Source organism: Neovison vison, chromosome 8 (assembly GCF_020171115.1).
Source record: "Neovison vison isolate M4711 chromosome 8, ASM_NN_V1, whole genome shotgun sequence".
Lineage (NCBI taxonomy): Eukaryota > Metazoa > Chordata > Mammalia > Carnivora > Mustelidae > Neogale > Neogale vison.
The window spans coordinates 4,205,570-4,275,198 of NC_058098.1; the positions used below are offsets into that span (position 1 = coordinate 4,205,570).

At 53.6% G+C, this 69,629-nt stretch overlaps 2 protein-coding genes across 14 annotated transcripts; both read right to left on the reverse strand.

The window, feature by feature from the left end:
* Nucleotides 1-615: 615 nt before the first annotated feature.
* On the reverse strand, nucleotides 616-24,859 carry NPEPL1 (aminopeptidase like 1). Of its 2 annotated transcripts, none has more exons than XM_044262751.1 (12): nucleotides 24,669-24,859; nucleotides 21,208-21,393; nucleotides 20,612-20,782; nucleotides 16,566-16,655; nucleotides 16,043-16,124; nucleotides 14,264-14,406; nucleotides 8,988-9,065; nucleotides 3,652-3,752; nucleotides 2,738-2,861; nucleotides 2,317-2,493; nucleotides 1,811-1,921; nucleotides 616-1,291 (listed from the first exon to the last, which is right to left on the reverse strand). In XM_044262751.1, exons 1-12 carry the CDS (start codon nucleotides 24,729-24,731, stop codon nucleotides 1,133-1,135), a joined length of 1,485 nt encoding a protein of 494 aa, XP_044118686.1. In that variant the 5' UTR covers nucleotides 24,732-24,859; the 3' UTR covers nucleotides 616-1,132. The 2 variants fall into 2 exon arrangements, with proteins under 2 accessions (XP_044118686.1, XP_044118685.1); XM_044262750.1 differs by lacking the exon at nucleotides 24,669-24,859 and adding an exon at nucleotides 21,841-21,990.
* A 7,511-nt stretch (nucleotides 24,860-32,370) lies between these two features.
* Nucleotides 32,371-58,006, reverse strand: STX16 (syntaxin 16). 12 transcript variants are annotated; one of them, XM_044262759.1, is made up of 10 exons: nucleotides 57,167-57,240; nucleotides 49,328-49,339; nucleotides 42,778-42,892; nucleotides 42,546-42,653; nucleotides 42,022-42,162; nucleotides 40,971-41,136; nucleotides 39,802-39,893; nucleotides 39,099-39,242; nucleotides 37,790-37,870; nucleotides 32,371-35,411 (listed from the first exon to the last, which is right to left on the reverse strand). In XM_044262759.1, the coding sequence occupies exons 4-10, from the start codon at nucleotides 42,636-42,638 to the stop codon at nucleotides 35,307-35,309; spliced, it is 822 nt and encodes a 273-aa protein (XP_044118694.1). In that variant the 5' UTR covers nucleotides 42,639-42,653; nucleotides 42,778-42,892; nucleotides 49,328-49,339; nucleotides 57,167-57,240; the 3' UTR covers nucleotides 32,371-35,306. The 12 variants fall into 12 exon arrangements, with proteins under 12 accessions (XP_044118694.1, XP_044118693.1, XP_044118692.1 ...); XM_044262758.1 differs by having other exon boundaries at nucleotides 57,116-57,180; XM_044262757.1 differs by lacking the exons at nucleotides 49,328-49,339; nucleotides 57,167-57,240 and adding exons at nucleotides 45,909-46,002; nucleotides 46,238-46,404.
* Nucleotides 58,007-69,629: the final 11,623 nt, after the last annotated feature.

Sequence of the window (69,629 nt, forward strand, 5' to 3'; positions counted from 1 at the left end):
AGGCCGGGGCACAGCCCCGTAACCTGTGTCCTCTGTCCCCAGCAGAGGAAGTACGGGCAGCTTCCTCCCCGCCGGCGGGTGCCCGAGTCCCTGAAGGCTCACTGGAATGGAGTCTAAGAGGGGACAAAGGGCCCGCCTGCTCTCTCACCCGGGCTGGGGGGAGGCTGGCCCCCAGGCACCCTGCCTCACCGGCCACAGCTGGACCCCGGGAGGGCGAGTCTCCTGCATCTGTGTCCTTTGGCACCAAGGCTATGCCCAGGGGACGTCTCGTGTGGAGGAGACACACCCGACTCCGTAGGGCACTTGCCTGGTGATGTGCGCAGCGGGGACGGTGGCCTTCCCTGCAGACAGCAGGAGCGTGGGAGGCCCCCACAAAGCCCCTGTGTCGTGAAGCCTCAGGAGACAGAGCCAGCCGGGGCGGGCAGCCATGGACCCGAGGACTCCAGCCCCCGCTCCCAGCCCTTCCCAGGCCCCAGCACTCTCCGCGGCGGCAAAAGCGAGGTCGCCAACAGCCTCTCAGTGCTGGATGCTGGGTTTCAAGGAGGTGGGAATGCCCAGGGCCTCGGAGCCATGGGCAGGCCGCAGGGTGGAAGACAGGAGACAGAGGCAAAGGTGTCCTGATACAGCCATATTTACTTCAACTGCCGGGGTATCCTAGGGGCCCAGAGCGTCCCCTTGTGCCGTGAGACTGGGTCCCTGAAACAAGTCACGGCTACCCTTTGGAAGGGTTCCCTGGTGGAACAAGGGCCTGGGCTCTCTAGCAGGTGGGGGCCGCGCGTGGGGCCGGGGGCCAAGGACAAGGCCATGGGCACCCACTGTGCCTGGAGCCTCAAGGGTGCAGGGGCCCCGGGGATGTGGGGGGAGGAGAGTCTTCGGAAGCCGGCAGGGAAGCTGGGAGGCCACTGGAAGGGCAGCACGTCCCAGGGCTTCCCCCAACCCCCCCCTCCCCCGGCAACCCTCCAGGCCTAAGCTGTCTTCTAGGACAGAAGTAGGAGCTGCTTCTATCACCGTGACAACTAAAACGAAAAACAAACCGAAGCCTATCTCAGGTGCCCTCTTCCGACTGCTTAAAATGCATCAGTGCAAAGTGAGGTAAAGAGCCTGGTGCCAGGGGGCCGGGGAGGGGCCGGCCTCACACGAGCCTGCGCCTCTTGGAGTCCCTCTCCACATCCCCCTCCTGGGCATCCATCTCGCAGCCGAGCGGGGACACCAGGTTCAGCAGGGGGTCCTCGGAGGCCCGGCCGAACAGCGCCAGCAGGAGTGCCACGCCGAAGCCCGTGGCGCGCTCCCCCTGTGGGCAAAGAGCAGGCTGGTAACCCTCTGCCAGGCAGAGCCGGACCCCCCAGCAAGCCCCTCTCTGCGGGCAGGGGCTCCCGGTCCCCCCCAACTTGTCCTACGGTCCCCCTCCCGCTCTCCTGTCACAGGACTCATCAGGGGGCAGCGTGGCGCAATGGCTCTGTGCACTCCGGTCCCAAGCCCCGGGTCTTCTTGGGTGGGAAAGGGGGAGCTGAGGGCCCTGGGCCTCCAGGCAAGGATAGGCTGGCCGGAAAAGGACCACACCCAGCAGCCCCTCCATTTCCGGGGCCGCAGAGACCAGAGGTTGGGGGTGCAGGCACCCCTTGTGGTCGACCTGTGGAGGTTGGGCCATAGGCAGTGTGACCCCAACATGTAATGCTTCTGACGAGTTTCACCAGCAGCCAGAGCCGGCCGCGGATGCACGAGGGTGGGAGCAGCCTGGCCAGCGAGAGGGGCGTGCGGCGGGGTCGGGGCAGGGGGGAAAGGCGGGCACCACGGGGGAGCCCGGACTCACAGCGTGCACCGGGGCAGCGATGTCCACGTGGACCCAGACCCCAGGCCAGTCAAAGCCGATGTGTGAGGCGATGAAAAGGCCGGCGCAGGAGCTGGGGCTGTTGTCCCGGTCCTGGGGGGACAGCAGGACACAAGGTGACCTTTCTGCTCCCGGACCTAAGTGGGCGCCCCTGTGCCCCCTCGTCTACCCACTCTCCAGACACCGCCTCCCCTAGTGGCTGCAAGAAGAGGCCCGGGGGTGGGGGGTCCCCAGTGCTGGGAGATTGCACAGAGGGACCCCGAGGACCTTGCACATGGTTTAAGGGGTCTGCCTTCACCCTGGCGTGATGCTGGAGTCACGAAGGAGCACAGCCTGGAGCGGGGACCCCCAGTGCCCAACACAATAGACCCATTGTGGGGGAGACCAGAGAGAGCCACGTCCCCGCTCTGGATGCTTCCCCGCTGCGTGTGGATCTGGGGCCCCACAGCTGCCACGTCTTGGGTCCCTCAGGCGCCCTGCACACCTACCGCCACGGAGTTCTTCATGTCGGCCACGGCCGAGGTGAACTCGCTGAAGTGCAGCTCGGGGCAGTAGACCAGGGGGTGCACCAGGTCCCCGCACCTCCTCCCAGCCTTCACGCAGGCCGCCTCCCACTCGGCGCTGTTGGTGAGCACTGCGGCGTGGTACTTGCCGGTGGCGATGCCCTGGGTGGGAGGCGGGGCCAGACGGAGCACAGGCCGAGGATGGAGAAGCCAGGAGAGGCCACGAGCAGCAAAGGAAGGAGGCAGGGGTGTGAGTGTCCCAGGGAGGACGGTCCCTACGCTGTCTGCGCCGTGCTGGGGGCCCGGGACAACATCCCCAGCCTCCTCGGCCAGGCCCTGACGATTAGGGGACTGCACCTGCCTGATGAAGGGCCTCCGCCTCCCCCCGGGAGTCAAAGTGGCCCACCTGAGCTCCGGTCAGTGTGGCCATGTCCAGGATGATGTCCGCACCCAGGTCCTTGGAGGCGTAGGACACGCCATCCGCCAGCACCAGCCTGCCCTCCGCGTCAGTGTTGTTGATCTCCACGGTCCTGGGGCACAGCAGAGACCCCAGCTCAGGGATGGCACTCCCTGGGGCACTGTGAGCGAGTCCCTTTGGAACTGGGGAGACTCTCTTTAGAGCCCTCTGTCCTCTGGCTCCCCAGTCTCCCAGAGGCAGGGCCGCACCCATCCCCTAGGACAGCACAGCACCAGGGCCAGGGGCAGATCCCACCCCACTGCCCTCCAGTGGGAGCCAGGGAAAGCCGCCCAGCCCCTCGCCTCGGTTTCTTCGTCTGTAAGATAGGAGAACAGGGTTGTATGGGCAGCATACACTGCACTGGGCTAGCCCTTGGCCCACAATGCCAGGCACTGGGCAAACGCAAAAACGGAAGCACCTCTCTGGGTCACCCTGGGGGCAGGCCCCCTCGCACGGGGAGCCAGCGGGCCCTCCTTTGTGAACCTGGGCCACCTGCTCCTCCAGCTTCAATGCGATGACTTCTAGGTATGTCCTTACATAGCTAAGAAACAGTCCAAGGGCTGACCTTGAGGGGGAGGTGCAGGAAGGGCCCCAAGCAGGGAGCGGGGGAGGGGCAGGGCTTCAGATGCACGAAGAACCTTCACCCTTAAGGTTGGGATGAGCTCATCCCACAAAAGAAGGCAGGATCCTACACTGGGAGCCCAGCGCCCTATCCGGTGATGCGGCTGCCCCTCCCCAGGCTCCTGGGATGGTGCCCTCCCCAGGAGATGCGCCCCAGCTGACCGGCCCAGCCCTGGGAAGGAGATGGGCCCCCGCCAGCTCCAGCCCGGGGGTAGTCAGGGAGTGAGGGGAGCCAGACATACTTTCCTGAGTATAGCAGGTGGATGTCGTCTGGCCTCGTAGCGTTGGGACCCACAGAGTTCTCAGCCAAGCAGAACACAGCGTGGAGGTTGTCTTTGAAACCCTGGAGGGAACAAGGTACACGTGGCCGTGCATGGAGGAGGGAAGACAGGCCAGAGTCTTCTACCCTCGGGGACAGACGGACAGACAGAGCCCTGGGGAGCAGTCCCGGCAGCCCCCCACCTGGGGGGTTCTATCTCCTCCATCAGAGCCTACCCAACGCAGAAACGAGCCCACGAGTGTGGCTGGGCTTCCGGCTTTAATCCTGGCTCAACCAATCACCCAGCACAAGGGCCAGGCTGCTGGCTGAGCACCCTGGCCTCCTGTCCACAAACCATGGTCGGTGATCAGTGTCTCACTGCACAAGCCCTCTGTGCTTGGTACTGCCGCACAAAAGCAAGCCACCCACGTACAGGTGCACGGGGGCTGGGGAGAGGTGCCTCACAGAAACTGAGGTGGGAAGTTAGTTTTCTGATGCCCAGACACGATGTCTCTACATTGAGAGACGTGCATGAAACAGGCTGAGGCGGTTTCCGCCCCACACAGGTCCTAAACCTGCCCCAGAAAACCCCAAGCAGGCCACGCCCAGGTGGCAGTGGTAGGGGGAGCAGAGGTGCCACACCCTGTCCCTGCCTGTCCTCTGCTCCCGCACCCGAGCCCATAACCAGGACGCGTCTCCTCTGGGCATGGGGCGTGCCAGGCCCTTCCAGCAACAGTGATCTTTCCACCACCAGTTCAAAGCCCTCGGTAAAGGCAAACACAGGCTTGCGGCAAGGGCTGGAGCCATGGCACCGGGCAGGGATGGCTTTGAGCTTGAGCCCAACACCCAGTGCCCGGGAAAGCACCTCGCCTCGCTTCTCGGGGGCCGCGACACCGGGCAGCCCGTCAGCTCAAAGGTATCCCCAAGAGTGACTGGGATTAAATGAATTGTGACAACATGTGGTCTTGAAACCACGTTTCAGGTGGGTGACCCCTGGGGCTCTGAAGCTAGAGAGGCAGGTGGGCCTCACCAGGGAGGGAGGGGAACCTCGAAACCTTCCCAAAGAGCCAAGTTGGGTCTGGGCTGGAGGCGAGAGGAATTTGCAGAGCACAGGAAAGCGCTACGTAAAGGTGGGACAGCAGGATGGTGAGGAGAGACCGCGGTCCCCAACCTGACCCTGTCGGGTGCCTTCCCCCCAGTTTTGGACTCCGAAGGTCTGGGGGGCTGCTGTTCTGGTGTGGGGTCCCCCTTGGGAAGGCCAGCTTAGAGGGTGCTATGGGCCTTGGGCAGGGGGTTTCCGAGCTCAGGTTGCAGGTATTGGGGTGCATGGGCGAGACACACAGGTCTTGGGATCCCCAGGGGGACTTCAAAGCTGCAGGCAGCTGAGGTTTTAGGTACGTAAGGCCTGGAGCGTCATGGCCGCTCGGGAACCAGGTGCCGCTGCTCCCAGCAAGCCCAATGCTGCATTGCACATCCTCTCCTTTTAAAAAACATTAAAGTATCTAATGTTGAAATAATTTCAAACTCACAGAAATTTTCGCAAAAATGGTACAAATGATCCCTGGATACCCCTGACTGGGACCCCCACACCCTCCAGGGAGAATGCCTGATGTGCCCTGTGTGCTGGTCTGCACTGCAGAGTCATCACCGACTTGGGGATCGGGTCCAGTCCAGGCACATGGACTCGGCCATCACCTCAGTCTCCTCAATGTGCGACTCCTGGGGTCCACCCTCTGTCTTTGGTGACCTCGCGCTTCACTGCCTCCTGGGGCCTGCGCTCCCCACCCACACTCGGCAGGACGCCCAGAGACCCGCCACTTACGGGGCTGTCTGCCCTGCAGCGACTTGCTGTCTCCGTCCCTCCTCGGCGCGGGGAGGTTCTCTGGAGAAACAGTGCTCCCCTCCCCCACTTACTTATTTAGTCAACGCTTGGTTCCTACTTACAGTTGTGCAGATTCTTAGGAATTAAGAGTGGAGCCTCTAGAGAAAGGGCCCAAATAAACAAAATCATGAATGAAAGAGGAGAGAGCACAACCCACACTGAAGACATAAAACTGTAACAACGTATTACAAGCAGCTATGTGCCAACAAATTAGTCAATCTGGAAGAAACGGATGCATTCCTGGAAATGTATAAACTACCAAAACTAAAATAGGAAGAAATAGAAAATGTGAACAGACCCATGTCCAGCACGGCGACTGAAGCAGTCATCAAAAAATCTCCCAACAAACAAAAGCCCAGGGCCAGACAGCTTCCCAGGAGAAATCTACCAAACATTTAAACAAGAATTAATATCTACTCTGTTAATTAATACCTATTCTGCTGTTTCAAACAGTAGAATGGAAGGAAAACTTCCAAGCTCTTTCTATGAGGCCAGCGTGACCTTGATCCCCGAAACAGACAAAGACCCCACCAAAAAGGAGAATTACAGACCAATATCCCTGATGAACACGGTTGCAAAAATTCTCGCCAAAATACTGACCAATAGGACCCAACAGTACATTGAAAGGATTATTCACCACGACCAAGGGGGATTTATTCCTGGGCTGCAAGGATGGTTCAACATCCAAATCACTGTGAAACAATTCATTAGTTAAAAAAAAAAAAGGAAGAAAGAAAGGACAAGAACCATATGAACCTCTCAACAGATGCAGAAAAAGCATTTGGCAAAGTACAGCATCCTTTCTTGATTAAAACTCTTCATAGTGTAGAGATAGAAGGAACAGACCTCAATATCATAAAAGCCATAGATGAAAAGCCCATAGCAAATATTCTCAATGAGGAAAAACTGAGAGCTTTCCCCTAAGGTCAAGAACGTGGCAGGGATGTCCACTCTCACCACTGCTGTTCAACATAGTACTAGAAGTCCTGGCCTCAATGATCAGACAACGAAAAGAAATAAAAGGCATCCGGATTGGTAAAGAAGAAGTCAAACCCTCACTCTTTGCAGGTGATGTGATACTCCATGTGGAAAACCCAAAAGACTCCACCCCAAACTGCTAGAACTCGTACAGGAATTCAGCAAAGTGACAGGATATAAAATCAATGCACAGAAGTCATTTGTATTTTTATACACTAACAATGGGACACAAGAAAGAGAAATTAAGGAGTTGATCCCATTTGCAATTGCCCCCAAAACCATAAGATACCTAGGAATAAACCCGACCAAAGAAGAAAGCAATCTGTACTCAGAAAACTATAGAACACTCATGAAAGAGATTAAGGAAGACACAGAGAAATGGAAAAACGTTACATGCTCACGGATTAGAACAAATATTGTTAAAATGTCTATGCTACCCAGAGCAATCTACACATTCAATATAATCCCTATCAAAATGCCATCAACTTTTTTACAGGAATGGAACCAATAGTCCTAAAATTTGTAGGGAACCAGAAAAGGCCCCAAATAGCCACAGGAATGTTCAAAAAGAAAACCAAAGCTGGTGGTTTTGCAATTCCAGACTTCAAGCTCTATCACAAAGGTGTCATCATCAAGACAGTATGGTACCGGCACAAAAACAGACCCACAGATCAGTGGACTAGAGACCCCAGAAATGGACCCTCAAGTCTATGGCCAGTTAATCTTCGACAAAGCAGGAAAGATTATCCAATGGGAAAAAGACAGCCTCTTCAACAAATGATGTTGGGAAAATTGGACAGTCACATGCAGAAGAATGAAACTGGACCATTTTCTTACACCATCCATAAAAATAGACTCAAAATGGGTGAAAGACCTCAAGGTGAGACAGGAATCCATCAAAATCCTACAGGAAAACACAGACAGCAACCTCTTTCACCTTGGCCACAGCAACTTCTTGCTAGACATGTCTCTAAAGGCAAGAGAAACAAAGGCAAAAATGAACTGCTGGGGGGCACCTGGGTGGCTCGGTGGGTTGAGCCTCTGCCTTCGGCTCAGGTCATGATCTCAGGGTCCTGGGAACAAGCCCCACATTGGGCTCTCTGCTCAGTGGGGAGCTGCTTCACCCCTCCCCCGCCCGCCTGCCTCTCTGCCTACTTGTGATCTCTCTGTCAAATGAATAAATAAAATCTTTTTAAAAAATGAACTATTGGGACTTCATTAAGATAAAAAACTTTTGCACAGCAAAAGAAATAGTAGATAAAACCAAAGACAACGGACAGAATGGGAGAAGATACTTAGAAATGTCTTATCTGATAAAGGGCTAGTATCCAAAATCTATAATGGACTTATCAAACTCAACACCCAAAGAACAGATAATCCAATCAAGAAATAGGCAGAGGACATGAACAGACATTTCTCCCAAGAAGACATCCAGATGGCCAATAGACACATGGAAAACTGCTCCACATCACTCGGCATCAGGGAAATACAAATCAAAACCACAGTGAGATCCCACCTCACACCAGTCAGAATGGCTACAATTAACAAGTCAGGAAAGGACAGATGCTGGCGAGGATGCGGAGAAAGGGGAACCTCCTACACTGCTGGTGGGAATGCCAGCTGGTGCGGCCGCTCTGGAAAACAGTGTGGAGGTTCCTCAGAAAGCTGAGAATAGAGCTACCCGACGACCCAGCAAGTGCACACTGAGTATTTACTCCAAAGATACAAATGTAGTGGTTCTCAGGGGCCCCTGCCCCGCAGTCCGTTAGAGGACAGCCCCTGCGCCCAGGCTGTGACGGACCCCGGACGGCGGGCGTGCAGAGCACGGAGACGGCGGCCCCGGGTCCCGCGGGCACCTACAGCAGCCCCACCACGTGGCCCACAGATAACCCTTGCTCGGGGGTCATGGTGGCGCAGAGGAAGACTACTGGGAAGGGTACCCAGGAAGGCCTGTGCTCGTGAGCAGGGTCCAGGGCCAAGCATGGTGGTCATGCTCTGCCATATGGGTTTAGTCAGGTTTCTTCACAGAACAAGCACTCCTGGGGGGCCTGATACAGCCAGACCCTGAGTGACCTGCATGGCCAGACACTCTCAGGTAGAGGCCATGTATCCAGGCAGAGGGGACAGCCTCATGGGAGGTGACACACCAGGGAGAGGTGACACTCCTCGGGGAGGTGACAGTCTTGGGAGGTGACAATCCCAGGAGAGGACTCCCATGGGAGGGTGACACTCCCAGGAGAGGTGACGCCCCTAGCAGAGGTGACAGGACGAGCAGCTCTTGCAGAAGGCAGGAAGCTCTGGGAGCCCAGGGGTGCGCACCGTGGCAATGAGAGGAGGGGCGAGGCACGGAGCTGTGGGGACTCAGGACACCGGGGGTCGGGACCTAGGGGAGAAGGAGGGACAGCTCACAGCAGGGAGCCCTCCGTCCCGAGGGCTGCAGAGGGCAGGGCCGCACTCACCTGCTTGATGGCAGCTCTGAAGGCCCCCAGGATGGCCGCGGCGCCTCCGCAGTCCCTCTTCATCCCCGGCATGGTGGTCTGGGGGGGGGCGCGGAGGGGACACAAAGTGAGCGTGAGCAGGTGTCTGCCCCGCCGGCCACAGTGCCCCACCCAGGCCCGGCCCCCAGGGGTGGCTCCCCCAGACCTGTGTGACCCACAGAACCCAAGAAACTCCCACTGGTCGAGTGGCTGGTCTCCAGAAGCCGTGGGACAGAGGGCCAAAGGCGCTGGGCTCTTTCTGCCGGAGCAGGGCCCTGGGGGGCGACCTGATGAGCCAGAGGTGGGAGGGGAAGGGGACCTGGGGAGCTGCCAGAGCTGCCACGTGGGCTGTGGCCCGGCTCCTCCTCTCCGTGGTGTCCGCCTTCCCATTTTCCTGGTTCCCGTTCCTCAGCCCTTGGCCGACAAGGACACTCGGACCCTCACCCTGACAGGAGCCACAGAGACGCCCCCGTGCACGCCCCTCCCTCCTTCCCGCCACCACCAAGGCCACCTTTGACAGCAGACCACCCTGCCGTGGTCACCGCCTGGCCTCGGTGACACTTTCGGCCACGGCTCTCTCTGCTGCTTGGCGTCACCGTCTCAAACAACCCGCTCAGGTTCGCGTGAACTCTTCCCCAACGTCACAGCCACGTCCGGTCCCCGCACCGCGCGCGCTGTCCGTGTCTGACGAGGCTGTGAGCGCCAGGGCCCCTCCGGCCGCGGAGGGAGCCGCGATTTTCTACAAGCGGGTTGAGAGTGGTTATGCATTTTTACATTTTATAGGTTCCCAGCTCTAATTGACAAGTTCATACTCTAAATTAACAACAGGTCATCAGATGTAGGATTTGGGCTTGAAATGGACAGAGTGATTTTTTCGAACCCTATCGGATGACACAAGCCTCGAGTTTTAATGGAAAGTATTTTTAGACATAAACCGAGCTGCTTTCATAATTAAGCTGAGTGAAAACGACCCAGCTAGCACTATCGAAAATAAGCTGTCTCTTTGACCTAATCGGCGAGAAAGCACAGGATTGTTTAAATGGGGAAAACGGGGCCTCTGATCTGGAAATCAAAGCAGTCGCGAATGGCCCCTGCGGAATTGCTTGAGTCGGTCACGGCAACTGTGTCTCGCTGCCGCCGGGGCCGGAACAAACGCCTGGCGGCAAGTGTACCTCAATGACTGCGCGAGCTTTGCCGTGTTGCTCTTAATTTTACGAAAGAGATGATTTCCGGAGTCACACGAGGAGGTCCCCTGCCTGTGTCACGGGGTTGACACTCCCACGACGCAACAGAGAGCCGGCAGGTCGCAGCCGCGGCAGGGATGGAGCCTGGACTTGCCGCCGACCTCCAGGGAAAGCGAGCACAGCCCACTCGGCTCGGGCCTCCTCGCTGAAGGACCGCAAGGGCAGGTTTTTCCAAAGCTCAAGCACGGGGCGCCGCGGTTTGCAAGATTCCCTGCGACGGACCAGACGGAGCGCGCAGAGCGCCCCCGCGGTCCCCGGCCGGGAGCTCCGACTGGAAGCTGGGGACAGTTGCCGGGGCTCCGCTCAGCTGCGCTCTGGGCTCCAGAACATGGTTTCGAGTCAAAGCACAGCTGACACGGGACGGGTTATTCGGACTCAGGGGTCCCGCTGACATTTTCTTCAACAGCAAAGCAAAGGGGCGCCTGGGTGGCTCAGTCAGTGAAGTGTCTGCCTTCAGCTCAGGTCACGATCCTGGGGTCCTGGTTTCAAGTCCTGCATCGGACTCCCTGCTCAGCGGGGTCCCTGCTTCTCCTTCTCCCCCCACGCTGCTGGTGCCTTCTCTCATGCGTTCTCTCTCGCTTGAATAAGTAAGTAAAATCTTTAAAAAGTAAAAAAAAAAAAAAAAAAAAAGAGCAAAGCGAACCTTTCATTTCTTGGAGAATAGCAGACAATACTTGGTGCCGGGGGAAAAATTTGAGATTTCAAGCAAGAGAATCACCATTTTGAAAAACTTGTATTTTCTGCCTCCGTGACAGAAAACTCAGTGATTTTTAAAAGTAAACGGATAGTGGTTCCAACTGTGACTTTTAAAACTACCCTGTGTTGGGCCACAATTTGGAGGCCCTGAGTAACTCCATGAACGAGGTCTTCCGGGTCACCCATGCATGGTATTACGCAATCCCGCTGTCATGGTTCAAGGTGGACGGTAGTTACTAAGTAACAGGCTGCAAAGGGTCACTGCCGTGGTTTCTGAACCCACACCGTCCCTCACCTTTCAGAGACTCCCGCTTGTCGAGTTTTGGTGTAATAGCAAAGAAGAATGTCCACAGTTACTTCTAAAGGGCACTAAACTCTTTCTGCCTTTTCCAGCTACGAAGTGAGTGAGGGCAGATTTTCTTTTTGTGTTTCAACTCAGAGAACATATCACAAGAGAAGCCATGCAGAGGCAGACACAGGATCTCGGTTGTCTTCTATCGAGGTCGACAGGAGAGAGATGAGCAAGATGTAAAACCACGCCACTGTTTTGGCACGTGTGTTTTCATTTTGGGATATACAGTTGTTTTCATAAAGTTATATTATTTACATGAACATGCAAAGGATTTGCATTGCTATTTTAAAATAGATTATTAAGTATCTTTCCCAGTCTTCATTTCTAGTAGGGTAAATATCAACGTCTGTTAAATACCACTCTGATTTAAAAAAAAAAATCCCCTTGGGGTCAGTGCTTGTTAAGAAAGAAAGGGGGTCCTGACACTTAACACATTTGAGACCTGCATTCACACTGATCTTGATTTGCCTTTGAAGTCTTTGGAGACCAAACGGTCTGGTGTCCCCAGCAAAAGGACTCATTCTCAGGAGCCCCTGCTTCTCACTCTGGCCCTCCAGCAAGCCAGCATCTATCTGCTCGCAGAAGGAAGGAGCTGGGAATCCTACCCGCCAGTGCTCTGCTGCCCCAGGAACAAGAGCCGGCATGGTGCGTGAGAGAGGGCTGGCCAGTACCAGGCGCAGCCAGAGGGACGCACTGGCTGTGGGGTCTGAAAACAGTAATTCCTCTGCTAAAAGTCAGTCGGCCTGCTGTCATCAGGGGTGAAATGGTTCTCCCGAAAAATCTAAGTGAGTTCTGATCATATAGACAAGAGGTTCAAACCCAACTATTCTTACCGCTTATCCTCTGCCAGGTACAGGGCTGGCCGGACAGGCGGGGGCTACGTGGTGTGCCTCCCAGCCGACAGCGGGGCAGGCCGGTGTCTACACTCCCAGTCTACACAGCCGTGATGCCGCACCATCCTGCCTCCGACAGTGACTCCGAGTAAACCCACGGGTGCGGGGAGCTGGGGACTCCCGGCCTCCCTCCGGCTACGGGAGCCCCTGGACTCCTGGTTAACACATTTTTACTCCACGGACACATGAAGGCCGCTAGAAACGGAACGCACGGACAGCATCACGATTTCTGGAGCTTCTTGGGCAACGGGGTTTGGGGCTGTCTCTGCCAAGTGATCCTTCCATGAAGGACTTTTCCTGGGTACCCTGTACAGGTTGCTTCATGCGACGGCAACGTCCTAATCCACATTAATAGTGTTTTCGGATCCAGCATGAGTGCAGGTACACCGACCAAGCTCTGTCCGTGTAGTACGCGTAGAGAGGTGCGAAAGACCGATTCTGAGCAAGTCACTGACCAACTGTGGAAGCCGCGGCTTTCAGACAAGCTGAAACGTATGCCCTTGACCACAACGGACCAAGAGGGAGGCAGAAGTTCTTTCCATCCAAAAAAAAATCACATGAATGTGATTTAAAAGTGTTGACCTATTACTGTTTTATGTGTACTATAAGATTGAAATATTTATTTACTTACTTATTTAAGGATTTTATCTTTAAGTCCTCTCTGCACCCAACATGGGGCTCGAACTCAAAACCCCGAGATCAAGAGTCACGGACTCCACCAACAGGACTGGTCAGGTGCCCCTGTAATATTTATTTCCCTTTTTCTCCTGGCATGATAATATGTGCGGAATTCAATAAAGGTGAATTCACTATTGGTGTGTGTTTGTTGCTTTACTATTGAATCATTTCCTGATCAGGCCTAAAAATCCTGCTGTTTATGGGAGGAGGGATGTTAAAAAAAACCAAACAAACAGACCATCCACTCTAGGTACCAAATGGACCAGACAGGCTAGCGGCGCAAATGGTAGTGGACAATCTCCCCGAAATAGCGACCCATACCAGGGCCAGGTCAGAAAGTGCCTCTTGGCTCCAGCGGGAGGCCTCCAGGTGGAGGTGGACGGCCCACACCACCGGATGGCCTCAGTTTACAAGAGGTCAGATAGCCCATCTTCTGTGAGAATTCTTCCCGTTTTTTACATGTCGGTAACTAATTCCAATTATAGGCCAGCCGGTGGGCCGACAGGACATATCTGGGCACCGTACCCACTGCCAGCTCTCCACAACTGCTCCGCCTGAGCCTAGCCTGTCTTCTGTGTTCCGGAGCTTTCTCTCTGCGAAGGTTGGCTCTCCTCTTCCTGGTTTCCTGGGCCCAGATTTCACACGCCCGCTCCTTCCCAGCCCTTCTCGGTCTTGGCGCTGCAGAGCCCAGCCCAGGCCTGGTGCCCAGTGTTGCTCAACCCAAGTGTGTGACATGAGCAGATGAAGACTGTCCTCCTCTTCCCGGGGCCCTCCCGGCTCCCAGCACACAGCAGGCCCGAACGTGCTGGGTGTGGAGGAGGGCAGGCAGCTCAGAGGCAGAGCTGAGCCCTTTGTGGCCCAGCCTCCTGAGATGACCCTGCATAAGGGCCCCTGGTAGGAGAGACTTCTGCCACCAGGCCTCACGGGAACACCAGCGGGTGGCTTACTTGCGGGGCCAAAGCCCCGTGGCCTTCACCAGGGGCCCGTTCTCCGAGTGGGCTCATGCAGACTCGCACGAAGCATTCTGTCTGCGGAAACCCTGACAGTCGTGGGGACGTCACCCCACACCCTTTTCTTCAGACAGAATCAAGATTCCTCGAACCGTGCCTCCTTGGGCTCATTTTCCAGCCTTTTAATCATTTCTTCTGCTTTTCTCTGGATCCTGTCCAGACTTTTAGTTTCCAGATCCCTGTTCGGAGCGCGGACGAGATACTATGGCCCCTGCTGGCGAGGAATCGGCCCCACTGACCCTTCCTGAACCCCTTTCCCAGATGTACGCCAAGGCCCCAGAAACCTTGCTCGCTGTCTTCCGTTGGCGCCTCTGAGAGCTGACGAGGCCACCGAGAGCCTTCCCCACCCAGGAGCCCTGCCCAAGCCCTGGCCCCCGCAGCTCACCTTCCCTTTGATGCTGAGACCCCCGGTGTCATAGACGATCCCTTTGCCCACCCAGGCAATGGTCTGCGTGGCTCCTTCTGGGGTGTGGCTGAGGACAGCCAGTGCGGGGGGGTGGACAGCAGCTTTGCCAACACCATAGATTCCTGCAGAAAGCACAGGGAGAGGGTCAGCTGGGCTCAGGTTGAACTGAGCAGACAACTCCCAGCGGCCCCCCCAAAAACAACAGCCCCCCCCAGAAATATCTGCTGACTACTTCTCCTGGAGCGTGTACAGTCCCAGCCTGAGCTCCCTGCCCCCTCTCCTGCCCCCTGGCCAGCGTGGGATCGGGGAATGCAAATTAGTTCCAATGCTCTGGGACTGCAAACGAATTCTGTGTGAAGTATCGTTAGGCAAGAAAACCCGCTGAGGAAAAAAAAAAAACAACTGTATCATTCCCAGAAAGAAATGAACAGGACTGCAGAATGAAATGATTTTTGGATAATGCTTCAAGGCCACTCCAGCCCACGCTTGCTGTACGCTCGGCGCTGCACCACCCCCTCTGAGCCCGCTCCCACCACTGCCTCACTGCGGGGTGTACGTGCCCCGTCTTCTCAAGAAAGCCTCTTGTGGGCAGAGACCAGGCCTCAGGGCCCCCCAGGAAGCGAACTGAACGATCATTAACGTCAGGATGAGAGCAGATGACGGCCGCCCAACAAACGCTCGTGTATCCCGCAAAACCCGCTGTAAATGCCATCTCCTCGTGAAGATTCCCTGACGTTCGTAACCTCTCCCTCCACTTGTTGGTTTGTGTTGGTTGTGCGGCAGGCCCCTCGAGGATCGCCCCCACCGATCCCTGACCCCAGGGTCCCCTCTCATTTGGATGGAACCTTGCGCCTTGCCTCTGGATATGGCGTAAGTGATGAGACACCACTTCCGAGACTAGGTTGCCAAAAAGACCTTGCCTCCTTCTTGCTTGCTCGCTTTCCCTCACCCAGAAACCTTGCTTTGAGGGGATCAGGAACAGCCAACAAGGCCCCCAGGCCTGGTGATGGCACCGCAAGAGAGACTGGCTGGGACCACAGCACCGGCCCCAGTTGAGCCTCCAGATGACAGCAGACCCGGTCAAGGTGCTGGTCTCCACCTGGGAGAGACCCGGGGCCCAGGACGCAGCCCAGCCATGCCTCACTCCCCACCCACCGACTGTGTGTCGCTTCCTTCTGGGGTAATTTGTTTGGTAGCCATAGATAAGGAATGAGGTGACTCTTCCCCAGCCAGACTGAAAGTGCCTTATCCTACTTGTCACCATGCCTCCAGTGCCTGGGCGGCGCAGGGGTGGAGGGGGAGCAGGGAAGATGGGTCTGGTGATCAGGAAAGGCCCTCTGAAGAGGTGGATTCGACCCAAGACGTGCAGGTACGATGGCCCTGCTGTGAGAGCGTCTCGGGGAGGGACTCCAGAGAACGAGAGCCGCGACACAAGGCCCTGATGTGAACGTGGGCTTGTGGGCGCAAGGAGCAGAAGGGTCCTGCTGAGCTGGCCCAGGCAGCCAGGACGGCAGCCCTCGTGGACAGAGAGTGGGCTGGGAAAGGACTTGGACGCCGCGGCTTCCGGAATCTGAATCAGCGCTCCTTTCTCCCCCAGAGATGGTTTGCTTCCCGAGGTCTGGCCTTGGGGTCGGATAAAACCTGGCTCCTTCCATGGGAAGCTGGAGGCCACCCAGGCATGGCCCACGGCCACCCTGCCACCCCCGGTGCCTGGGACCCGTCCGGAGGCCACGGCCCGTGAGGCCCAGCCCTGCCCACCTCCAAATCCTCTTGCCTTCAGCTGCTCGTCTCGGATGATCGTCGGGGTGATGCCCAGATCCTTCCCAACTTTCTTAATCTCCTGGACACGTTCATGGAAAAAACAACACGAAGACACATGAAGAGGGCTTAAGTCAAGGCGAGGGCGAGGCTCGGGGCAAGGGGGAGCCGACGCCCGCATGGCGGAGAGGAGCGGGCCCGGAAGCCAGGGCCTCCGCTCGCCGGGCCGGGAGCGCGATTAAAGCCAGGACAGAAGGTTCACCCTCCGAACAGCTACTGCTTCCTGCAGACTGTGGCTGCGGTCCCGCAGAGAGGCCTTGAGGAGAAGGCGCCGTCCTCCCTCCATCCCCCGAGGCCTGGGGCCCCTCCCAGCTAGGTGGACAGCAGGACGCGGTTCGCAGCAGCCCCGGGTGTCCCCGGGCAAGGTCGCCTCCAGCCCGGGCTATCACCTGACTTCCTTGGTGTCTACCAAGGATTCGCCCACCCTGGTCCCGCCCCGGCGTGATTCCCCGGGGCCACGAACCTCGAGGAAGGTGTCCGTGTTCATCTCATTGCAGGGAGTGTCCACGATGCGGGCGGCCAGCCGCACCCCTTCCGTGGCATTTGCTAAGCACTGGGGGAGAGAAACCAGAGGCTGTCACTGGGACCTGGGACCCGGTAGGAAGGGCTGTCCCTCCCGGTCTGCTCCCGTGGGATCGAAGGCACCAGCAGTACATGTCACTGGCGGGGGGGGGGGTGTTTCAGGGCTGCTGATGGGGCGTCGAGGTCAGGTAGAGATAAGACTCACGTGACCTGCTGTTGTCTCCCCCGTGTCTGTGACCCCCCCCTTCCAGCCACAGAAAGTTCCACATGGCTCTGCACCTCGCCTCCAGGTTACACCAGAACCCTTCAGCCTGGCGCCTCCAGCCGCTGTCCGTGAGGCCTGTCTTCCTTTCCAGGCCTCTTCTGCCGCTCACTCCCCTCGCCCTGGGGGCAGGTGGCCCGCTGCCTGGCCCTGAGTGCACGCTGGGCATTCTTACTTCGGGCACCTGCCAGTCCCACATCCGCTCTCGGGGGAAGTGCTGTCCTTTGCTATGAGGGGAATGTCTGCCTCGCCCTGAAACTCCTCTGAAGCCCCCTCCCATGTGATGGCTGCAGGAGGCTTTGAGAGGCTCAGGTTCTGTGAGGTCAGGAGGGTGGGGTCCATCATGGGATGAGCGTCCTCAGAGGAAGGGGGAGGGAGGGCACAGCCAGAAAGCCACCGCCCGCAAACGCAAACTGGGGAGGGAGTCCTCATCACAGCCGGCCCCATCTCAGACAGCCCCGGAACTGAACCGGGAGAGACGCCTGATGCTGAAGCCGGTCCGCCCGCGGGGTTTGCCTGTGGCTGCCACAGCCGACCCTACGTCCTCCCTCCTCCTCTTGTCAGGGTCCCAGTCCTTCTCTGTGGTCCTTCTTAAAGGCTGTGCCCTCCAGAAGCTTCTCTGGACCCTCCCAAAGGAGGGAATGTGCTCTTCGTCCTGCGTCCCCAGGCCCGCTGGCCCCCTTGTGGCCCTCCAGCCAGGGGGGTGGCATTTTCCTCACGTGAGCCCCATGGAAGCGCATCACAGACTCCCCGCCTTTGTGTTCCCGGCCACCCGATGCCACACGGCTCTGGGCACAGGTGCGGAGGGAAGAGCGCACATACCCTGCCTCGTGCGGCGGCCCAGAGCCCAGAAGGGAGCAGAGACCCAGCCCCGTACCTGCACTCCGCCTGGCACCAGGGAGGCCCTCGAGACGGGCATCTGTGCTCCAACACGGGGGCTGCCCGAGGCCCCATACTGGCCGCCCTCTATGGCCCCACCCCTACTTTCTGGAAAGAACGTGTGTCCCACGTTCGCTTCAGCGCTGATCCTGAAAGGTCTTTGCCTTCTCCTTCATGTCTGCCTAGCTACTGCTCTCGTTGTCCCCTGCCCTGCCCCGGTGCCCACCCCCTGCCAAGCGTCGGACGCACGGTGTCCAGCCACCCCTCCCGGCGCGCAGGGAAGAGGCAAGACTGAAAGAGCAAAGCCGCGCGGGGGTGGGGGGTGCAAGCAGCGGTGAGCTCATCGTTGCCGTCCTGGCTCCCCAGGGTCAGCGAGGGCCGGCCCTGGGTCCACTGCACCAGCCCGGCTGCCTCCCAGGCCCTGCTGATGAGCTCGGAGAGCTTCTGCCCTCCCAAGGTAATTAAAGCCCCGAGCCTCAAAGGCAGAGACGCAGGACTTGACGGTTCAGATATGAAGTGGGACCGTGTGGTCCCTGCCGCCTGACAGTGGGCTCTCCTCTGGGACGTCGAGGGTCCCTGTGTGTGGGCGTCACGGAGCCCATCCATCCCTCATCTCTGACCCAGCCTCTGGCCGCTGTCTGGGAAGTGCATCAGGGCCCTAAGACTCGTCTCTAAGGGGGCCGGGCGCTCACCTCTCAGCCCTGCATGGGCTCAGAGGCCCCGGCACTGCCTGGCTGGGCGAAAGGGCACACAGCCCCTGTGGGGAAGCCCGGGGGAGGCGCCCAGTGCCCCTCCACCACTGCAGAGCCCTGCAATCTGGGGGAAGAGCCCCATGACCTTAGGAAAGAGCCCCAAAACCTTGGGAAAGAGCACCATGACCTGGGGAAAAGAGCCCCGAGACCTTGGGGAAGAGCTTGTGCCTTGTTGTCCCCCAGGATGGATCATTCGTTCCTTCATTCATTCCATCCACATTTCCATGAGCACCTACTGTGTGCCAGGTTCCACACTAGACCCTGGGAATTCAAAGGCGTCCAAGGTACTCCTGTCCAGCAGAGAATTATAACACCTCACTCCATTAACCACCACAGCAGAGGAGGGCGTGAGAGGCCACAGGGGGCAGAGGACTTGTGAGGGGCTGACGAGGTCTCTGTAGTATGGAAAAGGCCACACGGGTAGTACCTGAGGCTCCCGTGCTCACAAGCCAGGACCGACGGGCAAGAGGGCTGGCCGATGGCGGCAGCGGTGAAGACCTGGCCCTGTCCCTTGCCGGTGTGGCCCCAGTGAGTCACCTAACGGCCCTGAGCTGCCTCGGTCTGCTCAGCCCTATGATGGGGAGCACAACAGGTCCCACCTCTTAGGGCTGCCTACGCGAGCTGCGGGCTATGAGCAGCAGTGGGGAGGGGGGTGGAGGGAAGGCATCTGGAGGCAAGAGCAGCGAGGAGGCTGCCCCAGGGGCCCAGGAGAGCCGCGGGACGCAGTGGGGAGTTCCGCAAGGCAATGGCAGTGGCAGAGTGGGACACGCTGGATGTGGGGGTCAAGGAGACTCACCAACCCACTGGCCCTCATCACATACTGGGCCCAAGCTACACCAGAGACCAGGTCCCTGCCCTCCCAAGGCTCCCGCCCCAGGGCAGGGCACAGAAGCCAAGCAGAGATATGTCACGTCCGGTGCGACGGCACTCGCTGGGCAGAGGGACTGACACAGGTGAGGCCATGTCTGCCAGCTGGCCAGCTGCCTCTGGGGAAGGGACGTGGGCAGATGGCAGACTGAGACCACTCAGGCCTGGAGCAGAAGAAGCTGGGGAGGGAGGCTGAGGAGGACAGAAAGTCCGCCATGGTCAGCGGGGAGGGAAGAGAAGGGCTTGGAGGACACTGGGCGGGGGGGCAGTCCAGGGTGTGCTCGGGTCTGGAACTCAGAAAGAAAGCTCTGCAGCTAGAGGGGAGAATGGTCGTCGGTGCCCGTCGGTGGGATAGAACCCCCAAGCGCTCCGAGAACGCAGAGAAGACAATACGGGGTGGGGTGTGGGAGTACTAGGGAGGGGGATGGAGAGGCGGCAGGCTGGAGGGCCAAGGGCAGGGCGCATGACTCTGGGCCGGGCAGACCCTTCCAGAGGGATGACAAGTAGTCAAATCCAGCACACAAGGCCCTAAAAAACAATGTCAGGATGCGGGGCGGAAACTCGGTTTTGGTGGGCTGAGGGAGAAAGAGAGTTAAGAAAGGCAAAGCAATTAGACAGTGTTTTTTCAAAGTCTGGAGATCAATGCCAGGAAAGGAAAGGAGCTGTTGCAACATGGTAGGGACGGAAGCATGTTCTCTCCTTCTAGAGCGAAGAGTCCAGGTGGAGGAGGTGAGGGGTGCTGGCGTGGGACAGCGGTGGGGGGTGGGGGAGGAAGGACAGCCCGGGTCTGGGTGCGGGTGGAGAGGGTGAAGCCATGGCCGTGGGGTCTGGGACACTTGCCTCCAGTCAGCCCAGACTAGGACTCCTAGCCTGGAGTCCCTCCCAGCCTTGCTGGCCTCACAGGATTATTCTGAAGATCCAACGAAACGACACGTAAAAGTGCACCACAAAGGGGAACGGACACACGCGCGGAGAGGATTCTCAGGCTAAAACAGGAGAGGGCCCGGCACTGGGTAGGTGCCCAGTAAAGACCACCTGAATCCTGACAAGGAGTCCCACCCCGAGAAAGGGGCCAGCTATCTGGGTCTGGAAAAGCCTCCTCGATGTTGCTACAGGACCCCACTGCCACTGTCCTCCCCAGGAAGGCAGAGACCGTTCCCCACCTCCCCTTCCAGCGGCCCCAGCGCATGCTGGCCGGGGACACGGGGCGAACATCTGGACACCCACTTGTAAAGTGGACACCTCCACAGGCCCGTTGTCTTGTCCCACCAGGAAAAACTCCACCGTCACCGTCTTCTTCTCCGTGCGCCGCGCAGCCCCGGAGCGGTGGGTGAAGAGCGGGAAGGCCCGGGCCAGGGCGCAGGCAGAGGCGAAGGCATCGGACCGCTCGCAGACCATCTGCAGCACAGAGGGGCAGAGCCCTGAGCAGGGGCAGCAGCCCCGCGGGAGCCACACCCAGGGAAGAGCTAGGGCCCCAACAGAGCCGCCACACGGGGACCTTCCCGGAGCCACATCTCACGGTGGGAGAAAGAAAACGTTTACCTGGTGCCCACGGCCTCCAAGACGGGAAAGCAGGATGTGGAGGGGCACGGGCTCAGGATATCTGGGTCTGGGTCTCAGATCTACCACCAAGACTGACCTGGGGCAAATGGCCTGGTCTCTCCACCTCAGTTTGCCTATCTGTAAGCAGGGCTTATGATGTCATGGGTTGTGGCAGCCCGTCCACCTCGGAGGTCCCATGAGCCGGGGTGCTGTGCCGGCACCGGGGCTGAGCGACGGGGACACACGCTCCCCAGGATGCGAGGGTGGCCCGGGGCACTCACCAGAATGCACCGCTGGGTTCCAGGTGGCAGACAGGTGCGCACCAGTCGGGTGACGAAGTGGGCGGCCGAGGGGCTGTTGTGCCGGCTGACCCTGGAGGGCAGGGCGGCCACGGTGGCACAGTTCAGGTACAGGGGACAGCTGTCCGTGGGGTTGGGGTTGAGCGTGCTTAGAGCAGCCTGCCAGAGCTGGACGGGAAGGGGAGAGACGAGACACAGACGAGGGACTTCACCAGCCCGCACGCCGGCAGCCGGGCCTTGCATGCGCTCGCTGGCCGGGCCGACAGGCCGCGGCTGCAGCGTCCCCGGGGCACCCACGGGCGGTGATTAAGATGTGTGGCCTCTCGCCGCAGCTCAGCGAGTGTGTCTGCGGGCACCGGTCCACCCTTGTGCGATTAAGCCCTGCGGATTTCAAAGGCCAGGCTGGGGGCCGCCGGGCTTCACACGCTGCGCCCCGGGTGCCGCCGGGAGGGCTTCCGGGAGCGGGCGGCCAGCGCCCCCCCGCAGGGGCCGCGCGGGCCCTCGAAGGCAGCGCCCGGGGGCGGCTCCCGGGGCCCCCCCCGCACCGCCCCGGGCTGGCCTCGCGCCCCCACGGGGTCCGGGCGGGGCCTCGGGGCGGCCGCGCGGCCCGCTCACCTCCTCGGTGACCCGGGGCTGCAGCTTCCCGCGGACGTAGCTCCAGGGCACGCGGTGCAGGTGGTGCAGCTGCCCGAGCACCAGCAGCGGCCGGCTCTGCGGGTCCGCGTCCCCGGCGCTGGCCTGGAACTGCAGCCCCACGTTCGCCATCTTCCGCCGGCCCGCCCCCCCACCCCCCACCGCCCGGCCGCCGCCCCGCTCCGCTCGGGCGCCGCCCCGGCCCTGCCCGGCCGCCCGGCCCCGCCTCCCCCGCCGCTCCGGGCCCGCTCGCGAGACGTGCAGGGCCCGCCCGGGGCGCGAGGGGGCGCCGGGCCGGCGGGGCGGAGCGGGCCGCCCTGACCCCGGCCGAGCCCCGGCCCACCCCCCCAACCATCCCGGGGCAGGCCCTGACCCGCAGGCCCGAGCCGGCAGGCCCCGGAGCGGCAGACCGGGCCCAGGCCCCGGGTAGGCCCCAGAGCCGGCAGGCTCCAGGCCCTGGGCAGGCCCCGATCCCCGGAGCAGGCCCCAAACCCGGCAGGCCCCAAGCCCTGGGCAGGCCCCAAAGCCTGGCAAGCCCTGGCCAGGCCCAGGCAGGCCCCACGCCCCACAGGTTCCCCGGGCGGGCCCTGCCTACAGAGTGAGGAAACAGCTCTCCAGACCGCCTTTGCAGGAAGGGGCCCTGGTCCCCAGCCCCCGCAGACACTGGTGGCCCTGAGCTCCAGCAGGTGCTGAGCGGACCCCGGCCCAACCGGAATTCCACCCCTGTGGCCCTCACCAGACGACTGTCTGCAGGAGCCCAGTGGGCCCAGCTGCCCGGTGGTCCTCGGTGACCCCCACACTGACAGGCTGTGCCCTCACCACACCCGCAGCCGCCTGTCAGGTTTGGATGGGCTGCCCCGGCACACTGGGCACGTCCACAGTCCCTTCCTCTTCATTTAATGCGTTCCCTGCCGCCAATCGGGTCCTGACTACCGTAGGCCTGGACCTGAGTCCCGGCTCAGGATGCGGGTTCCCACCCAGGTTACTGCTCCTGGGATGGCTGATCAGAAACTCAGGCATCCCCTTGTCCAGTGGCCCTGCCCCCCCGCCCCGCCCTATTCTAGGAAGGGTCACTGGCCCCAGTCGGAGCACGCTGCCCCCTGCAGCCTTCCACCTGCCTGGGGAGAGAGGAGGGGACAAAGAGCCAGAGGAGAGGGCAGCACCGGAGCCAACTGCCACGGAGGAGGGAAGGCTAGTCAAGGAGGGCAACTGGAGGGTGCTGGGGCATGTGGTGGGTGGTAGAGGGGCCCTGGGTGAGGGCAGAGGGGGCACCGTGGGTGGCGGGTGTGCCCTTGGCGAGCCATGACCCAGTTGAGGAAGCCCCACCAGGACTCATTTAAAAATAAAGATCCTGCCCACATCCTGATTGCTCAAGGGCCTGTTGGTACCCCCCCTCTGTCACCTCTAGCTACTTCCATGTGCCACCGTTCTCCTTCTGAGTTTCTTTTTCATTCTCAGCCTTTAAAAAAAACCAGCACTGCCAACTCCTGAGCACAGCATCGAAGGCTTTTCCAAAGGCATTGACTTCCCAGCATACCTCCCCCACTCCCTGACTTGCAGCCCACCCAGGAGCCAGAGCTGTGTCCTCCCCCGCCACACCTGTGTCTCCCCCTCGGTCCGGAACCCGCGTCCCAGCTGCAGGACAGGTGCTCGACAACATGCCCTGGGGCCAGAGCTTCAGCATTCTGAAGGCAGGCTTGTGTCCCCCTTCTTCTGCAGGGCCTAGCACAGAGCAGGTGCCGAAAACCTGGTCGCTGAATGAGTGAAAGGAATTCCTTCGAAAACCCACAGCTTTCCCAACATGAAAGTCAACGCTAATTGGATCTTATTTTCTTCAAAAGATTTTTACAGCAGCTGAATGTTTTCACACATTTGTAAAGGGTACGAAGAGCGTGTATGAAGATCTATCACTCTTTCTTCTGTTTGCAAATACGCTGCACACAGGCCCAGGGCACTCCAGCAGTGGGGTGGGGCTCGGGGGATGCCCTCGGAGGGTGAGGGGTGGGAGCGGTGCCCTGAAGGGTGAAACAGGACTTCCACAGACACACAGGGCGGGGGAGGGGCCGGGGAGGAGAGCAGAGACCCGGCGTGTCCACAGGGCTCTGAATCCTGTGGGTAAGAACGCAGGGTCCCAGAGAACAGGCGAGGGGCGGGCTGCGGGGGATTGCAAACCGGGAATTCGCTCCACAGACTTGTGCTTGCTGGGGAAGGAACCGAGACGCATTTTAGCCAGCCAGGTCTGGCGGGTTTGAGCACAGGGAATTGCAGGAGGGAGAGAAATGGTTGGTAGAGAGATCATTCTGGAGATTCTGTCCTTTCAGAATTCTTCCCTGTGTGACAACAGACCAACTAACCCCCACGACCCCACGGAGGGATGGAGAGGACTCAGCTCAGCCAGCATTTACCGAACACTCATGCTACACAAAGCAAAGGAAATGTTAGATGCTTGTTAAAAGCAAATAGTTCTGATTTTAGTTCTTAGCACCCCCCCACCCCCGAGTCAAAGAAATCCAAACCAGACAGAACGCTGAGGAGTTTTCCACTTCGAATGCCTGCCAATTTCCTCAAGATGTAGCTTGTGACAGATACAAATATATTCCAGGAAAGTACTTTCCCCTTTGCACTGCAGACCTCGGAGACTCCAACACAAATAAGACAGGCAGCACTTTGTTTAGATAAGTTTTTATGAAGGTATTAATCCACAGCTCAGGATGTATTTCACTGTCAATGAAAAATTCACCTCAATACAATTTTCTTTAAAAAAGAAAAGAAAAAAAAAGAAGAAAGAAAGAAAATTCAAAACAACTTACTAGATCTTTCCTGCAACCCAAGAAGTCACTTCTGGTTTTGATGAGGTGCAGTTCATTCCACATTCAACCGGGCGTTCAGACTTAGCATTTGAGGAACGTGGCTGTAAAAACTGGGAGGAATCCACACGAAGTCCCCAGGCCTTATTAGGAAGCTTCTGGTACAGTTCACATTCTAGAACACACTTCCAAGCTCATGTCGTGCAAGATGGCCCTGGGTGTAGGAAACGTGTATGTATCTATTAATTTCCTGCCAGGAGAAACATCTCCTCTACTGTCTGCGCACACCGATTGCCTCGAGATGCTCGGGCCCGTGATTCTGATGTGAGAAACACTCATTCCCTTGGAGCACTTGTGGCTGCTTCCTGGTATTTTCACTCGTTTCTTTATTCAGTATCTGTTTGTTGAATATCCGTTTCTAAGAGCTCCAGGCCAGGTCAGGCTTTTGGGGACACAATGTCCGCGGGAGCAAAGACAGCAAAAAACCTCAGCAAGCCAGTCCCGGGAAGAAGACGGAGCTTGGATTGAGCTATCCGAGGACAAGTCCCGGGGTCCAGGACAGTCTGATCCCTGACAAGGGAGTGGTCCACAGTTCTAAAGGGCATCGTGCGTTTGGACCAGTCACACGCTCACGTGCACACATGAAGTGTGCATGGGAAGGACGCCGAGCCGCAGAGTTCGAACTTGACCTTGTGGGCAACAAAGCCAGTGGAGGTGCCTCTGTCGAGACTAACGGGAGATCACGGTAGGGTTCATTCCCAGTGGACAGTGATCTGCCGCTGCTCCTGCCCAGAGGGGGCGGAGGTGGGCTCAGCTCCCCGAGCTCCCACTGTCCCCCTCCGTGGAGCAGCTGGCCTGGAGGTGAGCCCCCAGCGGACAGGCAGACGAAACCCCTGCATGAGCTCCCGGGACAAGGCCTGTGCTGGGGAGGTCGGCGCCTTCCCTCGCCACATCAGGGGGTGCACCTCAGCTATAATTTGTGAATTGTGTCTGGCCCGCCACCCAGAAGAGTCATGCTAAATGCTCCCTGGACGGTTGGAAAGGAACCCATTGCCGTGAGAAGCACATTTCTCTAGAAACTTTTTTGAAAAATGCATTAACTTATGGAAACGCTGAAAAACGACTACAACAAACTCTTGTATACCCTTTACCGAGATCAGATGTGTGTGTGTGTCTGTGTGTGTGTGTACATATATTTTTTTCCTGCAGTTTAAACTTAGTTACATACACTTTAACCTTAAATACCTCAGCGTCTATTTATCTCTTAGGAACACGGACACCATCCCACACATAATCACATACCCCGATCATACCCAAAGAAAATTAACATCCAAACAATACAATTATCGAATACACAGTCCACATTGCAATTTGTCTGACTGTCCCCAAAGTGTCCTTCATGGCCTTTTGAAAACCCAGAATCTAAATAAGGACCAGGCGTTCCGCTTGGCTGTCAAGTCTCTTTGGTCTCCTTGAATCCAGAACAATCCCTGCCTTTGTCCTTCCTGACATTGACGGGTGGCGTAGAAAGTCCCGCAGTCTGGATTCGTTGGGATCGTTTCCTTGTGATTAGATTCAGGTTAAACACGTCGTGTTTGCCACCGTATCTCACCAGGAGCCACGGCACCCACGTGTCTCCCGTGACTGGCTTTTTGGTTCAAGCGGGATTGGCCTGATCTCAAACGGCAAAGGGCCGTCTTCCCCCTCATAGTTAATGGTGTTCAGCTCACTTTCCTCTTCAAAACCCATGCAGACTCAGGCCTTTCCTTCTCCTGACCTCTCCCTTGAAGCTTTTGTAGCTGCTGAGGGCGGCTGCCCAGGTCTAGTACTGCCTGCAAGAGGCTGACTTTCTAGCTGATCAACCCTTCCAGACCTCCCTGCCTCCCCTCACCCCATGGAAGGACTCACATCATCTGTGGGGTCCCGGGCAAGAAGGAAGGCGCAGAGCTTCATTTCTAAGAGAGAATTTCACGACGGTGGGCACGGAGGATGAACCTGAAGACGGGTGGGGGTCACAGTGGGCGGTGGCTGTGCGCTTCCCAGTTCTGTCCCTGCGTTTGGCTCTTTCGCGGTCCCTGGCCCCACTCGGGCCAGCCAGGGCCCTGCCAGGCCGGCACCCATGTCCTTCTCCCATGTTCCTATCAGCCTCTGAGGACCGCGATCCTCCCTGGAACAGTAAGATGGTCCCCGGGCTCACTCTGCCCCTTCCTGGCCCCGTAGCGCGAGTCGGGCAGGCCTCACAGGAGCCCTGGTCCCCTTGCGGTCGGGCGGGGACGGGGCACGGCTGCTTGACTTCCATCTGGAAATCCAGTTCTGCCTGTGCGGCGCGCGCTCTGCACTGCTGGACGGTCGCTGTCTCTGATGCTTTCCGAGGAGCGTGGTGTGTGCGCGCGGTTCCTCGGAGTCGACGCCCGTGCTGCCCGGCTCTTCCTCACGGGTCCTACCCCATGTGGGTTCTTCCTTCTCCCACGGTGAGAACCTGAGTCCCCCATCACCCTCCTGTGGATCCTCGGCTGGTCTTTCCTGACAGCTTCCACTCGCAACCCCAAATCCACCCCCTCGCAGTCCAGAGTCTGCTCGTCCTTCTTGTTCGAAGAATGATCCCACCGGGATACTCAACACTTACTTCGCCTTTGTATGGTCTGATACCTACCTTGAGTCCCATGTTTCTGTTTGTCCTGAACTGAGCGGCTTGCTGGGTTTTTTTCTTTTCTTTCTATATTTCTTTTTTTTTAAACATTTTCTTTTTTAGAAGACATACATTTCTGTGGCTCAAAAGTTGAAACCGCAGGAAGGAATGCTCAAAGGGGTCTCCTGTCCCTTCTACTCCTTTTCCATTCATTCTCCTGGAGGTCACCATTTTTCTCAGGTTTGGGTTGATCTTTCCTGTTTCTTTTTGAAAAACCGCGTTTTATGCGCACTCGATACAAAAGACGGCACACTGCATGTAATCTTTCGCACTTTGCTTGAAAAGCACATTCTGTGATTTCATCTAGAGCGCTTTTTACCTTCCGATATCAGTGCGATGAGAGAACAGTGTTAATAAAAATGTGCTGGAGAAACCACTTATTAACAACAAAAAGCGTTTCTTCCCACATCAGTTTTTGGACTTTTCCATAAAATGAGGGGCTGAGCTAGTTGCTCTGGGCAGTCCCCTGCCGTTTTAGCAGCCTAAATTACCTTCCCAGGAAGCCCACCTTGTCGGACAGGAATAACCCTCCTTGTCTTGGGGACCAAATTCTTGTTGACTTCTGAGCACCAGCAAAATCACTGCTGTAGCTGCAGAAGTTTTCAAGGGCAATGTGGAAAATCGGAGCCTCGGCATGGGGGTGGCTGTGGGAAGGGGGGGAGGGAGAGAGGTAATTAACCGACCCAAGGTGGTTCCGTGTTCCTTGAGGCGACTCCGGGTATGGAAATGAAGGTGTGCAGAAAAGCAGAAGGAGGGGGGAAATGTTGACGAGGATCAAGAAATCTTTTCTTTAGGAAAACCTTCCCTTACAGGATCCTCCTGAATAGCCTGTCTCTCCAGAGCATCGAAAATGAGTCCATCTTAAAAAACCCGAGTCACATTCTTTTCTCCAGAAACACTCTCTTTTTAAAGCCACACGTCTGTCGGCATTATCTAAACGCGGATCTTTTAAAAAGTAAAAAAGAATCACAAATCTGTTGCAGAGGCTTTTGGCAGCTGAGCTGCATGAGGTAAGGTGGGGGGGAACGAAACATTAAGCGGGAATTGTTGGTTTTTCTTAAGGACCCTGAGAGGGAAATTCAACACACACACATACACACACACACACACACACACACACACACAGAAATATACATACATATTTTTTTCTCACTAAATCTGGAAGGTTCCATCTTCCAGGTTGGTTCAGAGTTACAGACGGAAAGTACTGAATTGGAGTGACCTTCCTTACATTACACTGCAGGTTAAAATGCTAGATTTGAAATAAGATCACTTATCCCCACTCAGCGATTTAAACCTGAAGTGACATTATAACCCAAACAGAATAAAAAGCCTTCCAATCGGGGTCCCGGGTCTCCTAACATCTTCATCAACTCAAATACTTAAACGTCACCGAGGAGAACCATAAAAAGTCTTTTTGGAGTCTTTTTCTTAACACGCTGGAAACACAGAGTCAGTTCGCACCATAAAGGGCTATTTTTAAGACATGATTTGCTTGCCACGGTATAAACTCGGCAGCATGTGAGACCGAAGAGTTCCGGGCATACGCCAAGGGTACACACACACCAGGAGCCCCCCTCTTGCTTTTCCTCTTTAAACGAGGTTACTTTCTGTGTCCCGAGGTTCCAGGGGCGGGAGGAAGGGCAGGGTGGGAGGCCAGCTGGGGACCAGGGCTCTCCGGGGCGGGCTGTGGGAACCCGAGGGGAAGGAGGGCCAGGGCCGGCGGCCAGGCCGTGGGCTGCCCCGGGCCGGGGTCCCGGGCAGGGGTCCCGGTTGGCTGGCGAGTGGGCACCACCACTGGGGGCTTCTGCGGCGCGTTTTTGTGCAACGCACACGACATCCGCCTCCACGAGGCACAATGCAAGTGCCCGGGTTCTGTGTAAATTTAATTATTAGCATGAACTGAAGGTACTGTCATTGTTTAACTCAGCCGACCTTTTAAATGGATAACCAACCTTGAGGCTTAATTGGATTTAAAAAAAAAAAATCAATTTCTAGCCATTGCATGTGTGGAAATGAAGTACCACACTCTCAGGCAATTGTACCATCAGTTTTGCTCCAGCCTATTTTTTATTATTTACAACTTTAAAATGACATTCTCCATGTCGGGAGTGCGCCGGGTACACACACACACGCACACACACGCCTTCCGTCAGCAGCCACCCCGCACACGTCCGCGTGCTGCGTCACGTCACCCAAGAGTCGCCGCGTTCTGTCCGGTGGTGGGATTCGCCAGCAGCCATCTCTTCACCGCAGTTACACGGAAAACCGAACCAGGGCTAATGGCCCTAGTACCGCCGTTCGCGACTCTCTCCCAGCCTCGGTCTGGTCTCCTCTTTGTAATAAGGAAAAAAGTCCTTGAGGAGCCTTTAGCACATCCCATCTTGACCATTAAATCTCTCTGGAAGAAGGTCATTTAATTTTACGGAAAGAAATGAACAACTAGAGTGGCGTAAGCGGCAACAGGACTGGTCTGGCAATGAGAAGCTCGAAGGTTCTAGCTCCGGCCCCGGGTGGTACCGGTCCTGTGACCTCGAGAGTGAGCCCTGGGGCGGGTCTCGGGTTTCCCGTCTGGGGCAGCAGCGGTGGGGAGTGGGGGCAGGGGGGCTGGGGGAGCGGCGATGGAAAGGGAGGGCTGTTGTGGGGTCCCGAGTCAGAACACCAAGTCAAAAAAGCGTGCTTCCCTCAGCACCTCCTCCAAGGGACACCAAATGATGCAAACCAGAGCCCTCTTTGCCTCCATTACATCTATGAAACGAGAGAAATAGTGATTACTAACGGCAGAATCGGGATGATTAGCTAAAAGCAATTTTAGAATAATAGTTGACAAACAGAAAACACTAAACCCAATGGTCTACTTTGACGAAGTCTAATTTAAATGTACATTGGACTGAACGGAGTCTCATTTCCACGATCCGTTTCAGCCAGTTCACAGAGCTGAAGGCGAGGCCCACGCAATTATCCTGAGCATTCAGGACAGTCCAGAGAGCTAATTGGGACAATTGCACAAATGATTATGTTCTTTTGCCTCAACTGACCAGATAATTGTGCCCAAGTTTCTGCCATACGCCTCTGTGGAATGGCCGTTGGAGGGAGGTGCGGGGAAGGTCTGGCCCGAGACGGGTGGAATGATGGGGAGGGTAGTGTGTGGTTGGGGCAAGGAGCACAGGAGACCCAGCTGATGTCCCCTAACTCCGAGCCCCAAGTCTGGGACGCTTTTAGGCGAGCCGTAGTCTCTGCGTGTGCCCGCCCGCAGTCCGTGTGAGTTCACCCCCACACCCGCCCCTGCCCTCCATTTCAAAACAAATGAAATGGACACATCCGGGAACAGGTCAGGGTTGGCATCTGGGTGGTCAAGGCAATCTGGAGAGAGGAGATGCTAAGGGCTAACACACACACACACACACACACACACGCACACACGTACAGATAGACAATTTGAATCCCACGTTTGTACATATGCATGCCGCTGTTTCACTTGCAGCCAAGATCAAACAAAGAAGTTTGCCTCCCCAAATCCTAGGAGACAACGGAAACTCACAATAACTGATCGGTCCGGTGGCTCCCCTGCAGCCCTGTCCTGTCCCCCGTGCTCCCGACTAGCAGACATCCCTCCTGTGAAGACAGTACCCAGACCTCTCCATCTGGCTCCCACAGGTTTTGACTGGAATAAGGGAGCCTGATGGCCAAAGTTAAGGCAGCATGTTAGAATAACTCGCCACCCCACCGAGTTTACCCACAAATTATACCAGGCAATTGAGTTGTTTTGTGGCAGCGAGGAGAGACCGGGAGGAACCTCAGGTCGCTCCCACCTTGGGTGACGATCAGAGCTCTTCGAGGAGGTGCCCTGGATTCAGCAGGACACGTCTCTACCAGCCTGCCCTCCTCTGTCAGTGCGGGCCTTCGGGAGGAACCACCCCACGGCCCACGCTCCTGCGCCCCTGGGCCGGTCGCACGCGAGGGCCAGGACCGAGCCTTCGTCACGCCCTGCTGTCTGCACACACCTGCAGCGCCATTTCCAGAGGGAGCCACCAAACATTCATCTGGAAACCTGACCCCTGAGGTGACCGCTCAGGAGGCGCCCCGCCCTCCCCCCCCATCCCACAGTGCGCTCACACGCATCGCCACTAACACGGCTGTCCCATCCAGGGTGGAGGGCTCCTTCAAGGTCATCACTGGTCAGAATGTTCTTGAAGCCTGCGGCAAGTGTCTATCCTTTGAGGGGTGGGTTCGATACTTGGACAGAGCCAGTGGGCTTTGAACAAATTGGGGAGATAGGATTTCTAGCCAAAAAAGCAAGGAGCGAGCACGACAGAAGGCCGCCCGCTCCGTGTGGTTCACCAACAGGAAGGTCAGTGACCTCCCAGGGCAGCAGGTGCCTCACAGGACAGAATGCCTGGCTTGCCACGGTGACTCCCGGGCAAGTCCGCTCCCGCCGAGCAGACGCTGGGATTTAAGGACACGAAGACAAGATGCCATCACGCCTGGATGACGTGAACGGCGATGCTTAGGTGACAAAGACCCACCCCGGTCCCTGAGGAGGAGCCCAGAGGCGGGCACGTTCCGGGTGAAAGCGTGGGCCTGGCTCTGGGTTTAGCTGGCAAAGACCGTTCCTGAAGTGTTCGGTGTAACGGAACAGGAAACATCTAAAGTCACTTAGAAATTCCAGTCTCCCGGAGCCTGGCTGTAGTAGGATTTCTCAGCAAGGCACACGGACTACATTTTACTTGAAGATCTCCCAAGTGTTTCCGGGTAGGTACAGGAAGCACACATTTTCATAAGTAGTTGTCTGCCTTTTCGGCAGTTTCTCTTTTGTATGCTGGAAAGCAGACAGATCGGTCCGTCCACAAGCGTCCATCAGGCAGACGGACAGACTTTCAGACACAGGCAAGGACTCAGACACCGGACAGGGTCATTGGCCCAAACGATCCCAGAATGGACCAGGCCCTCCCGGAACACAGACGCATGGGAAGACGCAAGCCCCGTCGTGAAAATTCATACGAGGACAGCAGCATGTTCTCTAATCCGCACGACTGCTTTATTGTACAAAAAGTTTCCAGGAACAGCAAATTAGTTTTAAAAAAGGACCCAAAAAAGTCATTTTGGATAGAAGCGCTTCACTAATTGCTTTATTTAAGCACGCAAGAAGAAAAGTCTTATCTGACCAATTAGGTTGGAAGGGTTTTATTACCTTTAAGAAGCCATTAGCTAGGATAAAACACTGAAAGCACTTGTGTCAAAACAAATAAATAATGCTCTCTCAATTAGCAGAGAAAGCGGTAAATCCGTTAAATTAGAGACATACACTGCTTCACGTCCATGGCGAAGACAGCACCCCCCACCCCCAAATTAATACGAGAAGAGACAGTAGATTTCAGTTACAACCTCGGGAAAGATCTGGAGCTTTGGAGACCCCATGGTCAACACTGACTTCTCTCCTCTCTGGTGCCGTCCAAGGAACCACCCCAGGACATGCCGGAGGGCGCAGGTGTCGGGGGCTGAGTCCAGGGGTGCCTGGAAGGAGCTTTCCCGCCGGCCCTCTTCTCTGCTCGCACCGCAGGCGGGGATGTCGCTCACCGGGCTCACCGCGACCAGAGCCCGGCAGAGGGACACCTCGGCCTTTTTGCAGGCAACGGCTGCCTGCAGGAGCCTGTCTCCTTAGAGGGGAATAATGACCCTGAGGGACCAGGACTCCATGACCAGTTTTCTCTTACTTGCCCCAAGGCTGCTGATCTTTCCCTGATAAAGGCTCAAAAGAAAAATACAGTGTTTCGAGCAGCTGGGCCCGCTGGCGCCAGGTTCTGGGGCGGCCTCCCGCCGTGGGGCGAGGCAACGACAGCAGACAGTGGCCCCACGCTGGCTTCAGACCCCTCGAGATCCCTGACACCACGTCTGTTTAGCTCTATTATTTAACCGAAATGGGGTGAGGGGGTAGGGAGCAAAAACCAACCCCGATCACCCCTATTAACTGAAAATAAACATAAATAAATAGCGATCCCTTCTTTCTTATGGGATCCTTTCTTAAAGGGTCACTTTCCTTCAAGGGTAAGACTGAGCACGTTAAAAGCTCCACGAGTCATCCAGTAGTGTCGCTGCAGGCCGACAGGCAGGGAAGAGCCCTGCCCGGCGCAGCCCCGCTCCTTGGGGAAGCTGGTCTCCGGGACACCCAGACTCTGCCACCAGATTCGACTCGGCTGAGTGGGGAGTGCCTAGAGCTCCTCACGAGGTCTGGAGAAGCCCCACGTGTCGGGGGTGATCCAGGAGGTGGGGGTTCATATTTCCCAATAAATGTTTGTCAGGGAATACCACGTGATTTCCTGAAATGCCAGGGGCGTCTCTAGATCATTCTACAGTCACGGCAGTAATATGAAAACCAGTGGCCTCCTGGAGTCACATACGACTTGGGAAGAGAAGGCTGGGACATGGGTTTGGGTATTAAGACCATGATCTGTTTGGATGACTTGAACCTCTGGACTTGAGTTTAAGTTTCCAGAAACCCACTTTAAAGTCAATTCTAAAGAGATATTTTACGTGACTGACCCAGACAAAGCACGGCACGCTTAATGAAGTCATGCTCTTCTCAAACTTTTTAGGAGAGGTAAAAAACAACAGAGGAGCCATCGGAAATTATACAAAGACCATTAAAAAGATACTGGTGTCTCAAGACCCAATAAAACATGAACAACTTCAGCTTTCAAAGTCGCCATCACCTTCCACATTATTCTACAGTTCAAGAAATATATTCGAGCACCATATTGATAATAGGTTAAGTAAACGGCAAAGTCTTGCTTTGGCGGTCTGATTCATGCTCACGCAAAGGAGGGATTTCCTAATCCAGATTGTCACAATCTGCAGGAACGTGCCCACTCTCTTGGGCACATTAGCAGCAGGGCAGGAGCTGATAGATCATACCACTGGTGGCGTATTTGACTTTGAAATGGAGCGATGTTTGGTTAATAATTTGAGATCCACTAATCCTAAATGGGGCGGCCCGTTCAGAAGGGCCTGTGTGTAAATTCACAGTTCATTAAATGGTGTCTGGTTTGAACAGGCCATTATGTGGTTAGTGTAGAAGTAATGGATTGAGCAAGGACGGCTGGGGACGAGCACAGGGACGCACTGGCTGATTCTGGTGACTTCCACGACACTGCCCATCTTCCATTTGCATGTTTTCTGGTGAGGTTGGTTTGAATCACCAACTTCTAAGTTTAGGTGGTTTTGTTTAGTAACCCCTTTTGGTTTACAGTAGAAGATGCAGGGCACGGACTCTGGATGAGGAACAGCCCATTTACAGTTAACTCAAACTTATGAGGCCGTTGTAACCGGCCCATCTAAATGTGTTAATTACCATCAATGATGGTTTCTTCTTTTTCACACTTTGTTACTCTGATCATTAACAGTGATGGAAAAGCTAAATTAAGTTAATGGGGAATGGATTATAAATTCTTAAAGGACTTCTCAGTTTGTTTTCAACTAGAAAACACACAAAGAAAGATGAAGAAGCATTTTTGCCTCTACTCACAAAGTTTTGGTACCAAATTTCTTAAAAACCAGATGGTTTTTAAAAAATGTTTCCAAAAACTATTTTAACGTGTTGCTCTGACATGGCAGCTGAAAAACAACATTTGCACATACAGTACCGGCCAGCTTGTGGAGGGCCTGTAAACATTCAACTCATTTTTCTCTTTCTAAAAAAAATATATATTATCACTGATGACACAGCTCAATCTCTATTCTGCAGCAGTAGCAAAGGTCCTTAAATTCTTGACAACGAAGGAAAACCAGAAGCCCGTTCCCTCTGCTTGAGCACGACTGTGACGAGGCGTCCCGGCCGGCGCTCGAGGCCCCCACACGGTCCACAGCCCGCGCCTCTGCCTCTGCGGCGCCCGCGGGGTGGCCACGCCCCTCGCGCCTGGGAGCCAGGCGGGTGGCACACGCAGCCCCACGGACGCCTAGCGAGACTTCACACCGATGAGGACAACAATGAGGACAATGATGATGACAAATAATATTAAAATCACAAGCATCTTCCGATTCTTCTTTTGATACTGCTCTGCCTATAGAGAGAGGGGAAAAAGGCTGTCATTTTCCCAAAAATCCAAAATCAAGTCTCGTTGTTTCCAGTCCTGGGCCTGCGGCTCTGTCTGCATCACTGGCCTCTCTGCCACAGGCTACGTCACGTCACTACAAGCCCTGCCGTCAGTTCTAGCACGTTCCTCAATGCGGGGCGGACAGCCTGCAGAAGGCCGGAGCTACCGAGCTACCCTGGGTGCACGGGAGCCGGCCCGGGCCCACAAAGGACACAGGCTGGCGGCAGGAGCCCCAGATTCCACCCCAGGGCTGGGTGGACCTGCTTCTCCTCCACCTTCCACTGACCCCAAGGAGCCACTCTTTTGAGGAGAGCCTCCTGTTTCTGGACACAGCTTTTGGGATGAACGTATAACTCCTTCGTGACGACCTTCAAGAACGGGCTGAGGTCACCCCAGCCAGTGTGCATGAATTGACGGCCCCCAAGAGGGGCGTTTTTTGCCTCCCCTGATGCTGGAAACAGGAACACTCCTCTGCTGCGACAGGAGAGCGACAGTATGCCCTACGGGTCTCAAGTGCACAGAGAGCCTCCCTGAGAGAATCGCTCGCCTGCAGTGCTTCCGCCGGCACGACAGACAGGAGCTTCCCGAGCTCAGCACCTGCTGCCCTCCTCCCCTGCCCACAGCAGCCTGGAGGCCCTGGGCAGGGCTGGGCGGCAGGGGCGGGGAGGGGGACGGCCTCACTCACACCACGCCTGTTGTGCTCACACAAAAACGCCCCACCTGGGTTCCTGGGGACTGACCAGGGAGAGGAGTGTGGCCGAGGAGGGAGCTGCGAGGTTACCCTCCCCAGGTGATGCTCCTTCACAGGAAGGACACGAAGGAGACAGCCTGATGGAAACGTCTGAGAATATCCAATTTCTTCCGCTTTACCTCTGCGGTCCCCATCAACCTTCTGACTGGTGGTTTTGTCTCCTAAGGGAGCCTACACACCCACGGGGAGCCGCTCAACAACCATCGGGGAACATCGGGGCAGGCAGATTAACCCGTCTGCAGAGTCCGGCCCGTGCGGAGGCACCCCCAGGCTCCATCCTCCTCGGGGACCGCCAGGGGACTGGCCAGCCACGCCACTGACAGCAGTGGGACCGGAGGGGGAAGCCGGAGCATGTTTGCTGCTCTAATACGGAACCTAGAACACCAGGGAAACCGATATGAAACGATACACTTTAAAGCTTCTCAAAGCGATTTATAAAGGAGAACCCAAAACAAAATTTCTAGTTCCCACTGGATTTGTACACTCCTGCAGAGAAAGCTCTGCCCTTTATCTGTGCCTTATTACAAAACATGTCTCACTAGCTTTTATTTAAGAAACTTCAAAACCAATGCATAATTCAACAGCGTATCAGAAAGTGGGTATTTCAGAGAAGAAAACTCAAGCTAGTCATCAGTCTTTCATGCGCAGGTTCGGCAGCTCAGGAAGCTCTCTGCTTGCCCAGGGCAGGGACTGCCCTTCCAACGTGCGCCCCGCCGCGGCCACGAGCACACGGAAGGGAGGTGCAGGGATCCCTTTCTGTAAAGCTGGGGTCATCGTCAGACGGGGCCACCCCTGCCACGGAGAGCAACCAGCTCCCGAACGGCGGCAGAGCCGTCCACGCGCGGACCGGACAAAGGCTCATTAGATGGCTGCGACCTCACGCGGTCTCAACGGCTGCAAGGAAATGGACGGGACTTACTGGATTTGCGAAGGACGAGCGTCCGTCCCTTTGAAAGAAAAGACGCTCCCAATTACATGGGGGCTGCTCGGCCGCCTCCGGGTGTTTCTCGATACTGGTGACAAGATTCCTAAGATGCTTCCTGGTTATTTTTCAATAAACATCATGAAAGATAGCCCAGCAATAGCTACCTTATTAGCAAAGACTAAGAGAGCTACCCTCACTTCAATGAACTATGCCTTTCTCAAGGTGGCACAGAGACATACTGCGGTAATTAAAAGGGACAATGAGATTTTTATCTGCTCCAGAGCAATGCTCTGCCAGCAACGCATCAGAAATGCTTCACAGCAAGAGAGACCTGAGTCGACAGCAACAAGTGGACAGAATGTTCGCCCTAGCAAATGCCCATTCCCTTCATTTCCTAAAACAAGAGGAGCCAAAGAACGAAATAATTTCTGAAAGGAAGAAATGCCCCATTCCTTTATAATCTCCTGTCACTTCTCAGCAATTTTCGAATCCAGGTGCAAGGCGCCCGTGGAGTGGCTGCCTGCAGCAGGGTGACCGGACCCCCGCGGTCAGCGCCGCCTACACAGACACGGGGCGTTCCTGCACGCCCCGCCGCTGCGTGCCCCCCGGTGCCCCGGGTACTTGAGAATGGCTCCCCGAACTCTCGGCCGCGGAAACGCACGGCATTACCTTGTGAAGCTGTTTCAGCCCGTCTTCGGTCTTGACACAGGACTGCTCAACGTTGTAGTCAATTCTGTCAAGGACTGTACCCTGAGTGAGAGAGGATAGTTACAGACGACCGACAACGGCCACTGGGAACCTGCAGCCACAGCCGCCGAGACTCAAGCACTATCTGTTTTACTCAACCGCTGCTAGAAAGGGGCACATGGAAAGCTCTGGAACCCATCATCAAGCAGTATGAGGCACTCAGCGGCAGAGTGCCGTTTTAGTTACATGAAGTCTAACTCGTGAGAAAGAAATACTGACAAACTGACGTTTCTTTTTCGGATTTAGCCGCTCTAACATATGCCACACTCAGCCTTACTGGGGCTTTAAGAGAGACACGGCTGAGCGGAAACAGGCTCTGCGAGGCGAGGGCCTGACTTCTGTACCCATGGGCTGCTTAAATGCTTGGATTCCAGGGAGCAGAGCGTGCTGGTTAAGCTAGGCCCAGTCACGATTAGGCCTGGAAACCGACCAGCACGCCTGTCAACGTCGACACGGGTGTCCACAGGTCAGAGCAGAGACGGTGAGCTCCGACCCACCATGTAAAATTACACGTTTGCCTCAAGAAGAATTTTGTTTTTAATTGTTTAATCTGTCGGTTCAAACGGAAAGAAGGGAACAGCAGGCTATGTGGGGAACAGAGCTCTTAATGGAACCCGCTGCATCAGACGAGGTGGCAAGCGCAGTTCCTCAGGAACCGCGGGAGTAATTACTGTAACTAGATCGTCCACGGCCTCAACACTCCACTGTGCAGCTGGTTGCAGGGGGATCGGGACCCAAATCCCTGCTGGCAAGATAATAAAATACCCTAATCAGATTGTAACACTGAACAAACAATTTAATTCTACTTGAAAGCTAGTGGTTCCAGTTGCCCTTACACAGTAACCTGCCAAAATTAGAAGGGAAACCTTATCTACTGCCAGAATCACTGCTGAGTGGGGGCAGAACCCACCAGACCCCCCGGTAGGGTGGTCTCATCAGCATCCTTAAAGTATGGGCAGAGAACACGAGACCGTCTACCCATATTTATCTTTTACTTAAAAAAATAAATGTTGTCAGTAGCTTTATAGGAAATGGACATTAGTATATGCCTATCATTTGCACATACGCAGACCCATGTAAGTGTGTAAGCACACACACACACACACACACACATACACGGGGGGGGGAGGGTCAAATTTTGTTTCCCGACACGAATGCAGACTCAAGAGTCTCCAGAAGGACCAGATGTCACGGCAGGAAGACTCGGCGATGAGGAAGGTAAAGCACAGACCTGCTCTACGATCATTGCTCCCAAGTCCCGGAATATCTCATTCAGGTCTGAGATGGACTGCACGATCTGGCGGATCTCCCGCTCCCGCTCCTCCACCAGCAGCGTGTTCTGCTCCACCAGCACCAACTGGTCGTCCGTAAAACCCTAGCGAGACAGGAAGCACCGGATTTGTCGCTTTAGATTCTCCTCTTCCCCCACCAGATGGTACACTGTACAGCTGCAGATACCATCTAAAGACCGAATTCTGAAAATATTTCTATAAAGCACATAACCACAACACATAAGCACTTATTTTTCCCTGACAGGAAAGATCCGAATTCCTAAACAAGCAGGACGGTCTAAAGCACTAGGGGCCGAAGCAGGGGACATGAAGAGAACCCGTCTGCGGCTATGCAGGGCCGAGCAGCAAAACCACCGGGGGTGACCCTGCACTTCTCTGGGTTCTTCCCAACGTGCGGTGTGCAGACTGCTTTCCCGAAGGTTCTGGAAGGCAGATGGCAAGGCCTCCGTGCAGCCTACAGAAAGGAAGGAACAGTATGGCCCCCATGACTGTTCTTCCACCTGCCGCAAAAACGACCTGACGGATGTACAGGTCAAGCAGCGCTGCCCCATCGGCATTGCACGGAAGCTACAGGTCTATAAGGAGAAGGAACAGAACGGAGCGCAGATGCACAGCAGCCCGTCTTGCAGCCCCGTCACGTACCCGGTCATAAAGAGTATTATCGTCTCCATCATCCATTAGTGGTACTGATGTATCAAAAAAATGCTGGGATCTTTCCTCTCGATTCTTCATGCCTATCACAGATAGGAATTCACTTTACTCGAGTACGTAAACCATCCTGGTTACTGTTCCACCATTAAAAAGGGGGAAATCTAGAGTAAAACTCAACAGTCAAAATGGAGATGTTCTTAGCTTTTAAAGGGAGCCTATCTCCAACAGAGGCGGTGGGAGAGTCAAGGGTTATAAACAGGTAATGATATGCACGCACTGAGGGTTATTCAAGACAAAAACCACACTGTACACATATACAACTCACTTGATGCCAAGTGAGTGACAACGGGACACTTAAAGCCACCTGAGAGGCTCTAAGTGAGGCAGAAATATTTAATCTAACTGCTGCTACAAAACATTTAAAAAAAAAATCAGTATTTCTCTTTAGAAGCATCTCTAGTAACAATTCCAAATGGCCCTAATCAAATTTCAGAAGTATTGAAATTAAAATACAAATATGCCAGTTGTTAGAGGGAGGGGGAACTAGGTTTTGGTTTTTGTTTTTTCGGTATATGGGGAGACTACTGATTATAGTGGCATCAAGGAAAACCATTTATGAGGTAATTCGAATGCGGATGTGGCCAACCAGACTTCCCACTGTCTGGAAGAAAAGGTGGGCTGAGTGGGTCACTAGTGCCAAGCAGCCAGCAGCCAGGGGTTCGACTGCTCCCAGAAAGGGTTTCCAGGCGCTTGAATGCTTCAGTCGTTATGGAAATAGAAAGCTTTCACGTCATTACGGCGGATTTCACCTCTTTGTTGGCAGCTTCCCCCAACCCAACATCTGGAGAGCTACAGGCTTCACAAACATGCTGGAATGATTCTCCCACGATTCTTGAAGCCGGACGCTTCGCTGCTTGTGGGCTGTCCTGACAGCCTGTGCTCAGGCTCCGTCCAGGCAGCACCTCCCGTGGGGGCCGCTGGGGGCAGGGGCTCCCGTGGGCACCGGAAGGTGGGAAGTTCCCCCAGGGGTAATCGTGGAGGGCAGAGGAGGAAAGGGAAAACGAACAGCGAAAGAGAAGGATGAAGACCGAAGCGGTCCGCAGTCCCCACGCTGGCATTCTCGCGACCCCCAAGCCCTCAGAGCAGCCGGTGACACTCACGTTTGAGGTAGCCCGACTGCGCGCGCCGGAAGCCGGTGGACAGCTCCTGCAGAGCCTGCGCCAGCGAGGCCACCACGTTGCGAAGGAGCCGCTCCTCCTGCTCGGAGCAGGCCCTGCGCGCCCGGCTGGGCAGAGCCTGCACGGCCCGCTGGCACCTGTGGAAGAGCTGGGAGGACAAGCCCACGGCTCGCAGCGGGCCGGGAAGGGGCCCCGGGCGCCAGCGCCTCCGCACGCCCGTCCCAGGGACGACAACCGCTCTGCTCGCGCACACGGACCTCGGGAAAGGGGACCAGATCAAAGTTGCCGGAGGCCTCATCTACATCCTCAGAAAGACCCCGCCGGACGGGAACGGACGCGGGCGCCCCTTCTAACGCGTCGTCACGTGTTGCCCCGCTGTTGCGATCTTCTCACTTAACCCCCATGCCCACCCTGGGGCAGGCATTAATATTACTGTTCCCATTTTATAGATGAGAACACCAGAGTCAGAGGGACGAGAACCATGGCGTTGTTACCTTGCCAAGAGCTGGAATTCCAACATTCCAACACCCAGGGCTCTCCCAGAGCACCCAGCCCCTCCACTGATGATCACAACCAGGAGATGCACACAAGTAAAAAATGTAAAACACTAGAGCTCCCACACTAGTCAGATTACTTAAAAATTACTCAAGTTGAGCATTTTACAAGGAATTCTTCTAGGGTACTAAGTTCCCCGAGGTACTAATACACTCGAGTGTTGGGCAACAGCTCCCGGTCTTTTCCAATTACGAGGACCATTTTTTAACATGAATAATTTGTAATCACTAGTACACAATTAAAGGTACACACTTCTAAATCAGTCCATGGTGGTATCTACTGACAACTGAGAAACCCGGCCCCGTTCCTCTACAACACATGCTGATTCTTGGGGGGAACTCAGGGCCTCACGTCCCTTTGTGAACTTGGGGCTGGGAAGCGTGATCTGACTTAGAGTCTGCACCACGTAATGGCTTTCGAGAGGGTCATGAGAAGGCTGGGAAATGCCCGTCCCCCTGGGGTCCATCTCTGTCCTCACCTGAGTGATCTCTTGGGTGGTGATTTCAATAGCGTGTTCCTGCTCGCTGCTGTCATCCAGGGTAGGTCTGTTCAAATGCTGGTCGTGAAGGCTGGCTAATTCCTTCATCTTCTGTTTGATCCGGCTGACATCATACTGTATCTAAACAAATGAAACCACCAGGACCCCACTGATGCCCGCCAGGCGTCGTCGGCCTCCCAGACCATCAGCTGCACTCCAGTACAGAGCGCAGGCTTCGGCCGACTTGTAGGCTCACTGACGCGTGAGCAACTTTTCATTCAAACACCCCCCTTGTCACACGGTTCTTCAGTTTCTCTCTATAATCCAGGTAGTCACTCCTAACGCCAAGATCGCGTGCACACATACACCTCTTCTTGGGGTGTGTGAACTGAATAAAGCAAAGTATTTCCAGGGACGCGCACTCAAGCGTAACGGGATCAGTCTTTGCGGCACAGAGCGTAGCAAACGTCGGCATCATAATGACTTAAAGAAATAAGAAAGTATGAAACTAACATTCAACTTACTTCATCCACTCCGTCCACCCATTTCGGAGGTGACCGTTTTGTCACGCCAATTGCTGCTTCTGGATCTAAGCTAATGCCTGACACCAGAGCCATACGGTCATCAGCGAGCTACAGGGAAATAAAGGGACATGAAAAAACATCACTCAGATTCCACTCCGGTGAGCAAACTCTTACACCCTCTTAAATGTCGCTCCCTAAGAAGACAAAAAAATGGAGGAGTAAGTGCACTTGCCTGATCATAAGCTTGCTCTGAACTGCTAGGATTTGGGACTGTTTTCCTATCTTTTCATGCACCAGTTCTTAATTTTCTTGGACATACTTGTGAACATGAATTTGACTTGATCTGGCTATAGAAATGTAATAAAAAAAATCAACAAAAGATCCTTAACAGAAAGACCTCTTAGTACTAGTACTGTGTAACACACGACGGCATGAACCTCAAAAGTGAATGCGATCAGATACAAGTTAAAAAAAAAAAAACACTAGGTTACAAACGGACTCAAACAAAACGTTCAACAGGAGCGAGGTTCACTCTCACACATTTAGCTTATTTTGGAAATGGGGCTGATCCAGTTATCTTGGTCACAAGATCATTAACTGTGTGTTAAAATCTGTGAAAGAACTGCCTAAAACGATTAGCAAATTACCCACCATTTGGAAAAAGCCACCCTGAACAATCTGCCTGCGATCCTGCCTGCCGCTTCCTTTCTTCAGCTCAATGTCCACAGGCAACGTTTTCACTTACTTTGAAATGATACCCAGAGCTCCCGTTGATTTTCCCTGCATAAGACACTGCCTTAGAAAGCCTTGAAGATGGGGAGGGTGATCGTGGGTCTGGCTTGGTTAAGCTGTTCTCTTGCCTAGAGGCAGTGAACAGGTTCAAAGAAAACCGAGGTGCCTCCAGAGCTCAGAATTTAGAACTGCCAGTTTCCAAAGATCCAAATGACGATCAAAAAATAATGGAAAACAATATATAAAAGTCTTGTACAGGTAATACTTTGTAAATTTTCTAAATCATACTGCAGAATTGGGTGAAGAATTTATATTGCTTTTCTTCCCCCTTCCTTGCATTTATCTAAATTTATTTTTTCATTCATTTAGCAAATACTTGTTTGCTTTTCTAATAAAGGAACAAGGCAAAAGTTAAAAATCCACAGATAAAGGGGAAAAACAGAACGTAAGGAAAAACCTACATTAAAAAAATTCTTCAAGTAATAAGCCCTAAATCCTGAACAGTTTATAGCAAAATTCTTACAAGCAACCTGGGGTCTTGCATCTGCCCCTCCCCCCGGCCCCTCGCCCAGTTCTGCCCCCAGGGGCTTAGGGCCTTCTGCGCATTCGCAGATCACACCGTGCGCAACGACCACACCGAAGGGACCAGAATCCTCGTAACTGCTCCTGGAGCGTCTGTGAGTCGTGATTAAGGCACCAGCATTCCACCTCTGTGTGGACCCTACAGGACCACGGTGTCATCTGCGGTTGTAAACAAACCGTGCGTCATCCAACCTGCGCGATCCGGGGCTGAGTCCACCAAGCTGTAACCCTCAGGCGCGGCTCATTTTTCAAAGCTCCCTAATAGGGATCTTACGTTCTTTGTATTGTTTTAGTCCTCACAGAAACTAGGTGAGCTAGGAACTATTATTCCAATCTGTAAATGAGGAAACTGAAACTCAGAAAAGTTAAGGAGCTTGCCCAAGGTCACAAAGCCATCCCGGGACAGACGACCACCCGGCGGGCGGACTCCAGAAGCCCCATCTACTGCACAAGCTGCCCGGCACTTTGGCAGGCCCGGGAAACAGAACTGCAATTTGCTAAGAAAACAAATCAGGACAACAAGCCTCCAGATTGAAACACAACCAGGAAACACAGTCCTCAGCCCCAGTCCCCCCACCAGCGGTGCCCGGGACTACAGGACAGGCTCCCAGGGAGCGCACGAGTGAAAGCGGTCTCCCTCCCTGACCCTCTGTGGACACGGCGATGAGGGTCAGACTCATCCTAGACAGAGCAGGACAGACAGCAAGCAGCGGAGCTGTCTGTTCCTCCAACTCCTGCTCCGAAGTCCCCAGGAGGTGCGCAACCTCGTGCAGGGCAGAGGGACCGGCCACGCACATAGCAGTGCTGGACACAGAGCCGTGGGCCCGCGGGAGCAGAACGGGAACCTCCACCTTCAGCTCTTAAACTCAGCGAGGCCCAGAGCGGCTGCGGTGCCTCCTCACAGGCAACACTGCCCTCGCGATCCTGGCTTACCACCCAGCCCGCTATGTTTTATTATTGTATCATTTTCAATGGTGTAATAATTTGTTTTATTTATGGCTTTTAAACTCAGGATCTCACTTTGTACTGTTTTTACAAACATACTGAACTAAAAAGATACAGAGATGGTATTTATCTAAATTTATCTGGATAGTAATTAGTATCACTTTAGCTGAAACTAATGAGAAACTGTCAGATAAGAAAAGTCAGCTGAAGTGGATTCACCTCTTTTCAGCAGTACTTAATTTTACTCAAGAGCTGTGTTCCCCCCAAAAATGCATGTAAGTTAAAACTAGGGCAAACACATTTCTCTCTAAAATGTTCTAAGGAAACCTGCTAATGAAGAGACCCCCGCCCATAGGGGGCAGATGCCAGCAGGCCAAGCTGGCCCTAGCATCCCCTATACTGCATCAGGGTTTTGCCAACTTGAAAAATGAGAAAACCTGTCCCCTCTCTAACATAGTCTATAGCCATGCTTACCGTGAAAAAGAAATTCAGCAGTACTTGGATGAAATGTGTCGTTTATCAGTACAAACTTAAAATTTAAAAAACCACATTGTTTTGAGAAGAAGAAACACAACTGAAGATAAATGTCAATTATTTGAAACAGGAAAAGATGAACATTAAAAAAATGTATTTTAAGTGCAAAACAATCACCCTTTCAGTTTCAGAAACCTCACTTCACATTTGAGAACATGTTTTCTTATTTTTTTAAGACCAGGACATATCAGTTTTCAAGCTGCCATTCTAGTCAACACAGGCTTTAAAAATGGCCAGATTTTTAATTCTCTTTACTCATCCTTGCTGAATTTCAACTTAGTTCCCTTTCTGAATATAGGACACCGGTCTTTAAAGCTTTTCTTAAATGAACTTGTGCTTCTCAAGTAAAATATCTTCCCCTATTTTTTAAATTAAAAAAAAAATTTAGTAAAAATTGTACTCCTAAGAATTTCAGAATTCCTGTCTCTGATTTGTGGCTCTGTCCTCCGAGAACTGCGGGGGTGTGCGACCCTAACCCAGGGCTGCCAACACGGGAAAATTCCCACAGAAGCTCAAAACAGCACACCCAAAAGAAGCTCTGTTTCCCTCCCCACCGAAACGGGTTCTTACTAGTCTCACTCAAGTCATCTTTCGCCCTTGATCCACTTTGGACGTTGACATTCGCCCCTAAAAGAGCACCAGACGGTACGGACAAGCTCTTGATCTACGGAAGGAATGCACACACATACAGACTCTTATAAATCTGGCTGCTCCGAATACAGAGCCTCCCTACTCTTAGAAAACCCTGAGTTAGTAAGATTAAGGACAAGGCAAAGCCTCTGTTGAGACGAGCATGGTCAGACACACTCCCCCTCCCACCCGCCCCCCGGACCCTACGTCTAAGAATAAAATAAATCAACTACGTTCAGTCATAATACATTGGCAACAAGAAACAATACCGACAACTCTGGATTGCTTGTGGCAATGAAGAGTTACAAAGTCCAGAAGGGACGTTGAAAATTACAGCCCGGACACCCTCGCTTCCCCGTGAGATAATTAGGAGCGCGTATGATGAAGTCAGGCCACAGGCAGAACTCAATCAAGGGATGTCAGCACTACCGTGTGTTTTTTAAAATCTGTGAAAGTTTTAAAATAGTGATTACTTTTTCTGGTTATGAAACAATAAATGTTCAAAACAGACACCTTTTTAAATATACAAAAAAATACAGAAATAAAAAATAAGAGAATCACACCATCCAGACAGATATAAATGCTGCTAGTTTCACTGATTTTCCTTTCTTCTCAAATTATTACACACATCCTTAAAAAAAAATCAGTAGGGAGCAATGATGGCCTGAGTTGTCGGTGCTGCCCTTCCAGTAAATTGATCTCTGCACCCCAACAAGTCTTTGGAGGGGGCTGCCCCCTGTGGTACAAATATGGACAATGAGCCCCTGCCTCCTCCCTACCACCTCCGGCTCCCCCATGACAGACATTCTCAGCAAGTGACCAGTGGGCCCAGTCTGGGACCCCCATGTCCCCACTGTATCACTCCCCGTTGCCCAGGCTACGTGGTTTGAGAGCTCGACATTTACTTGTAATTTTTTATTATGTCCTATTATGAATTTTAAAAACCCAACAGCTTGGGAGATGACTTTGTTATAGAAGAGGAAGTAGATTAGAGCAGGGAGCAAAGGAGAGATACTTCTCTGGGTTAAGAGAGCAGGGACGCCGCACTTGGTACTTCTGGAGAAGGAAGAAGGGCGGCCCCCCAGACTGCAGACTTTCAAGCTGATCGAAGCAGGAGAAGGACAGTCTAATGCGGACACACGATGCAGCGCCACCGGCCAGGATGGCTTTACTCCGGGAGACCCAAGGGATGTAGTCAGCAAAGCCTGCTCAGACCTCAACTCCAAAGGGGTGTGCTTCCACCTACCTCACACCCAGGACCAGGCGGTCACTCTCACCACTCCCAAAAGGCACGGATTTGCGGCCCCCCCGCAGCTCCGGTGAGGCAGGGCTCTGGACCCCCTTCCCAAACATCCCCAGCCCCTACTTCAGCCCCTGGGAATTTAGCTGTAACAAGTATACAATTATAACTAGCTGGGTCAAATGGAACGAAGTAAATAAAATGCAATTCTGGAAGCTACACTCCATAAAAGATGGACTGGGTCTGGGCAAAGGACACGAAGGGCCAAGCGAAGCGCTCGAGAGCACAAGGAGGCCCCGTGCACAGGGACGGGGACTGGGCTTTGAGTCCCGAGAATTCCGACAGCACGTGAGCTGTGTGTGGCGAAGGGGCTCTCCACACAGGGTCTCTGGTGACAATGTGGAGAGCCCCTTTACATGCCCAGAAGCTAAGAAGAAAAGCAGAAGGGCCTGCTAGCTCCAGCAGTGGAAGGAGGAAGACTGGAAATCGGCTCAGAGGGCCAACCCTGAGTGCCCCGACTTTGGATGCGCTCCCCATGTGGACAGTGGTCAACGCTTCTTCAACCCAAGCTGTCCTGTTGTTATTGTCCCCCATCGCACACTTCCCTTTGGGGGTCGTAAGACCCCTATCTCCGAACTGTTCAACAAGGGGGAACACCTGTTCTACAAGGCCTCCTCCCTAAGCCCCAGACCTTCAGGCCACTCGAGCTGGTCAGCAAGGCCACGGGCATCCTGCCGGCCACACCCCCCTCACTGTGCGCTGCAGCCACTTCTCGGGTCCGGGCCCGGGCCGAGCGCTGCCAGGGAGGCCATGGCATGTGGCTCAATGAGCTAGCCGCTTACGGGTAGCTGCTTTTACATCCTAACTGTTTTTTAATGACAAAAGTAATACATGCACATGTTTTAAAGACAGATATCCAACCTAAGAAAAAGGTAAGCAATGAAAGGAAGTTTCTCCTCCATCCCAGACTTTTCCTGGATGGTGTCCACTGCAAACTGTTTATGGTGTCTCTTCAGAAACCTTCTAAGTACACACAAGCACCAATGTGAGTCCTTCTTCTCTAACTCAGAAACGAGAGAGCGGAAATCCCATCGTGGGTGCTATCTGGCCCCGGGCTGGAAGCTCAGGGGGCCGTGGCCCGCGGGGAAGGGCTACGCTCGGTGCGAGGGACGGAGCATCAGGACGCCGTCTACCTCACTCACTTCAGCAGCTCTCCGTGCCGGATACTGAGGTTGTTCCCTCTCTGTTGCTATTCTCAACGAGTTAAAAAGGATTTTAAAGCTTACAGGTAGATAGTTATCTTCTAGTTAGGAGCCTTGCAACGGTTTTGAAGATAGTCAACCTCATCCCAGATCACTGGTCAGACTTCTAAATAAAAAAAAAAAAAAAGAAACCAAAAAACACCCTCCTCCATTACTCTTTTTAAAAGGTCTACCCTCAGGAAAAATATTTTTACCCCTCTGCTGCTGAAACGAGTGATGGAGACACAAAATGGACAGCCACAGTTCAATCTCCTTTCTCCTCGACCCTTCCATTAGCGCTTCTAGAATAAAGTGCTAGGAATATGCACCTCCTTCATCTTCTGGGTGAACTGTCAGTAAGCCAGGAAGTGTGCTGCTGGGAAGGGGGCAGAAAGCAGACCCTGCACTCCCCAGCTCAGTGAGCACACACCGAGGCTCACCGGCCTCTCCCCAAACACAGGGCTGTGAAGCCTCCTGGGCAGGTCTACCGGGCCTGAGCCCTCCTTCCTTTGGGCTCTCCCCAGACATCACGTCCTTCTGTACTCCATGTGAGCCACACACATAATCCTAAAAACAATCCAGTTTTTGGAAGTTCAAGAAAAGGCTCCATCTTTACTGCTGCCAAAGTTGAGACACTTTCCTAAGAGGGGTAAATAATAGTTCCTTAAGCCCTTCCCTAAACCACCAATTTACCTGGTGTGAAAGCATATTAAATAAATCCTAAGGATTAAATTGTTAAGCACAACAATTATAAGTAATCAAAATAAATGCTAAAATATATGTAAGCTCTGTTAGCGTTCTGTATACGACCAAAGACTTCAGGAAAAATCCGACATAATTTTATTAACTAACATACAAAAATATTCAAAACACAATACCTCATCCAGCTCCTGAGGAGACATGTCGTTCCCATCAGTCCCATCCAGTTAGGGATCGCAAAGAGAAAAAGAAGGATGGGGACAGACAGATAAGGTATGGTCAGTAGAGAAAACACTGATCTTAAGCAACTCTAAAGCAAACTAAAAATAAAGATCCACTAACCCAGGCATTTAAACAATCTTCCCCTGTTGATTGTTCCTTTAAAAAAAAAAAAGCTACATCAATATATATTTTTCTTTATTTACTGTGATTGTTGTTTCGGTGAATAATATAGGAAACAAACAATAAACAGCTGTAAAAATTAAAATACAATAGACAAATAAAATACACTTGCTTTAGTTTCACTAAAATATAATGCCAATCTGTTTCATAAATATAAACTATCATACACAATATTCTAAATTTCCCTTAGGAAGATTAAAAAAAAAAAAGCAAGCAAAGCTAAAATGCAGTTTCACTGTGTCAAATACATGTACATTCAGCATGTAAATCAGTCCTGCAAATGCAGCAAAATTAGAAAATGAACACCCCACAAAAATCATCTATGGCTGTATTCAGATAATATTTGAGTGACCACACATGGAAGGTCTCTACAAATTCAATCCCGCAGACACGGCTTTATCCGTGGTAATAAGCAAGCCGAGAAACCATTCTTCCCCGGAGAGAGACACAGGTGGTAAAAGAAAAGAAAAACTCTTCCCATTTGCTTGCCATATAGTATTACTAGTCTAGAAAGCACATAGTTATTTATAAGCTATTAGAAAAGCAAGTAAACAAAACAAAACAAAAAGATAAGGAGAGATTTTTTTTTTTCCTAAGGGGGTAGGAAGGAAGCAGCACCGGCAGCCAGAGGATTAAGTTTCAATTTAAAACTAAAGGTCCTTTTTCAGATCAACATGGAACTTTATCTTCTGAACAGATATTTACTAATGATGGATAATCTACACAACTGGGTCTTTTTTTCTTTTGTGTAGTATTGATCAGTGAAATAATTAGTGGTAAATTTCAATAATCAACTGTGTGTTTTTTTTTTTAATGCTTAGCAGTAAATTTAGAAAATTAAAAACACAACTTCCTTATTTAAAAATTAATAGTGCAAATGAAACTGGTCTATCAGGGCCAAAATATTATTAAACAATGACAGTAATAAAAAGTGTAATCAAGCAATATTCCTCCATGTAAAAATTCAATTAGCTGACATTATAGAAAGCTGAAAGTCCTCCTCATTCCTTCCACAATTTGCTTTGAGAGCAAAGTGAACTATATTTACATATACACCCTGCCGTAACAGTAGTACTAGAACATTTTAACAGAGAAGATAGTGTCAAATGGAAATCTGATTTAATTACCTTTTACTTTAAAAAGAAAAAAAGAAAATGTTTCTATTTTTTAAAAGCTTTAACATTTTCATCAAGAAAGCACTGAAATGTTAGTATTAATAAAACCAGGCACAGGGCAAACCCCTAACTTTGGGGTCTCCGTCTGTCCATCTGCCTGTTCTGCAGCAGCTCCTTGGCATCTGATCTTTGAACAAAGTGTCACTGCAAACCACGGTTAAGATCTCTGCCACTCGGGAGCCTGTCCTCGATTATTAACCAAGCACACACACCCTGATCTTTTGGTTTCTACAATTATTAGTTGATAAAGAGGTGAAATCAGAATCACCGGCTAGGTAAGACTCTCTCTATGGCAAGTAAGTAAACTAAGCTTTAAAATCTATAAATCCACTTCCCCAATCTCAGAGCTTAATGGCTGAGATGAGGACAGACCCAGGTGTTTGGGTCGCCTTCCACCCCACCTTCCAGCATCTCCAATTTTATTAACAATTCAGGGAATTACTAGCCATAGGCAGCTACTACCATAGCACATCTGGAATTAAATTCAGAAGGTCATCTTTTCAAAGAGCACCCCCCTACCCCGCCCCGCCAATCCCATTTTGCTATTCAAAAAGAGAAGGCCTTCAAAACTCCCCCAGCCACCAAATTACCAGAAAATTCTGTCAGGACCCAAATTAAAACATTTAGAATTACCATCAGGAAAAACCAAAACACAGCCAAATGAAAACACGTTACTACACATCATCACCTTCTAAATTTTATAATGTCTAAATCTAGGTTTCTGACCTGCTCATGGCATATAATCAAGCAAATATTGAAACTCCAAGCAGCATGTGGAATTTATAGTCTAAAGAACTTTCTACATAAAACTGAAAAGTAAGTGGAAACCCATCTGTGTTTACTCAGGAAGTCTGGGAAAGTTGAGCAAACGGAGTTGGAAGCACAGGTCTATGCTATAGTGCTGTTTACTTTATTTCCGTTACTGCACAAATAAAAGTTTGCTTCACTTTTATCCAACAAAGTACCCTTATTCTCAAATAAGCCTCACTGCTCAAAGGGAATCTTTAGAGGCAGGAAAGCAAATGAATCTAAAGAGAAATATACAATGATTTCATACTTGGATTCTAAAGACAGAGAATTAATTTTCCAACAGACTCAGTGTGGACGAGAACCTTCAATATGCTGGTAAAAATGGACTCTGTGTGGTTGCTAACTGACATACAGAAGATGCTAGCCTAGTGCAAGAAAAAGAAAAAAAAAAAAAAAAAAGATTTAAACAATGGGTTCTTCCATTTCCCAGGACCTGCGCCACGAGTCCTGGAAAGGAAGCCAGCACTGCTGTGGCCCAGTGGGTTAGCACGGGCCTCTGGAGCCAGGCTCGCCCGAGGCCCCAACCCAGCACCCTGACTCGCCAGGCGGGTGGCACTGGGCGAGCTCCCTGACTCCTGCAAACCTCAGTTCCCTCATCTGTCTCATGAGAAAAACAACAGCACCTGTGTGACAGACCTCTGTGAGGATGAAATGAGGCCACACACGGAAAGTGCCCGCGTGCACACAGCCCCGGTGCCAGGCACACAGTCAGCTCCCAGTAAGCCTTGGCCAATATTACCGTCAAGACTGAAGAAGGATTTCAGATTTCCTACAACCATAGTTAATCCTGAGTATCATTTTTTCCCCTAAAGCATACCATGTTTCATTAAAAATAATGTGCTAGTTCCACACTAATCTAAGACCAATTAACCCCAGCTTCCATTAACAGATTGGGCGTTATTTTCAAGCAGAGGACAGGTCAAGCAGCCAACGCTAACCTGTCGCTCCAGTCCCTCAATCAGACCAGTCCCAGATCAAAGCAATCACCCGCGTCCTACAGCACCTCATTAGACGAAACAACAACTTAACAACTACGTTTCATTCATTTAAGACTTGACACGTTTTTTGGAATGATTATTTTACTTTGTAAATTCATTTCAGCTACTTAAACCCAAGCTGCCTGAAACTGCTTGAATGAGGGGGTGCCTTAAAACCTGCCCTTGGCCAAAACAATGTCAGAGTTACTTCTGCAAAGCACTGGAGCTGCTTCCCGGGATTTCTGCGTGAACCGGGCTGATGGGCCCGGGGACGCTGTGGACTACTTCTCCTTTTTAAATGAAAGCTAGGGCTGTGTGCTGGGCCAGGAGAAACTGTACTGAAACCCTTGAAATCACCTCACTTGAGCCCCTCAACTTATAAATAAGGCAAAGACGTCGCAAGGGTTTAAAAAGCTTGCCTACGGACACATTCTGGGTCAGCTGCAGAGTGTGACGACTAACCCTACATTCCCAGACTTCAAGTCCTGCGCCTTCCTTTATTTCACACCTGCCCTTGAGGCACGGCGGCGATGGGGAAGCCCACACTGAGGCCCAAACACAACGAATGAGAAATGCCAACCACTGCATTTTGCTCCACATCTAAAATTCAAACCCCAGTCTGTTTCTAACAATTCGTTTTACCAGTATCAGTACAAGCAAAAACACAATGAAGTGGAATTTTGTTCAGTTCTGGGTGGTAAACTTGAAAAAGCACACAGAAACACTAGGTTTCATTCACAGGCAAGAAACTTAACCAGGCTGTCTGAGCAGGGACTGCTGAGCTAGACGGAGAAAGCTCTCGGCAACGCGAAGGCTGCAGGGTTATCGTGCAGAAGGAAGAGACTTCCGTGTCAGAGACCCCGAGGGCCAGCACCCGAGCTAGGACCACAGGACACAAGGTACAGAGTTGGGGTTCATATGGGCAAAGACTTTTTTTGGTAGCACAAGAGGTGGGATGACTGGCTGCTGGAATTGCCTACAGACGCCACGGAATGTGGTCAAGGAAGAGAGGCACAGGGGTTATCACAGAGGGGATGTCGGGTCAAGGACCTTTAGGTCTCTGCTGGCCCCGGGGACTTCGTTTTGTCGCTGTACATCCTCCTTAAATTCCTGCTTAGCTGTGACATATTTGCCTGAACGCTGCAGAAACCTCTTTCAGTATGCATGCATGTAGGTACGCACAATAAGCCCCCATCACCACCACCCAACTTCTGGGGGTTTTTCCCCCTCCAAGTAGGATGCAAAAAAAAAAAAAAAAAAAAAAAGCATGTTTAAGTTTCTCGAATGATACGGCTTTAGGTGTACTTGGTTTTGAGGTGTGAGATACACACATGCATACAACTTGACAATTTCCACAGCTTTTTCCTTAAATAAGGATGTGAATGTTCAGATTTAAAACTTGGAAAAAAAAAAAAAAAACCCAAAACCCCCAAACTATCAGTTCAATGTGATTTACTGATTTCTTTTGGGTTGTGTGTAAGGTAACACACACAAACTAAAATCAACTTCTATAGCTTTTTCTAATTAGGAACTAGAAAATTCAGGTTATGATTTTTTAAATTAAGTTAAACTCTAAAATTTAGTTGCTTCCTTTTTAATTACCCAAGTTTTACATATTTGCAAATTGTCTCCTTTTAATTATTTTTCTCACGTTTTTAGTGACCTGTATATATCTTTTAAGTTTTTATTTATAATTTTTCAAACATATAGAAAAGTATGTAAAATGGTGTAATGTCACCCCACAGAGTCCTCAACAGGCTTAAAAATCAGTAATACTTTCCCTTATTTGTTTCATCTGGGGGGGTTAAGTATATAAAAAAGTGGCATTTTAACATTTTACTACTGAACATTTCAGTAGGTATCTCTGATAAAATCAACAAACTTAATTGTAATTAACTCATCATTACTAATATCACCTAAAACCCAGTCTATTTTCAAATTTAACAACTATGATTTTCTTTGATTTGCTACTCGGTTATGAAATTTCCAATTAAGAAACGAGGTGTTAACATTTCTATGAGCTAATATGCAGAGAAAACACTGCCTAAGATATTTGATAAAGTTTTAAAAAATTGTGTTAGACATGGCTTTCTTCCCAAATGTTTATAGCACTTTTCCAACTTCCAGAAAAGTCAAAAGAATTATACCCTGTACTTAGTCATGTTAACACTTGCCATGTTTGATTTTGTGTGTGTGTGTGTGTGTGTGAACCGTTTCTGTTTAATCAATTGTAAGCAAACTGAAGATATAACACTTTGCCCCGGAACGCTTCAGAAAAATCTGACATGCCATGTGTTTTTTTAATGTGCACAAAAATATGAATGTGTATTTTCTTTTTAAATTCTAACTTAAGCAAGCCATTTTTGTTTAATTGCAAATTCTGTTTTTTAGATCCTCTGAACTGACTACAAGGATATTTTACATGATCTGATTGCTTACAATCTGAGAAAAATTCCAAATAGACTAATCGAGGTATGTAGTATTTTAAATGGTAAAATATACAGAACATATCTTTGAATGTTCTGAAATGTGTGTATTTAGTCTGATCCTGAAATCTATTTTCAAGAAATTGTCTGAGTTTGCTATACATATCTGCACCTTTTGTTGATATGTCTATTTTTCCGAACTGTATACTCCAGCCATCCACATTTAATTATCTGCCTTAGCTTTTATATATATATATATATATACACACACACACACACACACACACACACACACATATATATATTTTTTAATTGCCCAACGTAGAAAACCATTTTTAAAGATGCACTTTAAAAAAGCTGCCCGGCTTAGACACCAGGTTTTTAAACTGTCTGATTTAATAATTAATAAGAATAAAAGTCTCATGTTACCCAATGGTTCAGGGCATTTTGAACCTTATATACGATTAAAAATTTAAAAGCAAACAACGTTTTTCAATAAATTAAAACAGATACTTTAGAAACATTAATGTGAGTTTTAGTTCTGTGGGGTTTCTCTGCCCCATCAGTAGCATAAAATCGAGCCATGTAAGGAATATGTAATTTTGACATCTTATTTGATAAAACTAAAGTTCCATTGAGGAGTTTTATTCATTTGGTTTCTACTCTCTAATTCTTGGCTTATTTCAGAACCTTCTTTCCAAAATCTGCACTGGAATTAGCCTGCCTCCATTTACACTTATTTCAGAAAAAAAGGTTTCTTTAGTTAGCATGCAGGAAAAAAAAAAAAAATTCAAATTCTTAAGTAAATAAAAATCTAAACACACCCCACCCCTGTTTTCTACGCTTTTAGACCCGACTACACTATTTTATTCCTCAAACTGTTCACACGGCTCAGAACAGTTTTTCTATAGGAGCAATATGGCCAAAGGCATTTTCTACTTGGGATTTACAGAAAGGAAAAACTGTCTTTGTGGACAGTCTGTCCATCCCCAGGACACATGGCATGATTTTCAGAAGCATTCAGTAAAGTCACAAAGGAAAAAAATGAAGAAGCAATATGGTCCCTAAGGGGAGAAATAACTGTGAGATCCCCAAAGCTGCGTGTCTGCAGGATAATGCCTGAGAGTCCGGTTTGGGGGTCGCTTTCCTTCCCTCCTCCTGCCTGTGTGCAGCAAGGAGCCCCCCACTGCCGGCTAGTTTTGTCACCTCACTTTCCAATTTCAGGTGCTCCCGGGCCCACGGCCGTCGGGCACAGAGCATCCGGACCCCTCGCCTTATCGGTCAGAGCAGCAGCGAGCGAGACACGGGCTCGGAGGGAAGGCGGACTTCTCGGGAAACCGACAGAAGCCCCCAGTCGTGTTCCCCGAGGCCGACTGCACCGCGGGGCAGAGCAAGGTCCAGGTAACCCAATCAAACAGCACGCGCGGTTCTGGAGGTTCGTTTTCACAGACACACCATGGGCTTTGGTGGTGGTTGTTTTTTTTAAAGTTCGAATGGAGGGAAAAGCTTCATTTCCCGTGTGGGAAACGGAAAACGCAGCTCCGGGCACGCCAGTCCCACACGCACGAGCCCCGGGAACGCGGCCCCACCAGGGCGGCGAGGCCCGCAGGAGAAAACGGTGGGAAAAAACCGACAAGAAACAAAACAAACCACACACACACACGCGCGCGCGCACACACACACACACACACACCCGCACTGCCTCCTCGTGGGGGGGGGGCGTGCATTTGCTTCTGCGAGCCCCGACCGGGCCATCAGGACCAAAGTGAGGCCCCGTGTGGGGGCGGGAGGCGAGGGGGGGAGGGGGGCTGAAACAAAACGAGACAAAAAAGGCTTCCGAAAGGCCCCCATTTCCCCCCCAATCTTCGTGTTAAACCATATGTAAATTGGAGGCGGCCAGTCGTGCGGGGCCGGCCGCGGCGGGGGCGGGGTGGGGGAGGGGCGCGGAAGTGAGCGGGCGCGGGCCGGGCGGGCGCGGGCCGGGCCGGGCGGGCGCGAGCGGCTCCCCGGCCGGGAGAGAGGCGGGCCCGGGCCGCGCCGGGGGGCCTGGCGCTTCCGACCACGCTCAGCCTCCTGACTCCTATCTTGTTTTTCCAGACAGAGAGACAGACAGACAGACAGACAGGCAGCGCCGCGGTGCACGCGGCGCGTGTCGGAGAGGCCGCCGGGAGACTCACCGCAGCAATGCTACGTGAATGCAGAGGGCTGGAGGTGGTGTGACTACTCACTTGCTCGGCTAACAGCTGCCGGGTTTGGATGGAATTATTCCGCAACAACAAGAAAGCGTCGGTTAAACGCCTGGTGGCCATGGCTCACCCTCGGGGACCCCCCTCTCGGGCCCCCCGCCCACCGAGCGTCCTGGTTTTTTCACTTTCTTTCTCTTGGCCTGGCCCAGGCGGCCCGCCCTGCGCGGAGACCCCTCTGGACAAGGCCCCGAGCCCAACAGGCGCAGCTTTGCGCCTCGCCAAAGCGCGGAGACCCCTCCCCAAATAACCACCTAGGCTTTCCAATTGTCTGACTCCCCCTACTCAGGCCTGCCTTCGATCTCTAAGCACTTGAATCCCCCCAATCCTTGCCCGGCTGGCCAACGTCCCAGAGACCCCACCCCAATCCGACCTTGGATCTACAAGCGTCTAACTCGCCAATCCGGCTCTGGACTGGGAGGCCCTGAAGCCCCCTACCCCCCTTTAGTCTCGGAGACCCCCAAGGGTCTGTGCCCCCTGCCCCTAACTGGGCTCGCAGGCGTCGAGGCCCGGCCCTGAGGCCTGCCTCTGACTCAGTTTCCCCACCAGGGGCCTGGCCCAGGCCTCCTTTGGACAACCGCGGGACAGGCCTGCGCCCTGAACTCCAGGGCGCCTGGCCCTCCCTTCCTGGGCCTGGTGCGAGCCGCCTAAGGCCCGGGCCCGACCTCCTGACCCCTTCCCTTTCTGGGCGGCCTGGTCCTCCACTGCCACAGCGGCCTGCCGGCCTGCAGGAGGGCAGCAGGGCCTGCCTCCCCAGCCTCCTCACTCCTCTTCTCCGGCTCCCTCCATCCCCGGATCTGACTGCAGCTCAGCCCCGGGCCGTTTCCGTGCTGTGGTCCCGGGTTCTGGCGTCCCCCCGGCCCTCTTCCTGTCCGTCCCTCGCGAGTGCCCCCCTGCGACGTTCACAAGGCTTGCTCGCAACGTTCCGGGCGCGGGAGCTCCCTGCTCCCCTGCCCCAGGGCGCGGGAGCGCTCCGCCCTCTGCCCGGGGCGCTCCCGGGGCACCCGCTTTCCCTTTCCCAAACTGGGCCCGGGCCGGGGGAAGCGCACGAGCGGGTCGGCCTGAGCCTCAGAAGCGTGGCCCCCGGCCGCACACGGTCGCCAGGGGCCTTGGCGCGCACATTAGAGTGGAGCCGAGCGGCAGGCAAATTCGCGCCCCAGCAGAGGCGAAGTTTGAGGCGCGCGCGGAGCCGGGGCGGGAGCGAAAAGTTGGCGGCGACTGCCTCTGGAGGCCGAGCACGCTCCACTGCAGGCGGCGGCTCGCGCTCGCCTTTTTTTTTTTTTTTTTTTCCAATTCTGAGAAAAGATGTATCCGAAAAACAACCAGGAGAGGGAAAAAAAAAAAAAAAAAAGGCCAGAGCCGGAGCCAGAGCTCCAGGCCGCCCGGGCCGCGCCGCCGCTGGCAGTCGGGGGTCGCGGGGGGCGCCGGCCCTCCCCGGCGGCCGCCTTCTGTAGGGGGCACTGCAGGGTCGTAGAATTTCAAGTGGAAAAGTTCCCCGAAACTTGGACAGCCCCCAACCCTGCCCCTGCCCAACTTCTTCCTTCGCAGCGAGCCCGGGGCCGCGTGCTGGGCCTGCCGCCGTCCCCCGTCCACGACGAGCCCCGCAGCGCCGCCGTCCCGCGGCCCGGCTGGGCCGCCCTGGGGTCCGCTTCCCCGAGGACCCGGGCCAGGAGGCGGCGGGCAGGGGCTCCACGGGGCTCGGGCCTCCCGGGCCCCAGGACGGCGAGCCGGGGTCAGCCGGGCGGCCGAGGCCCGAGCCCCGCCGACCGTCTGAGCCGGGGTCGCCCCACGGACACCCCGAGGCCGAAGCCCGAGCCAGGCGCGGCGTGGGCCCGAGCGGGCCGGGGTCGCGGAGCCGTGCGGCCGCGCCTCCCCGGGGCCCGAGGGCTCTGGCTCCGGGGCCGGGCGAGCCGGGACCCCCGCCGAGGGAGTGCCCGCCGTGGGGTCCCCGCGGCGGGAGGTCGCCCGAGCCTGGGAGTGAGCCCTCGTGCCTCCGTGGCTCCTGCGTTCACGCAGCTTTGCACACGCGCGCGTCTGCCGGGTTCCCGCGTGCCGAGCGCGGCGCTCGCGGCGAGAACCGGCGGCCGCGACCCGCTCCCCGGGCGGCGGCGCCGAGCCAGCCGCGGCCCACACCGCCCGCCCGCCCTTCGGGGAGCCCTCGGGGTCCCGGGCCGGGGCGACCCGCGCGCCTCTTTGCTTTTCTCTGGGAGAGTGTGCCTATGGGCGCTCGTGACACTAAAACGAACGTTAAAAACCCCGCTGGGGAACACAGCAATGCACCGAGCGAAGGACGCGAGCGCGCCGGGGAGCCGGGCCGGCGAGCTCGCGGCGGGGAAGGGGCTGCGCTTGCGGCGCCGGGCGGCGGGGGGCGCGGACCCGGGGCTCCCGCGCGGCGACACCCAGCCTCGCGGCCCGCCCCTCCCGATGCCGCGGCCTCGGCCGGAGCAAGGCGGCCGCTCCGGGAGCGCCGACCCCGGCTCGTCTCCTGTGCGGGAATTCGGGGAGCCGGGGTGTGCGTCCCCGGGCTTCGCGCCGCACCCCGGGAACACTGGCGCGTCCGCCGAACGCGGGAGCGTGCTGTCCCCGCACGCGGTGATGTGACCCCAGGCCGGGCGCACGGCCAGGCCCCCACTGCCCTCTTGGAGAGCGCGTATTGTGAATCACAGCCGAGCCGGCCTTTCGGCAGGAACATCAGATTAGACCCGTGGTCCGCGCTCCGTTCCGGACTTGTTTACTTCAGCTCGGTCTCTCCCGAGCTGGAACGCGAGCCTCCTCGCAGGGGCCCAGTTTTATTCATCTGTGTTCCCACTGCCTTCTCACCTGGCATGGAAGAGGCATGTTTTTCAAACATGCTTATGAATGAATGAGAGACGCGCGCTTTAGTCCCCACGCTCTGCGACCTCCCTCGAGTGACTTTGAACCTTTAGAGCCCTTATCTGTTAAGAAAGGAAAAAAAAAACGGGGGGTTTTAATAATCCTTGTAATCTGTGCCCTGTCTGCGTCTCTGGGGCTGTCGTGAAGATCAAGTGAGACGGGTGACAACGTTTGTAAACCATCAGATGCCGAGCAAGTAGCACATAGGATGCTTATTCATTTCGTCCCCTTCGCTGGGAAAGCTTTTAACGAAGTAATTCTTGGGCTTGTTTTTCAGCCGATGGTGGTCGCCCTTCGTGGTCAGTCTTAAATATTTATCGAGGGACAATCTCGTTCTTACATTTAGGAAATCAATCAGGCTTCCATTTCTTTGAGAGAAATGAACAGTGCTTGCACACATAAATAATGGAAGAAAAATCCTCGTATTCCCAAAACAGCCACCCAGGCAACCCAAGGGCCCAAGAGCAGGGAAATCACAAAGCATCCATGAGATCGGCATAGCAACTCAAAGGCAGCCTTGCACAGCTCTAAGCCAGCCGCATCCAGGCATGGGACTGTGTGTGTGAAATAGTGTTAAGTGAGAAGCAGAGAGGCACGCTGGAAAAGATGGTGTCCGTGTACGCCCTGACCCACATTGGAAGGGGGAGGAGGATGTAAATCATTACATTTGAATGTTCCTTGGCTGCTTTATTTTCCTGTCAAGTGGCTTAAGCCTGATTTTTTTTTTTTTTAAGCATTCCCTCATGGCCAAGTATGTGTTTCCTTGGAATTGAAATCTAGGTTGATGGTTTTATATTTTAAAAGCTTTCATTGTGACTCATTCTTGGCCTGGGATAGGATTCTGTAATACTCCCCAAGCTCAAAGAGCCTGGGTGTCCTGTTTTTTGGGCCTCGTTCGTACCCACTTTCTAACATTTTGCCAGGGGATCCAAGAAGTCACTTTTGGAGACAAGTGTTTCATTGTCTTCCTGTCGTCTTAATCAGTACGGAAGGGAACCATAAACATGGAATTTCCCAGCTGAAGCCAGACGACGGCAGGGACAGAAGGTTTTCAAGTGCTGACAAGTTAGTGGTTAGACAATATCGGTCAGCAGTGCGAGACTCACATCCTCTGGAGAAGAAGCCGAGATGAGACAGGGCTGGGGAAGGCCTGATTCGGGCCCAGCATGTAGTAAGTTCTACCCAGATGGGCAACGTGGTTTGTTACCGGAGCTGTCTTGCCAACACACAAAGGCTCTGCTCTCCCTGGAAGGGAGCAGCTCCAAAAAATAGGGCATCGTGGCGGGTACTGCGTACTATCCCAGCACATCTTCAAGATTCCTGTTCTGCGGTCTGGGAATCCAGATGTGCCCACAACCCTGCACTCACGCGGAAGAGGGGTTCAGCAGTCTCAAATACACACCTTTTAACTTTGACCTTCTTAGTGCCTCTTAAAAGACAGATGGTCATTCTTTTATCAAGACGAACAGCAAAAACCTCATAAATATCTCCTTTGCACAGATCTGACACAACAAGCAGATTCTGGCCAGATTTAGGAAACAAGAGCTTTCACGTTCTGTCTCCCGGAATAGCTCTCGAGACCTTGAGTGTCTCCAGCCTCAGACTAGCTCTGACCTCAGCCACCACGGCCCTCCCCCGCGGAATGACGCTGGGCAGAGGCAGCAGACTCCATTACATCAGGTCGTAACACCAACATTTCAGTTCAATGGGCATTCCTCCCAACCTAGCAGTGGCCGCATCTGGCTTTTCCTGGGCGCTGCTGAAGGGAGGAAACCGGCAAAACCCTTGCCTTCAAGGAATTTGCAATCTCCACCGACCCCGCCTGCACGGTGGCGCTTCTAACCCTCTCTCCACCGCCCGCCTCTCTTCCCCTCCATCCACCCCCCACGCTGCAGACATGGTGACCTTTCCAAGGCGCAAACCTCATCATGTCACTGCCTGATTGAGGCCCTGAAACAGCTCCCTCCGGCCCACGCCGGCGACGCTCAGCAGAAAACAGGTGCTCTCTAAGCCGGGCCCTCGCTAATAGTAACTAATGACGGTCTTTTCATGGTTGGCAGAAAAAAAATTAAGTTAATTGATGGAATAGTCTCCATTTTAAGTGTTTCTCCCCTCACTTTTCTTAAGCCTTTGGTCCCTTCGACCACTTGGCTCTATTGGATTACCCTATAAGACTATATCTGATTTGTCCCAGAACCATGAATTTCATTAATTTTTCTTTTTTTGCACATAGCAACATTTCCTGGTGTTCTGCCTGTGGCTGTTCTGTTTTCTCAACATGGTGGAGTGTCCACGGGGACGGGGACTCGGCATTCAAGGCCCTCCCCCACAGGGCCACCTAAGTGGTGAGCTTTTAAGTGCCTGGATTTCGAGTCTTGCCCATTGGCTTGGTTAAGCTTCTTCGAGACTTAGTGCCCCTGTCGTGTGGTGTAGTAAATGTCTGTGGCATGAACAAATACATGGATTTCTAGAAAGGTGAGATTGAATATAGCAAGTGCCCGAGAGTACCAGGTGGTCAGTGTCCCAAGTGGGTGACTCTGTCTTCCCCCCATCGCTTGCTGTCCCCACTCACCTAGGCTCCTTCTTGTGACTCAGGCCTCAGACCACCCCAGATGAAGTAGCATCCACCCTCTGACCTTGCCCGTGCCATTGGGAAAGGACTGTCTCCTCTCCCAGGGCCCAAGGCCCACCACCCCATGGGCCCATGCTCAATCAGCTTCAAGACTCCATCAATATCTAACCTCAGGGATTTTGGTCTTTGAGGCCAAGAAAGAGACCTCTTTGGTAATAGCTCATGCCAGCAAAGCAAATCTTCTTCACTCTTTTTTTTTTTTTTTTCCCTTCCAGGATGATGTTGACACACGTGTACTAAAATAAATCAACCTTTCCATCTTAACCATCTCCCTTGGCAGGAACAATAAGTTGATGTGCCAAGCCAGGGCTGACCTGTGTGACTCAACCCTCGAAAGCTATGAAGGAAATCATTGTGTTTTCATGGTAACAGTTTGTAAGACCCAGCGAGCTCGTCCACCTCCTTTCTTCCCATGGCTGTAGCCGCTGACCTGCTTGTGGGTTTCTGTGTGTTGTGTGAGCCCAGAGCTGGAATCTGGTTCTCGCCCGATGCCACCTTTGTAACCGGCCTTTTCTCATTAGCCAGGTAACTTTGTATGCATCAGGAGTCCCTTGATCGCAAGCGACAGAACCCAAATCAGACTGGCTTAAGCTTAAAACCAAATGTGTTAGCCCAGATGACATTAAAAAAAAAAAAAGGAAATCAACCTAAAAAGCAAAACAACAACTCAGCGAAGCTAGATCTGGAGGGTACATGAGATCAACAATAGTCTCTCTCTCTCAGCCTTTCCTTCCTCTGCGTTAGTTCAGGCTCAGGCTCACTCTCCCCGGGAGGTAGCAAACTGGTATCTGGAAGCTCTGCCCTAGTGTTTCACAGCAGAGCAACCCCAGAGGAAGGACCCTCCTCTTCCCTAATGAGTCCAACAGAAGTTCTAGAATTAACTCGCATTGACCCGCCCTGAGTCACCTCCTTATCTCTAGACCCTGAAGCCTAAACTGAGGCTAGAAAGTAGCCATCATCTCATCAGTCAGGTCTGGGTCACAAGACCACCTCTGGACTCGTGAAGGTGAGGGCGGCAGGCTCAGGGCCGCCCAGACGGAATGCACGACAGGTTTGCCTTTTTGGAAATCAGGGGGTTGGACCCAAGGAAAGGGATGCTGGGTTCTCCGATGCAACAGATTTCTGCCTCGGGCCAGTTTTTAATCCACACTCTGGGCCCTTTCCACACAGCCATCTGCCCTTCCTGGAACTGATTCCCCGGGCTTTGGAAGCTTTGGTCGGGACTGGTTGTCCTTCACAGCTTCTCCGTCGCCCAGCCTGCAAGTGCTGATTCGGCCCCAGTCTTTGTCTTTGCTTTTCCTGTCTTACCCTTCACCCTCCTGCGGTTTCAGGTCCTACCTGCCCTTGGGCTCTCTCCACAAACGCCACTGTCTGCTCTCCCCTCTCACTCTGAGCACTCCTTCCCCGCTGCACAAAAGTGCCTGGGTGTCCCCCGGGGAACCTCAGCTTGCCTTCGAGGGACAGTGCTCCTCCTCTATTCCAGACCTGCAGCAGTGGCAACGCCTGGCATCTAGGCCCCAGAAACACAACCTTTGGCCTCATCTGCCATCCCAGCTCCTCCTTGCCTGAGCCACCATACTGTTCCTGACCAGAGTGGGGGGATGTCCGCAGCCCTTCCTCCTCCCCCCTCTCCCCCCGGCTGCTCTGCTGGTCTTGTCTCTTTTGCCTGGAAAATCACAACAACAGCCAGTCTACCTGGTCTGCCTGCTTCCGATGCTGGTCCTGCTATAGGATAAACCACCACTTCACTGAAAAGATCGATCTGTTCGTGTTCCTCTCCTGACCAGACCCTTGCTTTGTCATCCCGCTGCCTATGGGAGAAAAGGAACTCCTTGACTTCGCCTCTAAAAGCCTGAAGTGCCCCTGTGGTCTCTCAAGCCACACCTGCCGCGCATCCTATGCCTTCTGGAACATTCTCTGCCCACTCCATGCTTGTGCTTTCCATCCCCTCTGACACGTGCTCTCCTCTGCCTTGAATAGTTTGCTCCACTCCCACCCTCTTGGCCTTGAAAATTCTCCCTCACCTTCAAGACCATCATGATGATATCATTGCCCAGGCCTTCCTATCCCCCCCCCCAGGGAACATCAGTCCCTTTGCTTTGTGGAGCACAAAGCACCGTGTTCATTCCTGGCCTGCAGGATACGCCCCCACCTTGTCTTGGGTTTTCACATCTGTGGGCCCCAGGAGCCGGGGACTTCGGCGGGCGGGGGGCAGGCACTGGGCTATCCTCCTCTGAGTCTGGTGCCTGGCCGCGGGAGCTCTCGTTCATCCTGCACGACCTAACGAATGTCAGGTGAGCACCTCTCGTGGGGCCGGGGGAGTGAGGGGGACCCACCAGGATCAGAGGGGGCCGGGAGGCATTGCAGGCATCGTGGTGGGAATATGGCTGGATCCTGCTTTACTCCCACAACGCTGGGGTCAGGACTCGTGGCTGGTGAGGCCAGGCCAGGCCAGGCAGAGAGTCCAGGTAGATGTCAGGGCCTGCTCCCTGTAATCAGAAGCCATCCATAAGCCCAAAGGCCTCCGGGGTACTGGGGCTAATGAGAAGGTTGTGATGAAGAGGACAGAGGGGGAAAAAATCTGGCTGAACTTTGAGTCTCCCACTGGCACATCCCCTCCCCCCTGTTCAAGGCCCGCTCGACCGCCGCCAGCGGTCTAAATCAATTTGAGTCTTAAGGTTGGATTGTCGGTGATAAACACATGTCCCTGGTACCCTCGTTCTCTTTTTTTCCTTCCAAAGTTCAGTAGCAAACCTAGTTAAATGTTTTCTTTGGCTCTATTAGATGTGACTTCACTATTCTCCCCTGATGGGATCCGCAGCCTGCTTCATGTCTTTCTGATGGAAATAAAGGCTGATTGAGTCGGACTCGTGTCAAATTATCTCTGGAAATATGACTGGACGTGGGGTCTGGGTGAAGCTCATTCGATTCTCTCTGGGTGCTCCATTTCTCAGGAGGAGCCAGGGAAAGCAGGACGCGTGTTCCGAGCACCTCCCAAGGGAGAGAGGTTTTCGGGCCCATGGGGACTAGAGCGTGGTACACCTTGACGTAACCAGGGGTCACTCGTGCAGAAGGCCCAATGCAAGTAGGGCAGGGAAGGGTAGGCTAGGTCTAGAGAGAAGCCAGGCATCCACGGACTCCCCTGCGTTGGTGGTATTTCCTGCTATGGCGGTTACCGTGATCGCGACGTCTCGTGCTTCCTTGTTGCCCCAAGGACCCTTCCCAGCAATCGGTATTAAGACCCGAGTCAATCAATGGAGGGACCAATTGCTTTACCGATACGGAAGAACCGAAGAGCCACAATGAGGCCAGCATTCCGGGACATGCCAGAGCTGGGGGAGACACTGCTCTCAAAGAACTCAAGCCTGGCTGGGGACACAAAGCCAACAGACGGGAGACAATTAGCGAGCAATGGAGCTTGAAAAAATATGCCAGACTGACTATAAAGGCAGCCGTGGCTCAGCGAAGGGAGAGACTGATCATCTCTGTGGAAGCCTCCTTCATGGAGGGAGGTAGAGGCAGGCCCACGCCTCGAAGGAAGGATGGGGAAAGCTTCAGGAGCGGAAGGGCGTGGCAGGGGTGAGGGGTGGCTGTGCAGGTGCAGCGCTCAGGGACAGGCAGGCGGCGGACGAGGAGGGAGTCGCTGAGCTGGGGGAACACGGGCGGTGAGAGGGGAGCATGCAAACCCCGATTACACCCAGATCTGGGGGCCGCCCGGGAGTCAGGGTTTTCCTTCTGATGCTTATTCAGCTCATAAGCGTTTACGTTGCGCCTGTCTTTATGGCGCACCATATGTTTATGCCGGCCACTGTGAAAGGTGCTGGGGATTCAAGGATGAGCAAGACACAAAAGGCGAGTCAGACACAGGAAGATCTTCTAGCAGGTGCTACCGCAGAGAAACGCACCAGGGGCAGGCAAAGAGGTGCAGCCCGCTGAACTCCGCAAAGAGTTAAGCAGGCTTCATGGAGGGAGTCTCCTAGGGCCCTAGGAACTGGTGGGCCGTGGAAAAGACAGAGGCATAATCTGGGCGGAACAAAGATGTTCGCTACAATGTTGCTTACTGGAGCAAAGAGGTGGACAATCTAAATATGCAACAAAAAGTGGCCAGTTAGATACATCATGACCCTCCACAGGAATCCCACAGAGCATTTAGAAAGAGTAAAGCAGTCCAGTATGTGCGGACTGGGAAAGGTCTGCAAGATAGAGTGTTAAGAAAAAAAAATTGCAAGACCCAGAAAATAATATATTGTTTGCCCTCCTTCACGTGAGAAATATATATAATATATATAAAAGTATATATATATATAACAATTATCTCTGGAAAGAGACACAAGAAACATGGAATGTTGGTTGTTCCCAGACAGAGGAAGCGGGAAGAGGACAGAGGGGAAGGCTGTCCCTTGGACTTGGCGTGAAACGACTCCATCAGGAGACAGTGCCTGTAGCCTGACTCTTCCAACGTGCTGGAGACCACCCAGGTGGGCGGGTGAGGATAGCACTCTGGGCAGAGGGGACAGCCCAGATGAGCCCTGGGGAAGGTTTGGAGGAAGGTTCTCTTGCAACAGGCAGAGGGCCGGTCAGCAAAGCCTGGCCCACGGAGAGAATGCGGTGCTGGGCTGAGCTGACACTTGGGTCAGAAACCACTCACACCGTCCTGCCGCGGTCGCGGACCTCGCGTGATGGTTTTCAGAGGTGTGGACTTGCAGTCTCATTCTGGCTGTGATGCTGTAGCAGAATACACAGACCGGGGGCTTATAAATGACAAAAGTCTCGTTCTCAACATCCTGGAGGCTGGAATTCCAAGAGCAAGGCACAGGCCCACTCAGGTTCTCGGGGCTGGAGCTCAGAAGCCCGGTGCCATCTCTTTCCTAAGGAGGGGCACTGATCACATTGGTGAGGACTGCACCCTCATGATCTGGTCTCCCCCCCAAAGTTCCCACCTCTCACACCATCACCTTGGGGTGCTTTGATTTCAACAAGTGAATCTGGGGGGCAACGCAACGTTCAGACCACCTGTGTGACCATGTTGAGTTGTACTTCCTAGAATTTCCTTCTTCATGTGTTGACAGCGAGGACAGGCTACAAGGAGATTTCTGCAAGATTCAGAAGGCGCTTTCCCCAGCATGAGGTACAACGATCAACATACCAATGTGAGGCTTTTCCTTCCCACCGTTCACTTTCTAGGAGGAGGAAGCAGAAAACAGCCGAAGAGAAGTAATGCGAGTCCAGAGATTGAGAAGTGCCAGGCAAAAACTAAGAGAAAGGATGGGGGTTGCTCTAGACAGGGGATATTTCGGGGAAGGGGGAGCTTCTCGGAACAAGTAACGTAGCAAAGGAGGGGGAACATGCGGGGTGAGACCAGAGCCAAAGGTCTTGTGGGCCTTGGAAGCCAAAGTCAGGAGTTTGGGTTTTATTCTAAGAGCATCCTGGAGTCAAGGCATCTTTTGAAGTTGGCTGCGTGAAAGCCCCCATGTAGCTTTTCCTCTCCAGGTGTATGTGTGTATGTCTGCGCTGGGGGAGAACTTCGTGTCTCGGTCTTTGCCTGAGGTTGACCCACAGTCCTCTCCATCCTGCATCGGTGTGAGGGGGCCCGACTCCCTGCGGGGCTCACCAGAATTCTGTCTTTCCAAGGAAATCAGACTTCTTCTCACTAAGGAGTTCTTTTCAGGGCCCCTGATAAAAGCATCATGTGGACGCTGAATTACTCGTGTGGTTTCACGCTCCATTTCCCTAGGATATCATTAGCAACAACAGACACTTCTGTCTTCATTCGACAGAATTTCCTACCCTGTTTTGCCTGGAACAGGGGGAAAAACAAAAGGGAAGGCATGGTGTTGGGAAGTTGGCTTGGGAGCAGCAGAGGGGCCCTTTCAGGGCAGTGGGAAAGTCCAGCAGAGGGAGAGCACCTCACAACAGGACAGATGGCTGTCATCGCCCCAAGGGGTCACTGGTCAGCCCCACGTCCTCTGGCTCCTGTTCCGAGCCTCCCGGCTGTAGCGTTTCTAATTGATTTAGAAATAACGATTGTATTGGTTGGATGCCCAGAGACCACGCAGGCCAGAGAAGCAAGGCTATTTGTCCGAGGCCACATAGCTGCCCAGTGCCAGCGTTGGCCTTGAACCCAGTTTGACTCCCTCCAAGAAGAATGAGTGCCTTCCCAGAGTCCTCTGTGAAGAACCCTGTGTGTGGTTCTCTGGGACAACAGGTGTCATTTCTCGCTCAGACCGTGATCTGGTTTGGAAGCAAGGCCTGGGGGGCAGGGGTACAGGTCAGAGGGAGAGAAGCAGGGAGCCATTTCGACACTGGTAAAAGGACTCAGACCCTCTTGCCAAGCGACACACACTTAGAACACACCAAGTTTTTCTTGGAACCATCTGGTACCTCAACTATCTTCACCCAACATTGGGTGGATGGGTCAGGATGTGGTGGACCGCTTCCTGGGGGTGCTGGCTGTGCTACTGGTCTCCTGTCATTTAAAGACCCAAACCTCCACCTTCAGGAAGCCTTCCTGGATTGATGAAAGAAGGAATAGCTTCTCAGATGCTGACTAGTGTTTCCGGACTCACTGGCCTTCCCAGCAAAGGTCCAGAGCTCAGTCTCATTGGCCTGACCTAGATCACACAGTTCAATGTGTTGCTTTCACCCGGGGAGTGAGGCTCCCTCTGGCCCAGACTCGATCTCCTACTCCTGAGACAGCCAGAGGTGGCCCAGCTCTCCAGACCACACAGACGGAGGCGGGCGGGGGATGCTTTCCCGAGGAAAATCAGTCTGCTTCCAGAGGAAGGAAAAGCAGACGCTGGGCAGGTAAGGGGCAGCAGCCCCCAAGGACTGAAAACAAGCATTTCCTTATCTCCCTCTCAGAGCCGGAGAGCCGTGGGACTATGTATACCCAACTCACTTCTATACTACGCTCAAGCCGAGTGGGGGCTTTGTCAACATTTG

What these genes read in the sequence shown, in the direction of transcription:
- NPEPL1 (XM_044262750.1), bottom strand. Translation starts at nt 21,990, where the DNA reads ATGGCGAACGTGGGGCTGCAGTTCCAGGCCAGCGCCGGGGACGCGGAC. An exon ending in GTCTCAGCATCAAAGGGAAG is followed by an intron (nt 9,066 to 14,263) that starts GTGAGCTGCGGG and finishes GCCCCCCCCCAG; the next exon opens with ACCACCATGCCGGGGATGAA. An exon ending in TCAGAGCTGCCATCAAGCAG is followed by an intron (nt 3,753 to 8,987) that starts GTGAGTGCGGCC and finishes TGTTCCCTCCAG; the next exon opens with GGTTTCAAAGACAACCTCCA.
- STX16 (XM_044262752.1), bottom strand. Translation starts at nt 57,247, where the DNA reads ATGGCCACCAGGCGTTTAACCGACGCTTTCTTGTTGTTGCGGAATAAT. An exon ending in GGGTGGACGGAGTGGATGAA is followed by an intron (nt 42,163 to 42,545) that starts GTAAGTTGAATG and finishes TCATTTGTTTAG; the next exon opens with ATACAGTATGATGTCAGCCG. An exon ending in GCAGTCGGGCTACCTCAAAC is followed by an intron (nt 39,894 to 40,970) that starts GTGAGTGTCACC and finishes TATCTGTGATAG; the next exon opens with GCATGAAGAATCGAGAGGAA.